This window comes from Pan paniscus, chromosome X, assembly GCF_029289425.2.
Source record: "Pan paniscus chromosome X, NHGRI_mPanPan1-v2.0_pri, whole genome shotgun sequence".
NCBI lineage: Eukaryota > Metazoa > Chordata > Mammalia > Primates > Hominidae > Pan > Pan paniscus.
Window position 1 is genome coordinate 50278307 of NC_073272.2, and position 69110 is coordinate 50347416.

The 69110-nt window shown below is 49.8% G+C and overlaps 4 protein-coding genes across 14 annotated transcripts; 3 read left to right on the forward strand and 1 right to left on the reverse strand.

Annotated features, from left to right (window-relative positions):
- Positions 1-1889: 1889 nt before the first annotated feature.
- Positions 1890-5354, forward strand: GATA1 (GATA binding protein 1). 2 transcript variants are annotated; one of them, XM_034950206.1, is made up of 5 exons: positions 1890-2240; positions 2755-3132; positions 3234-3379; positions 4083-4208; positions 4698-5354. In XM_034950206.1, exons 1-5 carry the CDS (start codon positions 2021-2023, stop codon positions 5067-5069), a joined length of 1242 nt encoding a protein of 413 aa, XP_034806097.1. In that variant the 5' UTR covers positions 1890-2020; the 3' UTR covers positions 5070-5354. The 2 variants fall into 2 exon arrangements, with proteins under 2 accessions (XP_034806097.1, XP_034806096.1); XM_034950205.2 differs by lacking the exon at positions 1890-2240 and adding an exon at positions 2339-2626.
- A 6933-nt stretch (positions 5355-12287) lies between these two features.
- Positions 12288-35812, forward strand: HDAC6 (histone deacetylase 6). 10 transcript variants are annotated; one of them, XM_055106092.2, is made up of 30 exons: positions 12288-12337; positions 12718-12866; positions 13506-13628; positions 13714-13842; positions 13972-14060; positions 16279-16363; positions 16473-16513; positions 17210-17306; positions 17451-17548; positions 18876-18980; positions 19101-19169; positions 25281-25407; positions 25516-25581; positions 25674-25733; positions 25802-25891; positions 26224-26330; positions 26415-26482; positions 26724-26892; positions 26981-27109; positions 27305-27473; positions 28174-28307; positions 28889-28957; positions 29068-29260; positions 30950-31099; positions 33456-33630; positions 33748-34424; positions 34508-34621; positions 34758-34904; positions 35002-35130; positions 35380-35812. In XM_055106092.2, the coding sequence occupies exons 2-30, from the start codon at positions 12777-12779 to the stop codon at positions 35446-35448; spliced, it is 3768 nt and encodes a 1255-aa protein (XP_054962067.1). In that variant the 5' UTR covers positions 12288-12337; positions 12718-12776; the 3' UTR covers positions 35449-35812. The 10 variants fall into 10 exon arrangements, with proteins under 10 accessions (XP_054962067.1, XP_054962065.1, XP_008957537.3 ...); XM_055106090.1 differs by having other exon boundaries at positions 12317-12595; XM_055106091.1 differs by lacking the exon at positions 12288-12337 and adding an exon at positions 12583-12626.
- Positions 35813-39573: 3761 nt separating this feature from the next.
- On the forward strand, positions 39574-40902 carry ERAS (ES cell expressed Ras). Its single transcript, XM_034950256.3, has one exon. The coding sequence runs from the start codon at positions 39976-39978 to the stop codon at positions 40675-40677; it is 702 nt and encodes a 233-aa protein (XP_034806147.1). The 5' UTR covers positions 39574-39975; the 3' UTR covers positions 40678-40902.
- Positions 40903-41945: 1043 nt separating this feature from the next.
- PCSK1N (proprotein convertase subtilisin/kexin type 1 inhibitor) lies at positions 41946-46463 on the reverse strand. The gene is made up of 3 exons (XM_034949907.2): positions 46247-46463; positions 42721-43193; positions 41946-42307 (listed from the first exon to the last, which is right to left on the reverse strand). The coding sequence occupies exons 1-3, from the start codon at positions 46358-46360 to the stop codon at positions 42112-42114; spliced, it is 783 nt and encodes a 260-aa protein (XP_034805798.1). The 5' UTR covers positions 46361-46463; the 3' UTR covers positions 41946-42111.
- Between the last annotated feature and the right edge of the window lie 22647 nt (positions 46464-69110).

Sequence of the window (69110 nt, forward strand, 5' to 3'; positions counted from 1 at the left end):
ACTTGAGGTCAGGAGTTCAAGACCAGCCTGGCCAACATGGCAAAACCTCGTCTTTACTAAAAATACAAAAATTAGCTGGGTGTGGTGGCATGTGCCTGTAATCCCAGCTACTAGGGAGGCTGAGGCACGAGAATCACTTGAACCTGGGAGGCTGGGGTTGCAGTGAGCTGAGATCGCACCACTGCACACCAGCCTGGGTGACAGAGTGAGACTCCGTCTCAAAAAAAAAAAAAAAAGAAGAAAAAGCACAGAAGGAAAAGACAAGCTATATCATAGAAACACAGAAAGCTGGGGAAGCTACAGAGTCAGACTTGAGAGGGAACAGAGAGTCAGGGGAAAGAGCCCCAGGGGATAGAGAGGTGGAGAGCTAGATGACAGACACACACAAGGCAAAACAGGCAAAGGGCCATCCCACAGGTCTCAGCTCAGCCCCAGCCCATCACCACCCCCAATACAGCAGATGGGGAAACTGAGGCCTGGGAACTGAAAGAACCTGAAAGCAGAACTCTGGTGGGCCTCTCCAGGGGAGAGGGTACCGGTAGAGGTACCTCCCACCTGTCACCCTCTTCAGAGGAAGTCAGTGGCCTTGGGGTGATTTCAAAAGTTGGGCGGGGAAGGCAGAGATAAGCAGTGGGGGGTACTGACCCCCCCCAACCAAGAAGTAGGGAGGAACTAAGGGGGCCTTCTGTCTGTAGACGCAACAGAGGTGGAGGGAGGAGGGAGTCAAGCCCGGAAACCATGGGGTTTCTGAGAAAGTTAGAGGGCAAGATACAACAGATAGGGATGAAGTTGGGGAGCAGAGGATGGTGAACCCCAAAGTCCTGGGTGAAGTGACCAAGAGGCTCAAGGGACTCTGGTCCTGCATGCCATCCCACCCTTACCCAGACTCTTCTAGAGGGGGAGGGAAGAAAGGACGGGGGGACGGGGAGAATAAGAGGAAGTGGAGGAGGGGAGGAGAGGAGATGGGGAAAGGGAGAAAAGGATGAACAGAAAAGGGAGGAGAAGGATGAAGAAATTGGAGGGGAGGAGAAAATGAGTAGTAGGAGAAAGGAGTGGAGAGTAGATGTAGACAGGGGAAGAGAGGCCGGAAGTGGTGGCTCACACCTGTAATCCCAGTACTTTGGGAGGCTGAGGTGGGAGGATCACTTGAGGCCAGGAGTTCAAGACCAGCCTGGGCAACAGAGTCATACCCCATTTCTACAAAAAAAAAACAAAAACTAGCCAGGCCTGGTGGCACACACCTGTAGTCCCAGCTACTCAGGAGGCTGAGGCAGGAGGATCACTGCCGGGAGGCAGTGGTTGCAGTGAGCCGAGATCGTGCCACTGCACTCCAGCCTGGCAACAGAGGAGACCTGCCTCAAAAAAAAGTGTGTGTGGATGGGGGAGAGGGAGATAAGGTGTGTGAGAAAGGTAGAAAAGGAGAATGAAGACAAAAAGAGAAGGAGGACAAGGAAGAGGGGAAACAGGAAAGGAGAAGGAGGAGGTCAAGGAGGAAAAGAAGAAGGTGGAGGAGAAAAAGGAAGCAGGAGAGAATGAGAAAAGAGTGGAAAGAGAAGGAAATGGGGAAGAGGGGGGCAAAGAAGAGATGGGAAGAAGAGAGACGGGAGAAAGAGAGGAGGAAAAGGGAAGGGGGGAAGAAGAGAGAGAATGGAAGGAAGAAGGGAGAGGTAGAAGCAGATGAGAGTGGAGGAAGAGCGAGAGGAGGGAGGAGAGGAAAGACAAACGGCAAGAGGGGGAGAACGAGGAGGAAGATGAAAGGAGGGGCACACAGGAGTGGAAGGGGGAGATGCAGGAGGGAAAAGAGAGGAGAGGGAGGAAGAGAAGGAGGGGAAGGAGAGGGGAGACTAAGGTGAGGAGGAGGGGGGAATGGGGAGGTGGGAAGGAGAAATATGGAGACTGAGGTGATGGAGTGGGAGGAGGGGGAAAGGAGGGAAGAGGAGCAGGTGAAAGGAGGTGGGGGTGAAGGATTTCTGTGTCTGAGGACCCCTTCTGTCCTCGCAGGTTAATCCCCAGAGGCTCCATGGAGTTCCCTGGCCTGGGGTCCCTGGGGACCTCAGAGCCCCTCCCCCAGTTTGTGGATCCTGCTCTGGTGTCCTCCACACCAGAATCAGGGGTTTTCTTCCCCTCTGGGCCTGAGGGCTTGGATGCAGCAGCTTCCTCCACTGCCCCGAGCACAGCCACCGCTGCAGCTGCGGCACTGGCCTACTACAGGGACGCTGAGGCCTACAGACACTCCCCAGGTAACTCCATTGAGTGGCTGTCTTGGCATTGGCTGAGTGCTGTTGGGGTTGCCATGGAGATCCTTGGCTAGGTCAGAATACCACTGTGAGGATATCTCAGAAATGGCTGGAAGCTTCTCAAATGGATGTGCCGACCACTTTCCCTAGTTAAGTGCAGACCTGGGAATTCCAATGCTCCTCAACCTGCCATATTGGGGCGGCCACACTGAGAGGCAATACTGGAAGTATGTGGTGGTTGCCCTAGTTGTCGAGTGATCCGTGGAGCTCCAAATCCCAACAGTCATCCTCAAAAACCCACTTGGAAATGGTCAGAGGTTATTGCAGAGGCCACACTGACTAGTGGGGGTCAGGATCCAGGAAGCATCCAATGGCCAGCAGCTGTTCTGGTAGCCTGTGGAAAAGCTGGGAACTTGGCCACCATGTTGGGGGTGCTGGGAACCACTGCACCCTGACGTGGGCTGACCCTAGACTGATTTTGCCTCTTCTTTCCTCCATCCCTACCTGCCCCCAACAGTCTTTCAGGTGTACCCATTGCTCAACTGTATGGAGGGGATCCCAGGGGGCTCACCATATGCCGGCTGGGCCTACGGCAAGACGGGGCTCTACCCTGCCTCAACTGTGTGTCCCACCCGCGAGGACTCCCCTCCCCAGGCCGTGGAAGATCCGGATGGAAAAGGCAGCACCAGCTTCCTGGAGACTTTGAAGACAGAGCGGCTGAGCCCAGACCTCCTGACCCTGGGACCTGCACTGCCTTCATCACTCCCTGTCCCCAATAGTGCTTATGGGGGCCCTGACTTTTCCAGTACCTTCTTTTCTCCCACCGGGAGCCCCCTCAATTCAGCAGCCTATTCCTCTCCCAAGCTTCGTGGAACTCTCCCCCTGCCTCCCTGTGGTGAGAAACTCAAAAAAGGACAGGGAAGTTGAGTTGGGAGGGGTGGCCCAAAGTAAAGCTGAGCTGAGCCTAGCTCCCTCTTCTCCTCTCCACCCCACCAGAGGCCAGGGAGTGTGTGAACTGCGGAGCAACAGCCACTCCACTGTGGCGGAGGGACAGGACAGGCCACTACCTATGCAACGCCTGCGGCCTCTATCACAAGATGAATGGGCAGAACAGGCCCCTCATCCGGCCCAAGAAGCGCCTGGTAAGACCGCAGACCTGCTTCACCTTATACACAGGAACCCCTGTCCTCACCCTGTACAAGAAGCCACATCTTCCCATTATATAGGAACGCTGTTCTCATGATTACAGGAAGCTACTGCAGGCCACCCTGTATGGGAACCCCTGTCCCAATATCACATGGAAACCCTTGCCTTCATCCTACACAGGAAAATCTCCTCATCCCATATGGAAATCCTTGCCCTCACCCTGCATGAGAACTCCCGCCCTTTCCTTGTACAGGAACCCAGATCTATAGAAGCTCCTATCCTCAACCTACCCTTATAAGCTTCAAACAGAAACCTTTGTCCTCACCCTGCACACCAGTGTTTTCGTCCTTGGCTTCACACTGGAATCACCCCAGGTCCCTTCTCCCAGATGTGCTGATGGAATTGGACTGGGATGCTGCCTGGGCATCAGGATATTTTAGCTCCCCAAGTGATTCCGATACGCAGCCAAAGCTGAGAACCACCAATGTAGTCCCCCATAGAATACAGAACAAAAGAAACTTATACCAGATAGGAACCCCTGTACTGGCCCCATACAGAATCCTCAGGCATCACCCTGTAAACAAAGCCCTGCCTTCAACCTGACCCTCACTTCTTGGGTCCTCCTGACATCCCCTGTGAGCCCCTTACCCCCACTTCCACATCCCCAGGGCACTGATCTCACATCCTGTCGTCCCCTAGATTGTCAGTAAACGGGCAGGTACTCAGTGCACCAACTGCCAGACGACCACCACGACACTGTGGCGGAGAAATGCCAGCGGGGATCCCGTGTGCAATGCCTGCGGCCTCTACTACAAGCTACACCAGGTGACGCCCTGCCCCTTGGAGCCACCCCTCTGCTTTCCCTGTCTTCATGCCACACTGCCCCCCACTCTGTTCCTGTTCTACCTCTCTCTTCCCCCACAACCCTCTTTCCTCTTTCCCCTTTCCCTCCTTCCTCCCCCTTCCCCCATCTCTACTTTCCCCCTTCCCCCATCTCTTCTACTTTCCCCCTTCTCTGTTATTACCCTCCCTCCTTCCTTCTCCATTTCCTCCTCCGCCCTCCTCCTTCCTCTCCTCTCCCCCACCTCCAGGCATCAGCTAATGTCCAACCCCCTGCCCTAGACCTTGGGCAGCTCCTATCAGCCTTGGAGGCTTTCCTAAGCTCAGGGCCTCACAACCTCAGGATTCCTTGGACAATCTCAGCACCCCAAAATTATCTTACCCTGAAAGAAGTGGGGTAGAGAGGGTGTCCCTGGTTGACACACAGAGGCAAAGGTCTGGAGTTGGGGACACCCGCAGCCTCCTTTTTGGCAGGTGAACCGGCCACTGACCATGCGGAAGGATGGTATTCAGACTCGAAACCGCAAGGCATCTGGAAAAGGGAAAAAGAAACGGGGCTCCAGTCTGGGAGGCACAGGAGCAGCCGAAGGACCAGCTGGTGGCTTTATGGTGGTGGCTGGGGGCAGCGGTAGCGGGAATTGTGGGGAGGTGGCTTCAGGCCTGACACTGGGCCCCCCAGGTACTGCCCATCTCTACCAAGGCCTGGGCCCTGTGGTGCTGTCAGGGCCTGTTAGCCACCTCATGCCTTTCCCTGGACCCCTACTGGGCTCACCCACGGGCTCCTTCCCCACAGGCCCCATGCCCCCCACCACCAGCACTACTGTGGTGGCTCCGCTCAGCTCATGAGGGCACAGAGCACGGCCTCCAGAGGAGGGGTGGTGTCCTTCTCCTCTTGTAGCCAGAATTCTGGACAACCCAAGTCTCTGGGCCCCAGGCACCCCTTGGCTTGAACTTTCAAAGCTTTTGTAAAATAAAACCACCAAAGTCCTGAAATTGTGGGTGTGTCTATGTGTGGCTGAACAGCAGAGCTGAGTGGAGTGTGTAACAATGCCTGTGGCTCTCTGATGACAGTGCATGGCTGCAATGTGTGACCATGTGAGGCTGGCTGAGGCGGCACATGTGACACTTTGTGACCAAGGGTTATGTTGTGTGATTGGAACAATCTATGTGAAACTTCTTGTGAAGTGTCCAGGTGGTTCCATATGTCATGGTAAGAGGCCACGCAGGGCTTGCTGACGGTGGGGGTGGTGCCGGGTGACTATAAGCACACTGGAAGTGTGTGTGCTGGAGCAGGTGATAAGGAGGTGTGCGGGGCTGTGGTCTTGTGGCTGGGCATGACGCTGGGGGACCTTTGAGACGGCATGACGCTGGGGGACCTTTTAGACAGCATGACAGCATACGTGGTGGGCACAGAATCTGATAAAGATTCTTGGAATGTTGAACAAGAAGTGTGTGTCAGGATGTGTTTGTGGGTCTGGCGATGGCAATATTTCACTGCAAGTCCCTGTGCATGGGCATGGGTGTGTGTGTGTGTGCATTACGTGTGGCATGTGCCATGTCACAGTGTCTCTGAGTGGCTGACAACATGAGCAGCTCTGTGTACATTTGTTTGTGGAGGTCTCAACAGCAGAGTTTCAGAGGGTATAAGTTAGGGACTCTCTTCCAAGGGACAAAAGACACATTCAGGAAAGGAACACGGAGAAGGGTGGAGCTGGAATGGTAGCTGGCAAGGTCAGAGGCCAGTGCTGGGGCGCAGGGTTGTCCGTGGGTCTTCCTGTCGGACCGGTCTTATCTTGCTCAGCCCAGCTCAGCCTGCAGCCCTGTGGGAAATGGCAGAGAATAAGAGGGGGAGATTAGGGGGACAAAGCAGCCCCTGGAGGTGGTTTCAACCTCAGTAGGTGGGGCGCTCCACACAGTGCCAACCCCTTCCCCAACAATCCCACTCACCTGGGTGAACTGCTCCCCCCACAGCGGAGTCTGTTCCTCAATTTCACAAACACACAGGAGCATAATCTGAGTCATGCCTTAAGCATCCTAAGGCAGACTGCTTAAGTGGCTCAATGGAGGCCACACAGCCGGTGGCAAGGGGCCCAGCGGAGCAGTCTGGCCTGGGGTCCATGTGCTCAGCCACACCCCACAGCCAGCAGCACCCTTTCCTAAGGGCTCACTGTGGGTCAGGCGGCAGGCTGGGAGGCTCCAGTTGCTTTAGTTCATTAGTGCCTGAAATAAATATTCTGAGGAAAATATACCCATACTCATTTCACTAATGGAAGAGTGAGGCCCAGAACTGATGAGTAACTTACCCTGACCACCAAGTTTAAGGAGTGGATTTTGGATGTGGTGACACACCCAGCCCAGCAAATAAGTGCTGCTCACACTTAACCGCTCTTTATGGCTTCTCCCCTAGAGCCCTGGATATGGGGGTTGCAGGAACCCACAGGTCCTGACCATATTATAGGTAAGCAGCTGTCCTCCACAGAACACCAGCCCATCAGCTAGCGGGCATTCCAGCTCCACTAAGTAGCCTGCTGCAGAATCACAGGAGTCTATTATGCTCACTGTGGGCATTGTCCACAACAGCCCTGATCCCATAAAAGACACGTGTCTGGCCTCCCCTCAGAAGCCCAGCCCTCACACCCTGCAGGAGGCCCCATCCTCTAAAAACCCCCTTCAGAACCTGTGCTGGACACATGCCTGGCCCCACCTTGTTCAGGAGCCCCGGGCCTCACCCCCATAAGTATAGCTCCCCCAGCCTGGTACAGAAGACTAGCTCTGAAGCTCTAGGGGAGCCCTTCATCTAATTATCGACAGGAAACCCATCCTGATCCTGTACAGGAATGCCAGCGCTTACCCTGAATAGGAGGAACCTCTGCCTAACCCCAGCTAGGGACATCTGGACTAAGCTGTAAGGAAGCCCCTGCACACCTTGGACAGGAACCCTTGTCCTGACCATCCACACAAGCCTCAGTCTCCCTATACGAATCCTGTCTTGACCTCAGACAGGAACACCTTTGTACTCACACTGCTGCAGTCCTGTCCTCCAGGTAGCATTTTAAAAACACCTCACTCACAATAATCTGAGTAGTAAACCATGGACCCAACTCTGTCTTTACAGAAATCCCTGTCCTCAACCTCTTCAAGGACCCTGACTGTGTGTGGAACCTCTTGCCTTCATTGTTGACAATGATCCCTGATGTTGCCCTGCACAACAATCCATGACCTCACACCCTATCCCGTAGAGTCCACAGGAACCCATGATCTAACTCTCAACATGAACCTCAGTCTTTAACTTGTATAGAAAACCACTTCCTGACCTTATGGCAGGAATGCCTGTCTTGACCATTTACTTTAAGCCCTGACCTCAGCCTATACAGGCACCTATGGCCTCACCTGATACAGGACCCCCCCTTCTCACTATATAGGTCGCATTTATTGATGCTGCACGAGGCTCCTGGGCCTTACCTTGTATTAGCTCCACTACCCTGACCCTCTACAGCAGGGGTTCCCAAACCCCAGGACACGGACTGGTACTGGTCCATGGCCTATTAGGAATTGGTCCACACAGCAGCAGGTGGGCAGCAGGCAAGCAAGCATTACCACCTAAGCTCCGCCTCCTGTCAGATCAGCAGTGGCATTAGATTCTCATAGGAGCACGAACCTTATTGTGAACTGCGCATGCAAGGAATCTAGGTTGCGTGCTCCTTATGAGAATCTAACTACTGCCTGATGAGCTGAGGTGGAACAGTTTCATCCCCAAACCATCCCCCACCATCCGTGGAAAGACTGTCTTCCACGAAACCGGTCCCTGGTGCCAAAAAGGTTGGGGACCGCTGCTCTACAGGAAGCCTGACCCTAAAACTGTTCCAGGACTTCTGACTGGTCTCTGCAGAAAGCCTTTGTCCTGAACCTCAACAGAAATCCTTTACTTTTACAGTAATTTATTTACAGGAATCTCTGTAATTTACAGGAATCTCTGATCTTTATGGGAACTCCTAGCTTTACTCTCTGGAAATACACTGCTGACCCTGAACAGGAAGCTTAATGTGATTCTCTATAACAGCCTTTTCCCTGGCCTTGTCCCAGAAGCCCCACCTGCACCCTGTACAGGAACCACTGCCCTGACCCAACAAAGAAACACTGACCTGAATCTCTGAAGGGGCAGTGTCCTAACTACACAGAGGATCTTTGTCCTGAACCCGCACAGGAACCTCTATTACCCCCAGCAGGAACCTGTGCCCTGAGCTAGCACAGAAAATCCTGCCCTTACACTCAACAGGAACCTTTGATTTGCCTCTTTAGAGTAATCCAAAGAATGAACCAGTATAAAAAACCTCTACACTGTACAAGAACCTCTGTTCTGAACTTGTTAAACAACCCATAATCAGAATCACCATGAATACCTGCCTGGAGACTGTACAGGAACCCCTGACCTAACCCCCAATGGAATCACCTGATCTGTCTGTCTCTAGTAACACAGCTCTGATCCTGGACAGAAATACCTGGCCTGAGTACGCTGTGATCCTCTGGCCTGGCCGTCTACAGAAAACCACTCTCCTGGCCTCAAAAAGAACACCTAACCTTAATCTGTATGGGAAAAAATGCCTTCACAGTTTTCCCTCTCACTTTACAATGTCTCCAACCTTTGTATTTCCCTGCAAACCTGCCTTATCAGGTAACAGAATCATTCTCCTGACCCCAGACAGGAAACACTAACCTGACCCAGAGATGCTCCTACCCCTACACAGTAAGAGTCCCTGTCTCAATGCTTTAAAGAGAAATTTCTATAGCAGTGCTGTCCAATAGAAATATGTGAGTCACACGGGTAATTTTATATTTTCAATGTAGCCACATTAAAAAGAGAAAAAAAAGATAAAATTATTTTTAATAACATCAATATATTTAACTTTACCCAATATATTCAAATATTATTTCAACATGTAATCAATATAAAAATTACTGAGCTATTTTAAACTTTTTATACTGAGTTTTGTGATCTGGTGTACATTTCACATTTATAGCACATCATCTCAAGTTAGACTGGCCACATTTCAAGAGCAGTAGCCACACGTGGCTGGTAGCTACCATATAGGACAGCATAGGTCTGTGGAGTCTACGGAACCCTATAGCAGACACTGCTATAAGCTCATTGAGACCTGTTCCTGTTCTTCCTGAGCTCACTCTACCTATTCCAGCCTCCTCTGCAGATAGATGTGGGCACATGACAGAGTTCTGACCAATGGAGTATGGGCAAAAGTGACATATACCAGTTCCAGGCCTGACCCATAAAAATCTCTCATGCAATCCTCCATTTCCTCTCTTTCCCTGTCTACCAACTGAAAACCAACTAACTCCAAGGACCTAGAGGAGGACAGAGTCACAAAATAGAGTTCGCCTGGGTCCATGAATGAACAGTAGTAAATATTCAGATTGGCTTTTGAATGAGCAAGAAATAAACATTTATTCGTTAAGCCCCTGAAATTCTGGGTTACAGCAGCTAGGATAATTTAGCCTAATTAATAATAATCTCTCCCCCTCTCTCTCTCTCTCCTTTTTTTTTTTTTTTTTGAGATGGAGTCGCCCAGGCTGGAGTGCAGTGGTGCAATCTTGGTTCACTGCAACCTCCGCCTCCCAGATTCTCCTGCCTCAGCCTCCCGAGTAGCTGGGATTACAGGTGTATTAGCCCGGCTAATTTTTGTAGTTTTGGTAAAGATGGGGTTTCACCATGTTGGCCAAGCTGGTCTCAAATTCCTGACCTCAAATTATCTGCCCACCTAGGCCTCCCAAAGTGCTGAGATTACAGGCGTGAGCCACCACGCCTGGCCAGTAATTTTTTTTTTTTTTGAGACAGGATCTCACTCTATTACCCAGGATGGAGTACAGTGGCACAATCTCGGCTCACTGCAACCTCTGCCTCCCCTCCCAGGCTCAAGCGATCCTCACACCTCAGCCTCCCGAGTAGCTGGGACTACAGATGCACACCACCACACCCAGCTAATTTTTGTGTTTTTTATTGAGACGGGGTTTTGTAATGTTGCCCAGCTGGTCTCAAACTCCTGAGCTCAAGCAATCTGCCCTCCTCTGCCTCCCAAAGTGCTGGGATTACAAGTGTGAGCCATTCTGCCTGGCCAATAATAATCTCTTGACCGAAATCTAGACACCTGATCTCACTGTCTATATGAACACAAGCTCTGAACCTATACAGAAACACCTGTGACCCAGTACTGGCCCACCTGATCTCTTTGTAGGAAGCTGTCATAACATAGGTCTAAGAAGCCCCATCCTGGCCACGAACGGTGGCTCACACCTGTAATCCCAGCACTTTGGGAAGCTGAAGCGGGCAGATTGCTTGAGTCCAGGAGTTTGAGACCAGCTTGGGCAACATGGCGAGACCCCATCTCTATAAAGAAAAAAAAATTAGGCAGGCATGGTGGCATGCACTTGTAGTCCCAGCTACTTGGGAGGCTGAGGTAGGAAGACAGCTTGAGCCCAAGAGGTTGAAGCAGCAGTGAGCCGTGTTCACACCACTGCACTCCAGCCTAGGCAACAGAGTGAGACCCTGTCCCCTATATCAAAAAAAAAAAAAAAAACAAAAACAAAAAAAAACAAAACCTTAATCCTTAACTTGCACAGGAACAGGAACCCATAGTCTGGAGCTCTCTAGAAACCCCTGCTTGATTCAGTAAAGGTACAATATAGAAACCATAGGAATCCCTGTCCTCATTCTGTCCAGGAACATTTGGAATGACCCACCAGAGGTACACTAGAAGTGACCTGACCCTGCCCATGAATCCCTGTCCTCACACACCTCACACAAAAGGAATACCTCTCCTTAGGAAAAAAGGCCCCTACCCTCAATCCTGCAAAAGAATACCAGCCAGATAGAGACCAAGGCCTGACACTACAGCACAGATCGGCAAACTATGGCATTCAAGCCAAAGCCAGACTGTGGGCTGTTTTACATTTTTAAAGGGTTGTTTTTTAAAAAGAGAAAAAAAGAAAAATGCCACTGAGACCGTATGTGGCCTGCAAAGCCTAAGATGTTTACTCTCTGTCCCTTTATAAAGTTTGCTGACCCCTGCTCTTCAGAAACCTCTCTTCTGATCCAACAGAAAAATGGGCCTTGACCCTTTGCAAGACTCCCTACTCTATCAGGCTGCAGGTATCAGAACTCTAGAATTTTTTGTAGTGTGTTATCATTGTATGTGTTTTCTTTAGTGAGTGTAGGGGTTTAAAGGTCTTAGGTCTGCAACTCTTTTGCGCTGAGACAAAAGATAGGTTCAGGTAGGAGGGGTGAGAGGGAAGAGGCGGCAGGAACTGGCATCTTCAAGAGGATCAGAGGGCAAAGCTACTGGGCGGTGAGACCGTCAATCTGTCAGTCTGATGCGGAACCCCCGGACTGCTTATCTCTCCGGTCCCAGCTTATAGCCCGGTAGGAAATGGTGGAGAATGAGACAGGGAGATTAGGAGGACAAACCGGCCTCCTGCAGAGCTGACATTTAGACATGGAGTGGGAGTTGCGGGGGAGAGGGGGTGCCTAGGGACAGCTCCCCAGACGCACACACACTTTCTATTACTGCTTGGGAGCAGTGGTTACCCGTTGGAGGGGGCAGATAGGGAGAGCTGCTGCCCATGAGAACTCCCATCCTCAAGGCCATTCTGGCCCTGGGCACTATTATTATCACAACTTTCCAGATGAGGAAACGGAGCACAGAACTGTTCAGCAACTTGCCCAAAGTCACATGGTTAAGTCCCGTAACCTCAGTTTCCTTATCTGCAAAGCAGCCTTAATAATGGGAACTACCTCATAGAATTGTGGTTTACAACGATGCCTGTCACATAATACTTGCTATCATTACCATTCCCTGCCCCCACTAAGACTCCTTCCACTCAGAATATTGCGGCAGAATATTAATAGCTAATATTTGGCCAGTGTTTCCTGTGTACCACCATAGTGAATATTAACTCGGAAAATCCTCACATTTAGCATCGTCACCACGCCTATTTTGGCCGCCACCAGCCAACGTCCAGTGGCAACCTCGCTCTCGGCCCAGCCACAACCAGCCCGCCCGCGCTACGTCATCACGGCGCGTCGCGCGGGAAGTCGCGGGGAAAAGGTAAGATGCCCCTTCCTAATTCCCTCGCTTCCTTGCTTGCTCTCGAGACACCGCCGACCCGAAGGGCTCCTAAGTGACTGGACAGGGACGGAGGGGCGGCGGCTATGGCATCCGGGACGACAGCGACGATAGCCGAGGCAAGGAAAAGCTTGCGCCTCAGCCCTGTCGGGAACCGCCGGCGCCTGCCTTTTACGTAGGCGCAGCACAGCTGGCGTAGCACGCCGACGCACCGCCCCGCCGCTTGTGAGCTCGCGAGAGGTGTGGCTCGCGCGAGGGGCGCGGCCTTGAGGCACGGTCCCCTCTGGAGGCGGGATCTGGGCGGGCAGTCGAGAGACCAGGCCCAATGGAAAAGAAAAGCCTGAGCGCTCGCGTCCCCACAGGTCGCCAGAAACTTGGCGGAGCGAGCCAAGGGCGGAGTTTGAGAAAGGGGCTGCGTCCAATGAGTGGAGCGGCGAGTACAGCGCGTCGACGGCGGAGGCGGGAAGGGGGCGGAGGCCGACCGAAGGCGGCTAGGGACTGGCTGAAGACGGTTAGCGAAACGTTAGCGGTCGGGTCTGGGCAGGGGGTGGAGCTGGTTGAAGGAACGGGGCAGTCCCCTGAGGAGCGGGGCTGGTTGAAACGCTAGGGGCGGGATCTGGCGGAGTGGAAGGTACCGGTCCGGCCCGATAAGGGGTGGAGTTAAGTGAATCGTTAAGGGTGGAGTCGAAACCGGGGTCGAGGCCGGGGCCGGCTGAGTGAAAGGGTGGGTGATTATCCCGGGAGATAGGCCGAAAGGGCGGGTTCGTGAAGGAATGGGGTCTGGGCTGGGCTTAGAGGGTCTGGGAATGGGGCTTAGGAGAGTAGAAGGGGCGGTGATTGGTTGGAAAGGGCAGGCCCTAAGACGGACTGTGTGAGCCCGGGGGCTCATTGCTCCGTGAAAGGGCAAGACCAGGGAAAGAGAATCGTGTAAAAGGGGTGGAGTCTAGCGGGCCGGGCGGGGCCGGGTAGAATGGCCACCTGAGTGGAGGGAGAAGGCCTGAGAGAGGCGGAGTTTGGAAGGCTGTGGAGAATCAGATCGCGTAAGGAATGGAATCTAATAGAGGGGGCGGAGCCTGGAAAAGGGCAGAGAGGTGGGGTCCTCAGGGCACACTAGCCCCCTCACATACCCACGCTCCCCCCCCACCCCCAGAACCGCGGCAGGGGCCAAGCCTCCTCAACTATGACCTCAACCGGCCAGGATTCCACCACAACCAGGCAGCGAAGAAGTAGGCAGAACCCCCAGTCGCCCCCTCAGGACTCCAGTGTCACTTCGGTGAGGCCCTAGACCCGCCCTGATGAGGGGGAGAGGGAGCAAGTTGGTCATGCCCTGGACTCTGACCCTTCTCTCTGATTCACAGAAGCGAAATATTAAAAAGGGAGCCGTTCGCCGCTCTATCCCCAATCTAGCGGAGGTAAAGAAGAAAGGCAAAATGAAGAAGCTCGGCCAAGCAATGGAAGAAGACCTAATCGTGGGACTGCAAGGGATGGTGAGCAGGGCCTGGCTGCAGTTTAGCCTCGTATGACAATCAAAACCCAAAGGTTCCCCACCCTGGACAGTTCCCTCTGACTCAGGGCCTAAAATGGATCTGTGTCTCCTTTTTTTTTTTCCTCTGCAGGAGCTGAACCTTGAGGCTGAAGCACTGGCTGGCACTGGCTTGGTGTTGGATGAGCAGCTAAATGAATTCCATTGCCTCTGGGATGACAGGTGAGGCTGGGTCCTCCAGGCTGTCTCCAAACCACAAAAATACACACACTTAGAGCCCATTAGCAAGAATAAATCTTTTCTTACCCCAGCCTGGATACTGGAAGCAGATGATTTGGGGAGGTAGGGCTCACACTTGAAAGGGTTCTTTTATGTAGCTAACAAACATTTATTGAGTGCCTATTGTGTGCCAAGAGTTGGTGATACAAATGTACCAAACAACAGACAGGGGCCCTTCTCTAGGAGCGGATTGGTGAGTAGGAGGGCAGATCATTAAACAGCCAACAGCAGTATGAGGTGTTTAATGAAGACAGACTTAAGACCAGGGGATTCAAGGGTGTATAATAGAGGATCCTAAACTAGTATCCGGGCTTCCCAGAAGCCTTTATAGAGGAAGAGACGTTTGTACTGAAACAGAAGGATGAAACCTCCCGTTTGCTTTACTTTTCAAAAAGAATCAGCAAATCCTTTTGGCTATATGTTCAAAATATATTCACCATCTGACCTCTCCTCACCACCTCCACTGCCACCATCATCATCACTCACCTAGACTTGCAGAGGCCTCCTCCCTGGTCCCCTACTTCCAACCTCACCTCTATTATCTGTTCATGCAGCAACCTAAACAAATATGTATGAGTTGATGTCTTTGTTAAAATACTTTAAGGAGGCCAGGCATGGTGGCTCACGCCTATAATCCCAGCACTTTGGGGGGCCAAGGCAGGTGGATCACTTGAGGTCAGGAGTTCGAGACCGGTCTGACCAACACGATGAAACACTGTCTCTACTAAAAATACAAAAATTAGTTGGGCATGGTGGCACACACCTGTAATCCTAGCTACTTGGGAGGCTGAGGCAGGAGAATCGCTTGATCTGGGAGGCGGAGGTTGCAGTGAGCCGAGATTGTGCCATTGCACCCCAGCCTGGGCAACAAGAGCAAAACTCTGTCTCAAAAAGTAAAAATTTTAAAAAAAAGTACTTTAAGGGCAAACTGTTGCCCTCAAGGTAAAGTCCAAATTTTTCATCCTGGCCTCAAAGGTTCCACATGATCTGGCTCCACATCACTTTGTGACCTCATCAGCCAATCCTTCTCGCCCACACTACTCCCCTTGTTCTTCCAACATGCCAGGCACCCTCTTGCCTCTGGTCTGTACCCTGACCAACCCCTTTCCCAGAGATTCTTTTCGGTCTTCTCCTCTTCCAGCTACCTTTCACATCCCAATGAGACTTTCTCAGAGAAGGTTTTGCCTGGCCAAACCCTACCCCAATACCTGATCTTATTTTCCTAGCCCATGACATTGTTTGCTAATTATCATACTTGTGTGTTTACCAATTAATATCTATATCCCTTATCCCAACCTAAGACTAACTTACTATGGGAAAAAGATTTCTTTTATGGAATACCTATTTACCATCTATTGAGGAGCTAGGGATACAGCAGTAAACAAAACAAACAAAAGCCTGTGTCTTCAGGGTAAAGGGGGAAGACAGACAATAAATAAACAAAAAGTAAATGATGCACTGTGGTAGAAAGAGCAGTGTTATGGAGAAGCAGTAAAGGGAGGATAGTAGGAGAAAGTACAGTGGAGGAGACTTCAATTTTAAATAGGCTGGTCAGGGAAGGCCTCACTATTTGAGCAGGGATCTGAAGAGGTGAAGGAGTAAGTCATGGAGACAGTTGGAGGAAGAGTATTCTAGGCGGGGGTGGGGGGGCCAGCTAGAGTAAAGTTCTAGGGCTGGCTGAAGAGTATTTGGTTCAACTGAGAACCAGGGAAGAGACCAGTGTAGGTGAAGCGAAGCAAAGGAAAGAGGGAGGGGTAGGAGATGGGGTCAGAGAGGTGATGGAGGACAGATTGTTTAGGGCCTTCTGGGCATGGGGAATACTTTGGCTTTTACTCAGAATGGGATGGGAGCCTCGAAGGGACATGAACTGATTAGGGTTTTAACCAGTGTCTGGCTGCTATGCACAGAAAGGACCGTTGAGGTGGCGAGGGTCGAAGCAGGGAGGCCGAGGAGATGCCGCCACAGCCCAGGCGGGAGGGTATGGTAACAGCAGTGGCAGTGGTGAGGAGAGGGTCACACACCAGAGCTGATGGGAGGCAGGACTGACACCACAGTTTTGGGGTAAGCAGCTGTGGAAGGGTGGATGGGGAGATGTGGAGAGAACAGATGTGGAGCTCCCCAGTGTCCTCATGCATCTGTGACTGTGACTCCATCTCCCCAGCTTCCCGGAAGGCCCTGAGCGGCTCCATGCCATCAAGGAGCAACTGATCCAGGAGGGCCTCCTAGATCGCTGCGTGTCCTTTCAGGTAAGGCCCCCAAGCCAACACTCTGGGTGAAGGGCAGGGAGCTGACCTGACCTGGGTGCAGCCCATGCCTTAATCCTTTATCCCCACTTTATTCCTCATCTCTCCCCAGGCCCGGTTTGCTGAAAAGGAAGAGCTGATGTTGGTTCACAGGTGAAGGCTTGGGAGCCTTGTAGGGATGGGGAGGAGCCTGCCCTGGACAAACCAGGGCAAGCTAAACGCTTTGGGAAGCAATGTCATGGTCTCTGCAGCCAGCCTTGGGCAAGTCGCTGAGCCTTTCTGAATCTGTGTCATCGCCTGTAACAAGGGGACCAGTAAACATAAGTTCCTCAGGAGAGTTTGATGTGTGTCAGGTGCTTAGAACAGGGCCTGATATATAATCAGCCCATGATGAGCTATTACTGTTATCATGATCTGATTGTGTGAATAGATGGTGGATGTGTGGACAGAGTGATCGGGGTTCCCCCAGGGGCTTCCAGATTTAGAGGCCTGGTGCTATGTGGCTTGAGGAAAGCTAGCTTCCAGAGCAGGTATCTGAGCTGAACTTTAAGAGGAGAAAAAGAGTGAGTCAGATGAAGAGGGTGACTGAGGGAAGGGACGAACAGACAGCTGAACCAGTGTGGCCAAAGGCCTGAAAGTAGGATTTGGTGTGGCTACTGCAGGGGAGCAGAGAACATTACTGGAACTGAGGCGGGCTAGGGAAGAAACAGAATGTGTCTTATATCCTGGCTATTCCTTCAGGTTGACAGTTGGGGGAGCCAAGCCCTAATTTGACCAGGGGGTTGGTGTATGGACAGCTCAGCTGGGGAAGAGACAGGGCCCTGAATCTCATCTCCCATCTGTGTCTAGCCTAGAATATATTGATCTGATGGAAACAACCCAGTACATGAATGAGGGAGAACTCCGTGTCCTAGCAGACACCTACGACTCAGTTTATCTGCATCCGGTATGGATGAGAACTCTGCGGGCAGGGAATGGTGGCAATCTTGGGGTCCCCATCCCTATGCCCACCCCACCCTGGGGGAAGCAGCTGAGTGGATAGGGCTGTTCTCTCCCTTACTCCCTTTCTGGCTCCCCACTGTCTCTCCAGAACTCATACTCCTGTGCCTGCCTGGCCTCAGGCTCTGTCCTCAGGCTGGTGGATGCGGTCCTGGGGGCTGAGATCCGGAATGGCATGGCCATCATTAGGTAGGACTCTACAGCATTTGACTTTTTACATTGTTTTAAAGTCCTTCCTTCAAGTGTAAAATGTATCGATATGGGTAATATATTCATGTGATTCAAGAATCCAAAGGTAAAAAAGAGAATATAATTAAAAATCTGTCTCCCATCCTTGTCACCCAGACACCTGCCTCCTCTCATGGGAGGTAGTCATTGGAACCACTGACTCATGTGTCCTCCCACAAAGTCTTATTCAAGAAATAAATACCATATTTCATTGATTCTAAGGTGTACATTTTTTCATATTTGTAACATCTTGAAATCCAGATGCATCTTACAAACAGTGACATCTCAGAATTCCATTGGCAGTATTTTCTGCTTCGTTTTTGGCATGTAAAATCATGGTACATCTTATCATCATTGGCATCCCAGAACTGATGAAATGCAAAAGCTTTCTCCTCCCTCCCCTGTTTTTAACCACAAATGGTAGTAACATGACATACTCCCTTCGTACCATCTTTTCACTTACACATCTTGGAAACCTTTCTCTAACAGTATGTATCTTGGAGCCCGGTAGAACACCATTGTGTAAATGCACTCTATGTTAATCAGTCCCCGACTAATGGGCATTTTGGTTCTCCCCAGTCATTTGCTGTTTTAAAAAAATGCTACAGCAAATATGCTAGTACCTTTATAAAAATAAAATTTTATTTTACACTAACATAAAATAAAAATGTTACTTCACCCTTTTTAAAACACAGGTTGTGGGCTAAGTTCCTGCAGCAGAATGACTGGGTATGAGAATGAATGCGTTGATCATTTTATTTTTATTTTTTTTTTATTTATTTATTTTGAGACGGAGTCTCGCTCTGTCACCAGGCTGGAGTGCAGTGACGCAATCTTGGCTCACTGCAACCTCTGCCTCCCAGGTTCAAGTGATTCTCCTGCCTCAGCCTCCCAAGTAGCTGGGACTACAGTCGCCCGCCACCACACCCAGCTAATTTTTTGTATTTTTAGTAGAGACGGGGTTTCACCGTGTTGGCCAGGATGGTCTCGATCTCTTGACCTCGTGGTCCACCCACCTCGGCCTCCCAAAGTGCTGGGATTACAGGCCTGAGCCACCGCACCCGGCCTTTATCATTTTAGTGAACATTTTCAAATCTCCTTTGGAGACAGAGGGGTAGATTGGCAGGGGGTGAGAGTTTGAGGGCCTCCATTACTCAGTTCCCGGCAGATTTTTAGGCATCAGCATTAAAGGAATTGGTGGTCCAGGATTAGAGAGCAGGGGACAGTCTGTCTCTGCAGAGGAGGACCCCTCACATACTCCAAGCTGTTATTTTCTTGTCTTGCCCAGGCCTCCTGGACATCACGCCCAGCACAGTCTTATGGATGGCTATTGCATGTTCAACCACGTGGCTGTGGCAGCCCGCTATGCTCAACAGAAACACCGCATCCGGAGGTCAGCAACAGAGGGCAGATGTGATGGGGGTGGCATGGGGTGGGGTGTCCTGGTCTGGGCTCTTCTCCCAGATTTACCTTGATCTCCTTGCACAGAGTCCCCTCTCTCTGCTGCTCCTAGGGTCCTTATCGTAGATTGGGATGTGCACCACGGTCAAGGAACACAGTTCACCTTCGACCAGGACCCCAGGTATACCCCGACTCCCACCTAGGTGCTAGACTTCCAGCCACCTCCCACCCTTACAGGCCCAGCCAGAAGGGGTTCAGAAGGAGGAAAAGGCATTCACATTCATGGGGCCTATCCTGGGATCAGGATCTGTGCTACTTTTGTGTGTCTGCCATCTCTCCTAATTTCACTCTGAGGCAGGGACTGTTGGGTTCCCTATTTTACAGATAGGGGGACTGAGGCTTATACGTTAAGAGGTCACACAGAGAAGAACTGGGAGAGACGGGATTTGACCCACAAATATTTGAAGATCTTATTCACTGATTAACCGTTGGGTTAGAGTGAACCTCAAATTACTGCTTTATTTTTTCTGATTAGGATAATGCTTCAAAGTGTTTGTTTATCCTTTCAGTAGATAGTAAAAAACAAATATAAATAAATAACAAACTATTTGTTTAAAGAAATTAAATAATACAGAAGTGTCTGAAGCAGTGAGTCTCCTCTAATTTCCATTACCTCAAAAATAAGTGTTGACAGTTTAGGTTATATCCTTACAGATTTTCTCTATAGATGTCTGGATTTTTATTATTATTGTTATAATTATTAATAACACACTGCCTAATGGAATAATTCTCCACATGTTCTTCGACAACTTGCTTTATTCATTTAACAGCATATCTGGGACATTTCTCCATGTTAGTACCTCTTAAAGTATCTCGTTCTTTGTAGTATTCAATTTTATGACTGTACCTCTGGTTATTTAACCCCAGGACTTTTAAGATACCTGCCAGTTTTTGCTATTACAGGCACTTCTACTGTGAATAGTCTAGTAAATATGTAATTCTGCACTTCTCTGAGTCTATCTGTAGGATGAATTTCTAACAGTGGGTTGCTTGGGCCAGAGAGTCAGCATACTTTAAAGTCTGGTATACACTGCCAGACTTCCCTCCAGGAGGGGACCAGCTTACCCTTCCTGCAGAAAGTGATTGAGCAAGTCCTTGTCAGTAGGAGACATTACTAAGTACATGTCGAGTATCCCTTATATGAAGTGCTTGGAACCAGAAGTATTTCACATTTCAGATTTTTTCAGATTTTGAAATATTTATATTATACTTAGTGGTTGAGCATCCTTAATCTGAAAACCCAAAATCCAAAATACCCCAATGAGCATTTCCTTTGAGCATCATGTTGGCCTTCAAAAAGTTTAGGATTTTAGGGCCGGGTGAAGTAGCTCATGCCTGTAATCCCAGTACTTTGGGAGGCCGAGGCGGATCACCTGAGGTCAGGAGTTCAAGATCAGCTTGGCCAACATGGTGAAACCCCGTCTCTACAAAAATACAGAAAAATTAGCCAGGCGTGGTGGCACACACCTGTATTTCCAGCTACTCAGGAGGCTGAGGCAGGAGAATCACTTGAACCCAGGAGGCAGAGGTTGCAGTGAGCTGAGATCGCACCACTGCACTCCAGCCTGGGTGATAGACTGAGACCCCATCTAAAAAAAAAAAAAAAAATTTAGGATTTTACAGCATTTCAGATTTCAGATTTCTAGATTAGGGATGCTCAACCTGTAGTAGTTTTATCTAGCCTTCTACCTAGCTGACTACAGAGAATCCACTTATCCAAGATCTGAAGAATCCAATTTAGGTTGGTTGTTCTCTAGACATTGCTTTATTATTTTCTAGCATTCAGTGTTCCTGACAGGTGTCTGCTTTTCATTCCTTTCCAAGTAATCTACTTTCCTCTCTGCAAGGTTATCTTGGTGTTCTTTTTTTTTTTTTTTTTTTTTAATTATTAGACGGTATCACTCTGTCACCCAGGCTGGAGTATAGTAGCATGATCATAGCCCACTGTAACCTCAAACTCCTGGGCTCAAGCAATCCTCCTGCCTCAGCCTCCCAAGTAGCTAGGACTGCAGGCATGTGCCACCACACCCAGCTAATTTTTTAAATTATTTGTAGAGACAGGGTCTCACTATATTGCCCAGACTGGTCTCGAACTCCTGACCTCAAGTGTCCTCCCACTGCAGCCTCTCAAAGCACTGAGATTACAGGCATGAGCCACTGTACCTAGCCTTGATGTTCTAAACTTTTACCCTGGCCTTTTCACTCTGTTTAATAGTAGGTAGACATTTTACATCTGAAGATTCATGCTTTTCTTAAACTCTTGGAAATTATTTTCTATTAGATCTTTGATAATTTCTTCTTTGTTTTCTCTGTTCTCTTTCTAGGACTTCTGTTAGTCAGATGTTAGACTTCCTGGGTTGATTCTCTATGGCTCTCTCTTTTTTATTATTTATTTATTTATTTTATTATTTTTTTTTTTTGAGACAAGGTCTTGCTCTGTTGCCCAGACTGGAGTACAGTGGCACAAATACGACTCACTGCAGCCTCGACCTCCCGGGCTCAAGCAATCCTCATGCCTCAGCCTCCTGAGTAGCTGGGACCACAGGTGCACACCAGCATACCCAGCTAATTTTTTAATCTTTTGTAGAGATGGGGTCTCACCATGTTGCCCAGGCTTCTTATTTTTTATCTTATGTTTTCTGTCTCTTTTTTCTTTTGCTGTGACCTGGGAGATTTTGTCAACTTTATCTTCAAGCCCTTCTGTTGAATTATGTATTTAGATATCCTGTTAAACTCCAAAAGCTCTTTCTTCCTCTCTGTTTCTATGTCCTCTCATACCTGATCTTGTTTTTATAGAGTATGGATTAGAAGTGCCGGCTGGGTGCGGTGGCTCATGCCTGTAATCCCAGCACTTTGGGAGGCCGAGGTGAGTGGATCACTTGAGGCCAGGAGTTCGAGACCAGTCTGGCCAACATGGTGAAACCCCATCTCTACTAAAAATACAAAAATTACCCAGACGTGATGGTGCGCACCTGTAATCCCAGCTACTCAGGAGGCTGAGGCAGGAGAATTGCTTGAACCCAGGAGGCGGAGGTTGCAGTGAGACAAGATCATGCCACTGCACTCCAGCCTGGGCGATAGAGGGAGACCCTGTCTCAAAAAAGGAAGTGCCTTAAGTTTCTTCTGTTGTCTGAATTATGTCTCTTTATTCTGAGGCTGGTTGAATTATTTTTTTCTTGGTCCTTCTCTTTTATGCTGATGGTTTTCCTCAAATGTCTAGCAATCCTTATTTGGCTATTTATACCCAAGAATGAAGGCCCATTGTAGGGGGCTGTCAGAGGACTACTCTGCTGCAGTGTTTGTAGGTCTGTTTTCCTGAAAGGCATTTCCCCAGAATGGGGACAGGGAATGTCCACTGACAGGTTGCAACTTTAGCGAGTGTGGGCAAGGACCCGGGCGTTAGATGGGATCCTGCCAGATGTCAGAACAAAGGAGGCCTCTTCTTTGGGGTAACATCTCTTTTTTCCCTCAGCCTTTCCAAAGTGTATCTGTTGTACTTATCTTTTCCAGTGTAGCTTTGGGCTTTGTTGGTCATCTCTACTGTTTTATTATGGTGGGTTTTTAATACTTCATTAATTTTTCTGGTTTTATCTTTATTAATGTTTTCCTCCGACGTTCTTTATTTTGTTCATTTCTGGCTTCTGGAATTTAATGCTTCAACATTTATCAACTCATTGGCCGATCTCATTTCATCTATACCTGTACCCGCTGCCCTCTTCCTGTTTTCCTTCAAAGCTAATCCCAGATACCATATAATTTCTCCTGTAAATATTTCAGAATGCATCTCTAAAACATAAGTACACTTTTTTAGAAAAGCATTACCTTAGTATCAATACCTGAAAATTAACAATAATTTTTTTTTAATCTGCCAAGGGTCTGTCATTCAAAGAATTCTTTAATATCATTAATCATTCTTTTTGTTTGAATAAATGCATAGGAGGCTATAGCTGTGTGTTCTTTCATGGGTACACTATTGATTACACACACAGATGTGAAACACTGTGAATATATTCAGTGCATTCTTCCTTATTAACAAACGTGTGTAAACAAACAAACAAAAAGAACATGTCCATGCCCTTGGATCTCCCAGCTCCCCATCTCTCAGTCTCTGAACTCCAGCAGCAGGGAGACAAACTGGATAATCCTTAAAATACTGTTGTGAAGACAAGGAAAGCAGATGATCTAAAACTAAGTAGTTAAAAGAAACAAGTAACTTTGTTGTATTGGTGATTCAGTGAGTTGGCTCTTCAGAAGGGATTTTGTGTGCATTGACCTGGATCTGTACTGGATTTCTCCAGAAAGGAAACTTCAGGTTATCTTGGGTGCCCCCTTATCCTGCTCAGCATGAGACAGAGCACCCTGGGGCCCCTGGAATCTCAAAGTCTACTTTCTAGAAATTCATTGAAGTCTCTTATTCTCTGACATCCTTCCACTCTCTCTTTCTGGGTTGCTGTTTGTTTACAATTTCTTTACTGTATTTTGAATGGGGTAGTAGGAGGGTGAGGAAGTAAACCTGTGCTATCAATCCACCATTTAACTTGAAGGTGGTTGAACTTATTTTGAATTTCCCTTCTGTTTTCTTTTTAAACTTAGCTTGAGTGCTAGTTCTGCTGTTTGTTGACTTTGATGGCTCTCTTTTAGAGTCAGCTTTCTTCAGATCTTTTCTTTCTTCCTGTCTTCCCCAACGATATTTTTTTCTTTTTCTTTTCTTTTTTTTTGAGACAGAGTCATGCTCTGTCGCCCAGGCTGGAGTGCAGTGGCCCAATCTCGGCTCACTGCAACCTCCGCCTCCTGGGTTCAAGCAATTCTCCTACCTCCACCTCCCAAGTAGCTAGGATTACAGGCACACGCCACCACGCCCAGCAAATTTTTTGTATTTTTAGTAGAGACAGGGTTTCGCCATGTTGGCCATGCTGGTCTCGAACTTCTGGCCTCTAGTGATCCACCCACCTTGGCCTCCCAAAGTGCTGGGATTACAGGTGTGAGCCACTGCGCCCAGCCCTCTGGTGATAATTTTTATGTCCTACTGTGTTTCTCTTCCTCTAATGATTAACTTACTAAAAGTTTAGAACCAAGATTTATCTATCAATGTCAAAAATAAAACAATCATCCTCCACCTACTCAACACCAGAGCTTTTGCTTGTTTTTATTCCCCAATTCCAAGCTCTTTTCCCTCAATTTTAAGAATCTTTCTATATCACTTGCATTAAATTTCACAACTACATTATCAACCCATTAAAATGTGACTCTTAAGTTTGTCTAGATTCAATGCATACCACTATTTCTTGCATTTCCCTAAAAAAGCTGCCTTGGATCCTCTCTGGAACAAAGCAGGGGGTAAATGACCAGATAGAAGGATGGATGGATGATAGATTATTCATTTTGCTTTCCCCAGTCAGAATTAAGCCCTCCCATGGCCCCTTGCTGGGCTTTCTGTCAAAACACGTGCATCGCATCTTTTCAGTATCTGTTTTGCGTGTCGGTCATTCTCACCCCTCTGAGTGCTCATTCTCTCGCCTATAAAATAGAAGAAGTAGTAGAGGTGGCCTGTAAGGCATTGGGGAGAAGGAACTGCCCTTTCACTGGCCTCATGACAGCCCCAGCCAGCACCCCCGCTCTAGTTCCACCCACAGAAGCAAGTCTCACCCCTACCCCCCAGGTCTCTCCACTTCCTGCTAGAGAATCACCCAGCTCCCCAGCCTGGCTTGAGGCTCTTTTCAGCCTTAGCTGGCTCCCCGCAGCTAAGAGCCCCATGCTCCATTTGGGCCTCCAGTGTCACAGGGTTTGACCTGCTGTTACTACTACCTTTGTCATAGGGGCAGGTAGTGGGCGGACATGATCTAGAGTACCCCACAGAGTCAGGAGCCCCCATGATCTGAGATAGACCCTAGAGCTGAGCCTGAAATTGGGTGGGCACTGAGGGGGCAGTGATGTTTGCTGAGGGAGAGGTTCTGGTGAGAGACTAAATGAATGAGCGAGTGAGGTAATGGATAAATAAAGATAAGAATGAAAAAATGGTAAGATGATTAAATTGGTGACTGAATGTAAGGGTAAATTAATGGAAGAATGGATTCATGGATTAAATAATTAATGGGGAAATTAATGAATGAGAGAATGAACGAGTGGTTGAATGGGGAAATGAGTGGTAGAGGAAACTGGCAACTATTGGGTTGGGGGTGTCTATGGGGATTGACTTCTCCAACTCTCTTACCTCTTTTTCTTCTGCCCCCAGTGTCCTCTATTTCTCCATCCACCGCTACGAGCAGGGTAGGTTCTGGCCCCACCTGAAGGCCTCTAACTGGTCCACCACAGGTTTCGGCCAAGGCCAAGGATATACCATCAATGTGCCTTGGAACCAGGTCAGCATCTACCCACCTCTGCCCCCAAAGTGAGGCCCAGCCCCGCCCTTCTGTCAGCGGCTCGGGACAGGTGGCTGAACATCCCCCATCACACTCCTGTGTCTGCAGGTGGGGATGCGGGATGCTGACTACATTGCTGCTTTCCTGCACGTCCTGCTGCCAGTCGCCCTCGAGGTCCTGGGGATCTGGGGTGTGTTGGGAGGGGAGTGGCCTTGAAGGTTAGGCTGTGAGGGTAGGTAGCCTCATGGAGTCTGTTCCCCCTTCAGTTCCAGCCTCAGCTGGTCCTGGTGGCTGCTGGATTTGATGCCCTGCAAGGGGACCCCAAGGTAAGGCAGGCTCCTTGGGGCGGCAGGTGGGTTGCATGGAGCCAGGCTGACCCTCCATGTCCCCCCAGGGTGAGATGGCCGCCACTCCGGCAGGGTTCGCCCAGCTAACCCACCTGCTCATGGGTCTGGCAGGAGGCAAGCTGATCCTGTCTCTGGAGGTGAGTGACTCACCTTCGTCCCTCAGCCTGTGGATCCTGGAGGGCTTAAGAACGAAGCTTTCAAGTCCAACAGGAGTTCCTGGCCCAGGAATTCACTTACTAGCTGGACAACCTTGCATAAGTCACTTCACTTCTTTGTGCCTCCGCTTTCCTTCTATAAAACGAGCATAATGTAATCACCTCATATCATTGTCCAGTGAATTCAGTGAGGCCCCCTTCTAAGTTCCTTGTTGCTTGACATGTGGTATGCACTCTCTTATTATCATCATTATTATTATTCCCTGGTCATGTCTGGTCCTTTCCTGATCCCCCTTCACAACTCCTTGCCCCAGGGTGGCTACAACCTCCGCGCCCTGGCTGAAGGCGTCAGTGCTTCGCTCCACACCCTTCTGGGAGACCCTTGCCCCATGCTGGAGTCACCTGGTGCCCCCTGCCGGAGGTGAGCCCAGGTGGAGGAGGGGAAAGCGGGAGCCTCACTGCCCGCCCACATTCCTTGACATCATATTTTCTCCCTGCCCTGCAGTGCCCAGGCTTCAGTTTCCTGTGCTCTGGAAGCCCTTGAGCCCTTCTGGGAGGTTCTTGTGAGATCAAGTAGGAAGTGGGGTGTGGGCCTGGTGTGGGGTGGACGTGGGATGAGCCCTGGGGGAGACTGTCTTCAGACTTCCTCTGACTTTACTGGGCTGCCTTGGTGGGAGAGGGTCAGGCCCTCTCTCTCTCCCTGGGCCCTGGTTTCAGGCCTCCCACCCCTTTTTCTGTTTGGGTCACCTGAGTTCCAGAGTATGACGGGGATTCAGATTGAGAGGGTAGGACAAACGTGGCCTCCCCCTTTTAGCTGAGACCGTGGAGAGGGACAACATGGAGGAGGACAATGTAGAGGAGAGCGAGGAGGAAGGACCCTGGGAGCCCCCTGTGCTCCCAATCCTGACATGGCCAGTGCTACAGTCTCGCACAGGGCTGGTCTATGACCAAAATATGATGAATCACTGCAACTTGTGGGACAGGTAGGCATTTGGAGGGCTGGATGAGTAGGTGTTGGGGGTCCCTCCCCCTCAGGCACTAAGCCTCTACCTCTCGTTTCCCCACTGCTAGCCACCACCCTGAGGTACCCCAGCGCATCTTGCGGATCATGTGCCGTCTGGAGGAGCTGGGCCTTGCCGGGCGCTGCCTCACCCTGACACCGCGCCCTGCCACAGAGGCTGAGCTGCTCACCTGTCACAGGTCAGACCCCGGTGCCTGGGGTGGGTGGATTCCCAGGACTGTGGATGAGGTCTCAGGGGCTGGAACTTGGGTTTCCCCTCCTGGGGAGCTGCTGCAGGACTTGAGAGGGGCTGAAGTCCCTGTCTTAGGGGTGGGGACCAGGGAGGGGACAGACCCTCCTCACTGTCCTGCGGGTGCTCCTCTCTGTGCTTCCAGTGCTGAGTACGTGGGTCATCTCCGGGCCACAGAGAAAATGAAAACCCGGGAGCTGCACCGTGAGAGTTCCAACTTTGACTCCATCTATATCTGCCCCAGTACCTTCGCCTGTGCACAGCTTGCCACTGGTGCTGCCTGCCGCCTGGTGGAGGCTGTGCTCTCAGGAGAGGTGTGTCCTCTGTGGGCTGGGGAGAGGAGGACCTGGGGGGAATGGAAAAAGAGGGCCATCTGCTGTTTCTGGAGGCTCTGAGAGAGTCAAGCAGGGCCTGAGGAAAGGGGCCATGGGGAGGGGCACGGGAGGGGGTGGGCCTAGAGGCTGGGGGAATAATGGAAGGAACTGGAGAAAGGGAAGGGTGGCCAAGTGCAGTGGCTCACGTCTGTAATCCTAGCGCTTTGAGAAGCTGAGGTGAGCTCAGGAGGTCAAGGCTGCAGTAAGCCATGATTGCACCACTGCACTCTAGCCTGGGCAACAGAGTGAGACCCTGTGTCAAAAAAAAAAAAAAAAAGGTCCGGGCTTGATGGCTCACACCTGTAATCCCAGCACTTTGGGAGGCCGAGATGGACGGATCACGAGGTCAGGAGATCGAGACCATCCTGGATAACATGGTGAAACCCCGTCTCTACTAAAAAACATACAAAAAATTAGCCGGGCGTGGCAGCAAGCGCCTGTAGTCCCAGCTACTCAGGAGGCTGAGGCAGGAGAATGGCGGGAACCTGGCAGGCGGCGCTTGCAGTGAGCCGAGATGGCGCCACTGCATTCCAGCCTGGGCGACAGAGCGAGACTCCGTCTCAAAAAAAAAAAAAAAAAAAAAAGGAAGAAAGGAAGGTGAGGGCAGGCTGTCCGATCTTAGCACCCTGCTGCTTCCCAGGTTCTGAATGGTGCTGCTGTGGTGCGTCCCCCAGGACACCACGCAGAGCAGGATGCAGCTTGCGGTTTTTGCTTTTTCAACTCTGTGGCTGTGGCTGCTCGCCATGCCCAGGCTATCAGTGGGCATGCCCTACGGTAAGGACTCCCTGGGGACCCCCCAAATCCTGATCCTTGTGGGGACCTGGATGCTCCCCTCAGCCCATTGTTTACTCATGCCCCATGGTCCAGCTCCCAGGACTTCCTTCCCCAGAAAGAAGTAAGGGTGCAGTCCTTACCCAGAGAAGGACCGAGGATGGAGCCTCTCAGTGCTTATTTAGATAGGACCCCCAGATCATGTTACCTGGGCACTTACAAAACAGGATCCAGGGTCCCACCCCAGCATTTCTGGCCTATAGCAGCTGCCTCGACAGAACCCAGGTCTAGGCTCCTGATGCATACTCCAGAAGACCCACGAACCAGCCCCCAGCATTAGCTGCCCAAGGCCCAGGGTCCAGTTCCCTAGCAATGACCCAGAAGAGCCCAGGGCCCAGCCCCGAGCACTTGCTCAGGCCTACCGGGCAGCCCTTGGGAACCAGGATCAGACTTTTCTCCTTAATTGATAGGACCCAGGGTCCTGCCACTCAGCACTAAATGCCCCTGCAGACCCCAGGGGTCTAGCCCAGCCCTCTTCCAGGGCGTGAGTATCGTCGGTTACTGAGGTGCTGTCTCCTCCCCAGGATCCTGATTGTGGATTGGGATGTCCACCACGGTAATGGAACTCAGCACATGTTTGAGGATGACCCCAGGTAAGGGCTGCAGTCAGGGGCCGCAGTGTGATCAGGGAGGCGGGTGAGCACCTCAGGGGTACTGGAGCCCCTAACCAGCCATGGTCCGCTTCCCACCCCCTCCCTGGCAGTGTGCTATATGTGTCCCTGCACCGCTATGATCATGGCACCTTCTTCCCCATGGGGGATGAGGGTGCCAGCAGCCAGATCGGCCGGGCTGCGGGCACAGGCTTCACCGTCAACGTGGCATGGAACGGGCCCCGCATGGGTGACGCTGACTACCTAGCTGCCTGGCATCGCCTGGTGCTTCCCATTGCCTACGAGGTACAGCTCAGGATAGATCGCAGGACGTATGTGACATGCCTGTGCAGGTGGCAGCCTGGACCTGCCTCCTTGGCATGTGTGTGTGTGACTACCATGTGGCTGATGATATGAGACAGCCCATGGGTGTTTAATGAGGCTACCAGGGCAGTTAGTGGCTGTGATCACCTTGTGTATTTGTGCACAGGTGGCTGTACATGACTGCCTTCTCTGTGTGACACTGTGTGAGTGACTGTCTTGGCTGTGTGTGTGAGGGCCTTCTGACTATGCAGCAATGGCCCGTGTCCTGGCTGGATCTGTGTTGTATGTGCGTGCCATCACAAGTGCTTGAGTATGTGCGTGTGCGACTCTGTGCAGGCAGGTATTTCTCACCTTTTCTCTGTGTGATGGGTGTGATACTGTATGTCACTAAATGCAACCATCTCTGTGACAGCCTGTGTGGGACCTTCTGGATGTGGAAGGCTGTGTGTGACAGCAGTCACTGTCTGGCTGTCTGCCCTGGCTGTTTGTGTGTATGTCTCTGACTGGGAGGTAGCTGCCTTCCCTCTGTGTGAGCTAGGGGGCTGGTGGCTTGTGTATGGCTGACTCTGGGAGGGAGGGAAAGGGTGTGAGCACCGCTCTGTCACCCTGGGCGCCGGTGTGCATCTTTGGATCTGCATGTGCATCTGACTGTGCATGGGTAGCCAGGACAGCCTTCTGTGTGTGTACAACTGTATGTGCAAATAACCAGCTCTTGTGGACATACCAGAGTGCATGTCGCCGTTGTGGCTGTGTGGTGATGGCATGTGTATGTGACTGTGCAGGATGGCTGTGGGTTATTGTCCTCTTTGAGAAACTGTGTGTGTGTACATGACTAGTGCAGATACATAGTACTGGTCTATATGGTACTGTCTGTGTGGCAGTACGTGTGGCTCTGTGTGACCATCTTCTCTGTATGTGGTTCTTGCGTTGCCATCTTCTGTTTTGGAAGTGTGCAAGCACCTCTCTTTGGCACTATGTATATAAAACCCTGTATCTTGTGTATGTGTGTCCCACGTTTGACCCTGGGGTATGTGTGTGTGAGGACATGTCTCTGTCTGTTTTTCATGTCACTCTCTTGACGTGTCAGTCTGTCTCATGTCCCCATCTGTCCCTTTTTTTTTTTTTTTGAAATGGAGTCTTGCTCTGTCACCCAGGCTAGAGTGCAGTGGTGCAATCTCGGCTCACTGCCAGCTCCACCTCCTGGGTTCACGCCATTCTCCTGCCTCAGCCTCCTGCGTAGCTGGGACTACAGGCGCCCGCCACCACGTCTGGCTAATTTTTTGTATTTTTAGTAGAGACAGGGTTTCACTGTGTTAGCCAGGATGGTCTCAATCTGACCTCATGATCCGCCCGCCTCGGCCTCCCAAAGTGCTGGGATTACAGGCCTGAGCCACCATGCCCGGCCCCCATCTGTCCCTTTCTGCCATCTCCATGTCTCTAAGTCTGCATCTATTTCTTCTACCTCTGAGTCTGTATTTCTTTTCTTCCCTTCTTCATTTTCAGTCTCTGCTTTTGTGTCTCCTAGTCTCCAGGTTCTGTGTCTCCATCTCTCTGACTTGCATCTCCATGTCTTCATTTGTCCTTTTCTCCATGTCTCTGGGTCGCCATCACTTACTGCCTACCAAAAGCCCCTACCCTCATGCTTATACATCTCTTCTCTCCCTGCCTCAGTTTAACCCAGAACTGGTGCTGGTCTCAGCTGGCTTTGATGCTGCACGGGGGGACCCGCTGGGGGGCTGCCAGGTGTCACCTGAGGGTTATGCCCACCTCACCCACCTGCTGATGGGCCTTGCCAGTGGCCGCATTATCCTTATCCTAGAGGTAACTTTCTCTTGGTCCCTCTTCCCACAGTGGGAGGGTAGTTTGGAAATGTTGGCACCATCACTCAGGACAGTTTCCTGAAATCTCCTTTGAGTGTCCCTGCCTGGGATTGTTGGCACATACTGGGTAGTAATAAGAATAACAGCAACATTAACAGCCTTAATTGAGTGCTCACTATGTGCAGAGCACTCTTCTGAGCACCTCATGTGTCTTATTCATTCAGTTACTTGGCAAAGCAGCCTTATGAGGTAGGGTAAGCTTACCTCATTATTTTCCTCTCTGAAGATCAGGGAAACTGAGGCACAAAGAGGTGTGATGACTAGCCTGAGATGGCACATTTACTGATGGCAGAACCAGGACTTGAACCCATGCAGCCTGGCTCCAGGGTTTGTGCTTTTTACTCTACCTGAACTGCCTCTAGCAAGTTCCTGGGACAAAGGAAATTCACTGACCTTTGTAAATGACTCAGTATCCCCACGCCCTGTGCCTCAGTTTCCTCATCTTTATGAGGCAGGCTAATCATGGAGGAATGCCTGGCATATGGTAAATGCTGGATCTTTTGGATCTGGTTTTTTGTTGTTGTTGTTGTTGTTTTTTGTGAGACAAGAGTCTCGCTCTGTCACCCAGGCTAGTCTGCAGTGGCATGATCTCAGCTCACTGCAGCCTCCACCTCCCAGCTTCAAGTGATCCTCCCACCTCAGCCTCCTGAGTCGCTGGGATTACAGGTACCCGCCACCACGCCCAGCTAATTTTTGTATTTTTAGTAGAGATGGGGTTTCACCATGTTGGTCAGGCTGGTCTTGAGCTCCTGGCCTCAAGAAATCCACCCACCTTAGCCTCCCAGAGTGCTGGAATTACAGGCATGAGCCACCGCACCTGGCCCCTGGTTACTGTTATGCGTTGTTCAGATATTAACCCGCTCAGCAACCTTCTGTGCTCTTATTTTCTTTTTCTTTTTCTTTTTTTTTTTTGAGACGTTGTCTTGCTCTGTCGCCCAGGCTAGAGTGCAGTGGTGCGATTGTGGCTCACTGGGTTCAAGCAGTTCTCTGCCTCAGCCTCCTGAGTAGCTAGGATTACAGGTGCCTGCCACCACACCCAGCTAATTTTTTTTGTATTTTTAGTAGAGACGGGGTTTCACCATGTTGGCCAGGCTGGTGTTGAACTCCTGACCTCGTGATCCACCTGCCTCAGCCTCCCAAAGTGTTGGGATTACAGGCATGAGCTACCGTACCTGCCTCTTTTTTTTTTTTTCCTTTTGAGACAGAGTCTCGCCGTGTCACCCAGGCTGGAGTGCAATGGCGCTATCTCGGCTCACTGCAGCCTCTATCTCCCAGGCTCGAGCAAGCAATTCTCATGCCTCAGCCTCCCGAGTAGCTGGGACTACAGGTGCATGCCACCACGCCTGGCTAATTTTTGTATTTTTAGTAGAGACGGGGGTTTCACCATGTTGGCCAGGCTGGCCTCAAACTCCTGACCTCAGGTAACCTTCCCGCCTCGGCCTCCCAAAGTGCTGGGATTATAGGGGTGAGCCACCGTGCCCAGCCTGTGCTGTTATTTTCACCACTTTACAGATGAGGAAAATAAGTCACTGAGAAATTAATTGGCTTGCAAAAAGTCGCACTTACTATGTGCCCAGTACTGCTTGTGACAGGACACGGTGGGAGTTAAGAACACAGATGACTCCATCAGAGAGCCCAAGTTCAAACCCCAGTGCTGCCTCTTCAGCTGTTATGACCTCGGACAAGTCATCTAACCACTCTGAGCCTCAGTTTCTTTATCTGTAAAAAGAATAGCGACTGGGATTCCTGTAGAGTGTAAAAAAAGTCAATACAGGAGTCCATGTGGAGAAAGAGTCCAGTTGTTCCTGTACTAGGTCAGGGCAGGGGCTTTTGTATGGGTTCACAGCAGTCGTCTTGTGCAGGTCAGGTCAGTGGTTACTGTATGATGTGAGGCCAGGGGTTCCTGGACAGTGTGAAGACGGATTTCTGTATGGCATGAAGGCAAGTTCCTGTATAGATTGAGCGCCTGTGGTTGTGAGGATTGAGTTAATATGCATGAAGTACTTAAAATCGGGTCTGGCACACAGCAAACAATAAATGTCAGCTGTTACTAATGCTTTTATCAGTATTGTTATCTTGCACTTTACATCACAATTTACTCCCCACAACAACCACCTTACACAGTGGGTGCTGCCCATCTTAAAGGTGTGGGTTCTGTTCACTTGTTCTCAGTACTCCCCCTCCCTCTCCAGACTTGCAGGGCTCAGTAGGGAGGATTGGGGAGGCAGGACATGTTGTCCTCCAAATTCCCCAATGAACCCCCACCATACCTTTCCCTCCCCTTTTCCTTAACAAAGGGTGGCTATAACCTGACATCCATCTCAGAGTCCATGGCTGCCTGCACTCGCTCCCTCCTTGGAGACCCACCACCCCTGCTGACCCTGCCACGGCCCCCACTATCAGGGGCCCTGGCCTCAATCACTGAGACCATCCAAGTCCATCGCAGATACTGGCGCAGCTTACGGGTCATGAGTGAGTGGATTTGGGGGCGATGGGGGGAACCCAGGGAAGGAGGGGGCTGAGGGGCAGGGATTAGAGGCAGGAAGGGTGACAGTACCCACACTCAAGGATCTCCCTCCCTGGTTCCAGAGGTAGAAGACAGAGAAGGACCTTCCAGTTCTAAGTTGGTCACCAAGAAGGCACCCCAACCAGCCAAACCTAGGTTAGCTGAGCGGATGACCACACGAGAAAAGAAGGTTCTGGAAGCAGGCATGGGGAAAGTCACCTCGGCATCATTTGGGGAAGAGTCCACTCCAGGCCAGACTAAGTCAGAGACAGCTGTGGTGGCCCTCACTCAGGACCAGCCCTCAGAGGCAGCCACAGGGGGAGCCACTCTGGCCCAGACCATTTCTGAGGCAGCCATTGGGGGAGCCATGCTGGGCCAGACCACCTCAGAGGAGGCTGTCGGGGGAGCCACTCCGGACCAGACCACCTCAGAGGAGACTGTGGGAGGAGCCATTCTGGACCAGACCACCTCAGAGGATGCTGTTGGGGGAGCCACGCTGGGCCAGACTACCTCAGAGGAGGCTGTAGGAGGAGCTACACTGGCCCAGACCACCTCGGAGGCAGCCATGGAGGGAGCCACACTGGACCAGACTACGTCAGAGGAGGCTCCAGGGGGCACCGAGCTGATCCAAACTCCTCTAGCCTCGAGCACAGACCACCAGACCACCCCAACCTCACCTGTGCAGGGAACTACACCCCAGATATCTCCCAGTACACTGATTGGGAGTCTCAGGACCTTGGAGCTAGGCAGCGAATCTCAGGTAAGGCTCACCACACCCAGGTAGGGGCAAGAAGGGGCAAGAATCGGGCTTCTCTGATACATCTCTTACTTCTGCGTGTCCAGGGGGCCTCAGAATCTCAGGCCCCAGGAGAGGAGAACCTACTAGGAGAGGCAGCTGGAGGTCAGGACATGGCTGATTCGATGCTGATGCAGGGATCTAGGGGCCTCACTGATCAGGTGAGCTCAGGGAGAGGCTGGGACTGTGGCTTCCTTCTCTTGCCAATTTGTGTCTCCAGGTAGGAGCATGTGATGTATAAACATATAATGGGGAGATGGGGTCTTCAGCTTACCTAGTTTCACCCACCCACTCCAGGCCATATTTTATGCTGTGACACCACTGCCCTGGTGTCCCCATTTGGTGGCAGTATGCCCCATACCTGCAGCAGGCCTAGACGTGACCCAACCTTGTGGGGACTGTGGAACAATCCAAGAGAATTGGGTGTGTCTCTCTTGCTATCAGGTATGGAGCAGAGGAAGGGGATGGGGCGGAGGTTGGCCCGGGAGCAAACTGCAGGGGGATGCTGACCCCCACCTGACACTCACACCCCCAACCTCAGGTCTACTGTGGTCGTTACATCAATGGCCACATGCTCCAACACCATGGAAATTCTGGACACCCGCTGGTCCTCAGCTACATCGACCTGTCAGCCTGGTGTTACTACTGTCAGGCCTATGTCCACCACCAGGTGGGCCCTGGGTAGACCCTTCGACACGTGCACACTCACCCCCCACACACACACCCCTTCTGTGATTGGGTAAAGGGAGACCACAGGCCCCTCTGCATGGCTGCCTCATGTGATTATTTTGCATGGGGCGGGGGCTGTGGGATAGTCCAGAAGACAGAGTGGTTGAGGGCTGGAGTGGGGGCAGCCCTGCAGCCGAGGTAGAGGGGTCCTCACTCTCTCTCACCTGCCCTATTCTTGCCTCCTCCTCAGGCTCTCCTAGATGTGAAGAACATCGCCCACCAGAACAAGTTTGGGGAGGATATGCCCCACCCACACTAAGCCCCAGAATACGGTCCCTCTTCACCTTCTGAGGCCCACGATAGACCAGCTGTAGCTCATTCCAGCCTGTACCTTGGATGAGGGGTAGCCTCCCACTGCATCCCATCCTGAATATCCTTTGCAACTCCCCAAGAGTGCTTATTTAAGTGTTAATACTTTTAAGAGAACTGCGACGATTAATTGTGGATCTCCCCCTGCCCATTGCCTGCTTGAGGGGCACCACTACTCCAGCCCAGAAGGAAAGGGGGGCAGCTCAGTGGCCCCAAGAGGGAGCTGATATCATGAGGATAACATTGGCGGGAGGGGAGTTAACTGGCAGGCATGGCAAGGTTGCATATGTAATAAAGTACAAGCTGTTAAAAAACCTGGAGAAAGCTTTTTGACTTTGAGCAGGTGGAGAACCCCACATCCCTGGCCAGCAGAGCCGATGAGTAATGAAGGAATGAGGGAGTGGGTCTCTGTCAGGTCAATCCCCTGCCCATCCATTGCCCCCAAAAAACTAACTGAAAATAGAGCAGCCATCTTGACTGGCTCCACGGGATATAAAATGGTAGAATCCATGAGAAAATGGGTGCTTGCCTTATAAATAGGAGCCTCACAGCCAGTCCCAGCCACACCCACACCCTAGGCTGAGAAGTCAAGAAAACTAGCAGGAAGTATCCTTACCAGGCCTGTTTCCCCACTGTCTCATTGGCCTGACTGGGGATGGTGGGAGGTCCAGGTTTAACTTGAATGTGGTGGTCATGGTAGCTTCTTGGCAGAAGGGGTGCCTGCCATTGACCAGAGGTGGGAAATTGGAGGACAGTCTGAGAGCTGAATTTCTCCCACGTGGTGAGAATTGCTTTGGCAGCTCAAAGGAGTCGGATCTGAGGTTTCTAGGACTTTTCTTCATGGCCACCTTATGATCCCAAGCTGACCACCACAGCCTTACTGAGTCAAGAAGAGGAGGGATGGGGAAGGGCCGGGGCTGCCCCATTCTTGTTTTGTTTTGTTTTTTGAGATGGAGTCTTGCTCTTGTCACCCAGGCTAGAGTGCAGTGGCACGATCTCGGCTCATTGCAGCCTCCGCCTCCCAGGTTCAAGTGATTCTCCTTCCTCAGCCTCCTGAGTAGCTGGGATTACAGGTGCCTACCACCACACCTGGCTAATTTTTGTATTTTTAGTAGAGACGGGGTTTTGCCATATTGGGCAGGCTGGTCTCAAACTCCTGACCTGGTGATCCGCTGGCCTTGGTCTCCCAAAGTGCTGGGATTATGGGTGTGAGCCACCACTCCCGGGCCAGGGGCTGCCCTATTTTAAGAGCCCTCTGGATGCCCCACCTCTGCTGCCCTCTCATTGATCAGGACTGTGCATGTGGTTGCCATAGCTGCAAGGGAGCCTGGGAAATGTGTAGCTTGACAGGCAGCCGCCTCCAATCAGGGTCTTTCTTCCCTGACAGAATGACCCCTCCTCTGTCACTGTCTTCTCCAGAGCTACCAAAAAACCGAGTTGAGGCAGCACAGGTTCTGTGGCCTGAAAGAGCTTCCCACAAAACCGTTCCCAAAGTCAGGCCATCCTGGTCAAAATCTGACACCCAACTCTCCCACACACACACACCACCAACAGGAAAGCAAGGGAGAGGCGCCACAGGGGACACACGGGGAGGTTTGGCCGCCGTCCGTGCACCCCTAGAGGCCGCTGTGGCACCCACGTGCCTGTGCGCAAGCCGCCTGGGGGGGCACGACCCCTTGCTCCCCCGGGGCAATGGCACGGGCAGGGGCGGGGCAGTGGCAGGGGCAGGGGCGCGGCGCAGGGGGGTGGGCAGCCTGAGGAGCCGAGGGAGGGCGGCTGCGCATGTCCACTCCCCCAACCGCCGCTGGGGTGCCCCGGGGAGCAACGTCGCCCCCCGCCAGGCCTGTCAGAGCGTCCCAGCGTGCCCGCCTCCCCACGGACACAGGTGAGCGAGGCGCCGGTGCCCCTGGCCCTGCCAGGCCTGGGGGTATCCCCGCGCCGGCTTTGGGGGATCGTCCCCCAAGCGCCAAGCCTTCTCCCGGGCGAGCAGCCCCTCACTCGGCCGGCCGGGAGGGGTGTCGGCGCTTGGCTGGAAGCGGGGCCGCCTCACCCGGAGTCGGGATGGGTCTTGACAGGATGCCTGGGCGACGCTGCTCACACCGAGCCCGAAGTGGAGTCCTGGTTTCGGGGACCCTTCCGCACTCCGAGCTTTGCACCTCACCCGGCCTCGTCCGGGAAAGCACGACCTGGCGAGGCCGCCCTAACCCCAGGTCCCGGCCCCTTAGCGCGCCAGCCTCGGTGAGCTGGGCGAAGCCCCCCAACCTGGTCCCAGCGGCTCTGAGCGCGCGGCCACGGGGACCCGCCAGGAGCCCAGGGGACCCGCCGGGGGCTCCGCGCCACTTGAGAGGACCGAGCCCCCAATCCCCGGCGCCTCCCGCGGGCTGAGACCCCGGGCCAGTTCCCTCGGCACGTGCCTCTGCGCCTCGGGCTCCTCCCGGGAGCGGAGCCTTGGGGACCAGGGCCGCGGCCTCCCTGCGCGTCGCGGGGACTGGGCGAGTGTGGCCCCGTCCCGCCAGGCACCTGGGGTGGAAGCTGCGCTCCGCCACTCGGCCAGGCCCCGGGCTTTCCTTCCTCACCGTCGGCGCCCCCAGACTCCAGCCGCTCAGACCCCGACTTAAGAGGCAGCCTCGACCCCGCCTCTGCCTTCTGACCCATCCCTAAAGATGGCCGGGCACCCCTACAGGACCCCCAGAAGCCGACCTCTCCCTCCACGTGCGCCGCCGCCTCGCCCCTCCCCGCAGTCCTCCAGGTCTTCTTCCTGTCCCCAACCGTCGGGGACCCCCAAGCTCCGTCCTCCGCTTCCTGCTCTCTTCATCCCGCCCCCGCTCCTTCTGGGCCAACGCCGCCAGTGACTATTCCCAGGGATCCCTCAGAGCTGAGGACGCCGCGGCCGCATCCCCATTTGGGACCTTGCCCCGACTCCGACCTCCGGATCTCCAGCTCCACCAAACCTCGAAGCCACCATCCGCCCCCAAACTGCCGCTGCGCCAGGCTTTCGGAGGGGAGTCGTGGCAACAGCCATTAGGATGCACTAAGCAGGGCACTTCCTGAGCCCAAGGACACCGAGGGGCATTCACTGAGTGAATGGGGATGTGCTGCTAATACTAACACTAATTGACCACCTGCCGTGTGCCCATCCTCTTCGAACATGCAACTTCCTTGTTCCTTATCTTGTTACTGTCTCTTTCTCTCTGCCAGAATCCAATCCTCACAAGGGCAGGGACTGGGGTCTGTTTTGTTAACTGCCATATCACAATGCCTGGCACGAAGGAAGATTCTTGAATTAATGAATGGAGATTAAATTATAATTTAAAAGCCTGGCATGAACTGAGCACCTTCTGCATGCTTATCACCCGCTACTGACATATAGTTCACTTTTTTTTTTTTTTTTTTTTTGAGACGGAGTTTTGCTCTTATCTCCCAGGCTGGAGTGCAAGTGGTGTGATCTCAGCTCACTGCAACCTCCGCCTCCCGGGTTCAAGCGATTCTTCTGCCTCAGCCTCCCGAGTAGCTGGGATTACAGGCGTCCACCACCACGCCTGGCTAATTTTTTTGTGTTTTTATTAGAGACAGGGTTTCGCAATGTTGGGCAGGCTGGTCTCGAACTCCTGACCTCAGGTGATCCACCCGACTCGGCCTCCAAAGTGCTGGGATTACAGCCGTGAGCCATTGTGCCCCGCCCCCTTTTTAACCTAGTTTGTTGTCTCTCACCCCGACCAGAATATAACCTTCATGAGGGCTACAGTTTGTTGTCTATTTATTGCCCAACTCCATGTCCTTGCCACACAGTAGGTTCCCAATAAATGTGTGTTGAATAATTAATAAAGACTACATTCTAATGATAATGGCTAACAGACCACGTGATTTACATATTTATTTGGTTTATTGTATTATCTGTCTCTGCCTTTTAGAACATAAACCTTCTGGGGGTGGGAATGTTGGGTCCCTACTGTCTGGCAGGCACTGTGCTGGGCTAGGGTTCAATGGTGACCAAAACCGGCAAAATCCTGCCCTCCCTCCGTCATGGGGAGGAACTGCTAATGGGCATGGGGATTCTTTTCCAGGTGAGGAAAATGTTCTAAAATTTACTTATGGTGATAGTTGCACAACTTCGTGAATATGCTAAAACCCGTTAAATTGGACACTAGCTGGCTGAACTTGATGGGATGTAAATTACATCTCAATAAAGCTGTTTGGGAAATCCAGCCTTCACAGTTGTTGATTCGCGTGAGGAGGGAAGGAGAGATGGGGGGACGTGGGACAGGGAGAAAACAACATAAATCATATATATATAGCATGCAAATTGGAAGGTGATCAGCACACAATAGGCATTCAATAAATGTTGAAATAATGACACCCCACTGTCTCCTTGCCCTCAAATGGTCTCCCCTAACGTATCCCCTGTTGTCTTGCTTCTTCTCTTCCCACTTGCAGAGCCTGCTGCCCACGTCTCTTCCCTGAGCTGCCTGCTGGGGTCATGGAGCTGCCAACAAAGCCTGGCACCTTCGACCTGGGCCTGGCCACATGGAGCCCTTCCTTCCAGGGGGAAACCCACCGGGCTCAGGCACGCCGCAGGGATGTTGGCAGGCAGCTGCCTGAGTACAAGGCTGTGGTGGTGGGCGCCAGTGGCGTGGGCAAGAGTGCGCTGACCATCCAGCTGAACCACCAGTGCTTCGTGGAGGACCACGACCCCACCATCCAGGATTCCTACTGGAAGGAGTTGACCCTGGACAGTGGGGACTGCATTCTGAATGTGCTGGACACAGCAGGGCAGGCCATCCATAGGGCCCTGCGTGACCAGTGCCTGGCTGTCTGTGATGGTGTGCTGGGCGTCTTCGCTCTCGATGACCCCTCGTCTCTGATCCAGCTGCAGCAGATATGGGCCACCTGGGGCCCTCACCCCGCCCAGCCCCTTGTCCTCGTGGGCAACAAGTGTGACCTTGTGACCACTGCTGGAGATGCTCATGCCGCTGCTGCAGCCCTCGCACACAGCTGGGGGGCCCACTTCGTGGAGACCTCGGCCAAAACACGGCAAGGCGTGGAGGAGGCCTTTTCCCTGCTGGTCCATGAGATCCAGAGGGTCCAGGAGGCCATGGCGAAGGAGCCCATGGCAAGGTCCTGTAGGGAGAAGACCCGGCACCAGAAGGCCACCTGCCACTGTGGCTGCTCTGTGGCCTGAAGGTCTTGGCCAAGAAATGTAGACCTTCCCCCAGGCCAGGGTGATTGTTCATTTGACATGAGACCCCTGAGGCAACTAGCCTTGAGGGACACATCCGGTATACTAGGGAAAGATGGACATCTCTCTTGTTTTCACTTGGTGAGGGGCTTTTTGGTAACATGGGAGTGCCTAATGTTGCTTTTGTTATGTCAAGTTGAAAGATTTTGTGCAAAATTAAATAAATGGTGTTTTGGGTTTCAAAGCTGCCTCCATGCCGAGTGTTATGTGGGTGGGAGTGAGACTGGGTAGAATGTTACTTGAGTTGTGAGAATTCTTTCATTCAAGAAATTCAGGGGGAGCCCACTGTGTGCTAGGCTCCGCTTTATATATAAGGGAGGTAGAGGCAAACAAGACACTTAAAAATCCTTGCCCTTATAGATATGGCATCAGGCTAGATAGTGATAAAGGCTACGTGTTAAAGGCAGGTGAAGGAATAGGGTGACAAGTCCAGGAAAGCCTTCTTGAGAGTAGGTGACATCTGGACAAAAACCTGAAGATATCCAGAGGCAGAGGGACTAGCCAGTGCAAAGACCATGGCCACAAATCAGCTGCCACCACAGCAACCCTCAGTATATCCAGGGCCTGGAGCAAGAGTACAGGTAGGCCTCTACACTACATAACTAAATATGTAAACGTTCAGACATTACGAATCAAGCTTTACAAAGTAAATGAAATACACCCTATCCTACTTTGGCAAATACACTTTATTAGTGACCTGGATACCCAGGCTCCAATTTCTCAGCCTTCTCAGAGTTCCCTGCCAGAATGTGCCTGTCTGCCAAAGAGTGTGCCTGCACTGGGGCCTCCCGACCCTCAGTGCCCTCTCCCTTTCTCTCCGCCCTCTCCTTTTCTCTTCCCCACATCAGGAGGTGTTCATGTGTGCCTGCGACATCCCAGCCAGCACCTCAAGCTCTACTCACGTGCCCCACAAAGCCACCCCTTGGCCCTCAGGAGGATGGTCCCTTGGAAGATGATGGTGCAGGCCCTGAAAGTGGCCTCAAAGCCTGGGATCCCCATACCCAAGTGAGGCCTAAAAGGGGGACACAAGATCCGCGATTGTCCATGTGGATGTCTTCCCCTCCACCCCTAGGAGAGACATACACTGAGCAGGTGATTGCTCTAAAGTGCAGGACCCAGGGTAGAGTCTCCTCTCTCCTGGTCTAAGGGCAACCACCACCGCGGGGAACCACCAGCCCCTAGAAACTGCCACTCACACAGACAAGCACAGAGCTGCTTCAGATCATGTTTATTGTGGGGCCAGGGGGTAGGGATCCTCGGGTGAGAGGGCTGGCTGGCCGGGGTAAGTTGCTCTGGACGTGCTGGCGGGGAGCAGTCCTGGTGGCGGGATGGCGGGGGCACTTCTGGGTCCCAGGGTGCACGGGATCCGGGCAGTGCTCAGGGTGGCAAGAGGCGGCGTGCAGGCACCTGGGGCGCCGGGGTCTCTAGGCGTTTCACACGCAGCAGCGCCCCTAGCACGCCCTCAGGGGGCAGCTCAGAGCCCACATCGTGGTCGGCGGCACGGCGGAGGCGGCGCGGGGCTGCCACCCCCTCGGAGTCCGCGCTTCCCGCAAGAATCCGTCCCAGCAAGTACCTGCAGGGCCGAGCGCAGTGCAGTGAGGCGGTGTCCGCGGTGGGGCGTTCCCCCGCCCCACGCTCGGGGCCCAGAACGCAGGATCCACAACCACATACTGCCTGGGGACACGGTTCCCTCCCCAAGAAGGCGTCCTCAGCCCACTGCTTTCAGTAGACAGCCGTCCTCGCCTTTCATCCCAGAAACTGTGGCTTCCCCGCCTCCCTCTCCCCTTCCCAGGACCTGGGGTCCACTTCCCCCACTGAGTCAGCCAGGCATCCTTGCCCGGACTCCCTGGATCCAGGACCTCACTCCCTCTTAGGGCCCCAGGACTTAGGGGTTCGCACTCCACGGGGGAAGCAGGCTTCCCAGTTCCTCGCCCTCGTCCTCCCCGGACGCAGGCGCCCGACCCCTCCCCACCCCCTGCCGGGCACCTCAGCAGCTCGGGGTCCACGTCGGGTGTCTCGTCGCCTGCCTCCTCAGCATCCGGGCCCGCGGGGCCGTCGTCGTAGACCGGGGGCCGGGGTCGGAGCGCCGCGGCGGGGACGGGCGCGGGGACAAGCTGGGCTGCGAGGGCGGCAGGGTCAAGGCGGGCGCGGAGCAGAGCGCGAGCGAGCTGCGCTGCAGGCGCGTCGGGGTCGTCGTCCAGGCCCAGAGCCGGATCAGAGTTGCGGGGGGCGCCCCAGACGCGCAGCAGCTGCGCCAGGACGCGCGCCTGCTGATCCTCAGCCTCCTGCGCCTCGGCCCGCGCCCGCTCCTGACGTTCGGCCTCCAGCAGATGCGCCAGCGCCCGCGCCAGCTCCTGCACCGCCCCCGCCGCCTCACCTCGGGGCACTGACCGCCGGAAGCGGCGAGGAGCGCCAGTCTCAGCCAAGGGCGGAGACGCTGCGCTTAGGCCGCGGGGCTCCTGCGGGAAAATGAGGTGGGGGAAAAGAGTTTGTCAGCGTCCGTCGAGACAGGGAACCCCAGCCCGGGAAGCTCCGTGGGCCTCAAACATCCCAGATGCCACCAAAAGCACCGTGACCATCCAAATATACCCGGACACCCCTAAGGCCACTGGAAACCACCAAATATCTCCACACGCACTTAAGACCACCAAAGATCCCCAGACACCCCCCACCCCCACCCCACAGCGCGCCAGTGATCCCTTGGTGACTCTCATAATTCCTCCCTCCCCACCCCCACTCCTGGAGACCGAGTTTCTTCATAAGAGTAGTGATGGTAGATATGACAGTTATAGATTTTTCCATATTTAATATTGTGGACAATAGGAACTATATGAATAAACTTGTTCATATATCATTTGGCATGCGTACAAGTTCATCTGTAGAATAAATTACCCAATGACAAATTTTCAGTTCAAGCAGTTTTGAAACAATTTCCACAAGTTTAAAGAAATAAAAGAGGGTACCAATAATCTGAGCAAGGAATAAAAGATCATAAAAATGACTGTGAAGGTTTGGAAAAGAAACATACAGGCCACATATAAATATGTTTAAAGGGAGTGATGCCTGCAACACAAATAGTCAATGAAAGAGTAGTACACAGAAGATACAGAGAATTCCTAAAAAGTAGTAAGAGAAAAACAAACTCATACAGAAATAGAAAAAATACATGATCGCCTATTTCACAAAAATGATTACTAAACATATGAAAAATTGGGCCAGGTGTAGTGGTTCATGCCTGTAATCCCAGCACTTTGGGAGGCCAAGGCAGGAAGATCGCTTGAGGCCAGGAGTTTGAGACCAGCCTGGTCAAAATGGCGAGACCCTGTCTCTACAAAAAATAAAACCAAAAAAAAAGAGCGGGGCACAAGCCCATAGTCCCAGCTACTTGGGAAGATGAGGTGGGAGGATCACCTGAGTCCAGAAGCTCAAGGTTGCAGTGAGCCCAGATCGCACCACTGCACTCCAGCGTGCATGACAGAGGAAGACCCTGTCTCTAACAAACATAAAATAAAATTAAAAACCTCATTAGTAATCAGGGGAAAGCAAATTAAAATGCCAGGGAGATACTATGCATAATATAACCAAAAGATTGACCCAAATCAAAAAGTCTGATAATATGAAGTGTTGATATGAATGCAGAAAAATGGGAACTCTCATACTATGCTGGTGAGAATTAAACTGGCAAAGTAATTTTGCAGAGCGGTTTGACAATATCTAAAAAGATGCACATATCCTATGACCCACTCCTGGGATGTCACTCCCCAGAGCAGTTTTGGCACATATGCTACTGGTCACAAGTTCGTGAAAGATGACGGCAGCACTGTTCGTAATAGCATAAAAGGGCGGGGGAGAAAGAAAAGCCTGGAAACAATCCAATGTCCACTGACAAATTGAGAATACATATATAAATCATGATGTCCTCATAGGATGTAATATTATGCAGCAATAAAAATAAATGAATTACAGCCACATGCATCAACTTGGATGAATCTCGCGACCAGAATAGAGCCAAGGGAAAAAAAACACGTCAAGTTCCAGAATTTCACTGCAGACTGCCTGAGACTACTAGACACCCTGAGGACTTCCTAGTGACCCCTAGTGACTACGAGGAACCAGTCACCCAGTATGATTCCGTTTCAATAATGTTCAAAAGCAGGAAAAATTAAACAATGGATTTTTTTGAGAGCTACACCTATGTGATAAGCTACAAACAAAAGTAAGGGATCAATGGACAGAAAATACAGAATAAGGACTGTGGGGGGACAGGGGCTGCCATGGCGAGGGGCACGCAGGGGCTTCTAACTCTTGGTCAGGCTCTATTTATTAAGCTGAGTGACTGCTACACGAGAGAGTTATTTTGTCATCATTCTTTACATTGTACATATATATTAAACACATTGTTACACGGATATAAGGTAACAGTTTTTTTTAATTCCCATCTTTGATGCAGACAGTATTGAAGAGCTAGAGGAGGATGCCTCTCCAAGTGCCCTTGCTGGCGCCCACCACTCCTCAGTCACCCCGGGGTATCACACTCACCAGCAATCACAGCCTCACACACACTCATGAGGACTGACAGGCCTGGAGATGTCACATATACAGCCCAACACTGCCACAGCCACATGCAAGGACCTGCACACGTTCACATCCGCAGCTGCTCCTGCAGTTACAATCGCCAAGCCACCCAGGTGCAAGGACATGCACCATCCTTAAAGACACAATGCAGCAGAGAGACATCATGGCTCCTCTCCTCAGGATGACACAGCTCCACAAAGAAACGGAGAGAAACAGTCTCAGGAACACGCAAACGAAATCCCAGGCACTTGGTCCAACAGAACCACTATGGAATGTGCACACGGAGATGCGAAGACCATTCCCTCTCAAACACAAACGAAATCACACACACACACACACACAGAGAGAGAGAGAGAGAGAGAGAGAGAGAGACACGCCCATAGGCCAAGCCAACACACATAATAAGGATTCACAAATATCCACACGGTGTCACTGAGAAAACAATCGGACCCACAAAAGAATCGCGCACAGAATTATCCCGGTATCACACACACTACACACCCAGACGCACCACGGCACCTTTCTAGGACACTTGGAAGCGCTCAAACCAAAGAACACACACTTTCAAGGACACGACACCTCCACACCGCTGTCCTCACATCACACGCACACACACCGATGCGCGCGCGCCCTTTCTTAAAGCGCCTTAGTGCCGTGGACAGCGTCACAGGCACCGGGCACGGAGAGGTGGGCAGGGCACGGTTACCGGCGGCGCCCCGGACAACGCCACCCGCACAGGCAGAGACCAAGTCAGGTCTCAGGTGTGCCGGCGTGGCCTGGGCGCGGACCGGCGGCCGGAGCCCGGGCCACCCTCGTCGATCTCTCCGCACGTCCCGGGAGCCGGCTCGGGCGGGGGTGAGGCGGCGCAGCCCCAACCCCAACCCTCGCCAGTGGCATCCTCCCCCAACCCCCACCCCTCGCCGGACTGGGGTCGCACCTTTACCGGCCGCGCGCAGAGCGCGGGGGGCGGCCGAAACAGGCCGAGCAGCAGCAGCACCAAAAGGCCGACGCCCCCGGCCCGCGGCCCCCAGAGCAGCGGCGACCCCGCCATGCTGCCCCAGCGAGCCGGGCTCCGGACGGGCGGACTGGCTGGCAAGTGCGCAGTGCCGGGGCGAGCTGGCGAGGCTGCGGCGCTCTGCGGCTGCGCACGCCCGGAACCAGGCCCCCCCGCTCCCCCGCCCCCACCCCACCCACCCGACCGACGCAGGCGCAGCCTGGGGAGCTGGCAGCCCCACCAGACCTCCCGTCGCCATGGAGATGCCCAAAGGGCAAGGTGGAGAGCTGGCGGTTGCCATGGCAGTCGGAGGGCAGTTGCTGGGGCAACCGACCTTACTGTTACCTTAGTAGACAGGAAAACAGGCAAGAAAAATTGACTCAGTGGAGTGGAATGGGGGTCTGGTCCTCATCTCTCTTCCTTGGGGAGGAGATGGACTTTAGTTTGTTCATTAGATAAATAGTTAATGGATCACCCGCAGTGGGCCCGGCCCGCGCCAGGGAGATGGGTTCAATCTAGGTGATGTGACCATGGACAGCTCAGTTGGCCATTCTAAGGCTCAGGCTCTCAGCGGCGTAAAGGGGTTACTACTGACAGCCTCCCTCAAAGTGACCTTGGAGGTTTAGAATGACATTCAGTAGGAGCTCAATAAATGCTCCTTTCCATCCTCTCCTTGTCTCTTTGTGTTTTTTTTTTTTCTGACAGTGTCTCGCTGTGTCCTCCAGGCTGGAGGACAGTGGCCGGATCTCAGCTCACTGCAATTTCCACCTCCAGGGTTCAAGCAATTCTCATGCCTCAGCCTGCCAAGTAGCTGGGACTACAGGTGCCCACCACCACGCCTGGCTAATTTTTGTATTTTTGTAGAGATGGGGTTTCGTCATGTTGCCAGGTTGGTCTCCAACTTCTGAGCTCAAGCAATCGGCCCTCCTCGGCCTCCCAAAGTGCTGGGATTACAGGCGTTGAGCCACCATGCCTGGCCCCAGCCCAATACTTTCATCTCTCCATGGCTCTCTGTGTTTATCTTTCTGCCCTTATGTGCCCACAGCTCTCTCTGTGTCTTCCTCTCCCCATATGTCTCTCCTTGTCTATGACTTTCTCTCCTTTCATCTCTCCAACCGCTGTCTTGTCTCTGTCTTTATTTTACTGTCTATATCTACTTGTTTTCCATAGATAGATATATACATAGATACATATATGCATAGACTTTACCCATATATTGTTCCAGAAATAAGTTCAAGCCACTAAAATGACATATCAAAGGAAACAAGATCTTGAAAAAATGTATGTGTATCCATAGGGGGAAAAATGTTGGGGAGGGAATGTCATCAATGGTTATCTCTGGGGAGGTAACTAATGGTTTGTTACTTTCTCCTTTATACTTTTCTGTTGTCTGAAAAAAAAAATTACAATAGGCCAGGCGCGGTGGCTCATGCTTGTAATCCCAGCACTTTGGGAGGCCGAAGTGGGTGTATCACCTGAGGTCAGGAGTTTGAGACCAGCCTGGCCAACATGGTGAAACCCCATCTCTACTGAAAATACAAAAATTAGCCAGGCATGGTGACACGCGCCTGTAATCCCAGCTACTCAGGAGGCTGAGGAGGAGGAGAACTGCTTGAACCTGAGAGGCAGAGGTTGCAGTGAGCTGAGATGGTGCCACTGCATTCCAGCCTGGGCGACAGAGCAAGACTCCGTCTCAAAAACAAAAAAAGATCATCTGAATAAATGAAGACACAATACATGTTCCTGGATGAGGCAATTTCATTTTATAAAGATGTCAAGTCTATCCAAACTAATATATAATTTCTATGTAATTTCAATTTAAACCCCAGCTGAATATTTTAAAGAAAATCAATTAAATGTACTTTTTATTTTGTTTTATTTTTAATCCTACTCCTTCTGTAATAAAATGTGTAATAAAATTTGTTTTGGTTTGTTTGTTTATTTGTGTTTTGAGACAGGGTCTCACTCTGTCACCCAGGCTGGAATGCAGTGGCGAAATCACGGCTCACTGCAACCTCCACTTCCCAGGCTCAAGCAATCCTCCCACCTCAGCCTTCCGACTTGCTGGGACTACAGGTGTTCCCCACCATGCCCAGCTAATTTTTGCATTTTTCTGTAGAGACAGGTTTCACCATGTTGCCCAGGCTGCTCTTGAACTCCTGGGTTCAAGTGATCCACCCACCTTGGCCTCCCAAAGTGCTGGGATTATAGGCATAAGCCACCACACCTGGCCATATTTTTAAATGTATATAAGAGTCCATGCAAAAATTTGTACACAAATGTTCAAAGCAGCATTATTTATAATAGCAAAAAGTGGAAACAACCCAAATGTTCATCAATAGATGAACAGATAAGTAAAATGAGGTTTCTCCATATCATTGAATATTATTCAGCCATAAAAAGGAATGAAGTGGGGCCGGGTGTGGTGCTGTAATCCCAGCACTTTGGGAGGCCGAGGCAGGCGGATTACTTGAGGCCAGAAGTTCGAGACCAGCCTAGCCAACATGGCGAAACTCCATCTCTACTAAAAATATAAAAATTAGCGGGGCGTGGTGGTGCATGCCTGTAATCTCAGCTACTCAGGAGAATCGCTGGAACCTGGGAGGCATGGGTTGCAGTGAGCAGAGATCGCACCACTGCACTCCTGAGCAACAGGGAGAGACTCCGTCTCAAAAAAAAAAAATCTCATGTATCCCATAAATATACACACCATGTACTTATAAAAATTAAAGATTAAGGGGCTGGGCATGGTGGCTCACGCCTGCAATCCCACCACTTTGGGAGGCTGAGGCAGGTGGATCACGAGGTCAAGAGATCCAGACTATCCTGGCCAACATGGTGAAACCTCGTCTCTACTAAAAATACAAAAATTAGCTGGCATGGCAGCAGGCGCCTGTAATCCCAGCTACTCGGGAGGCTGAAGCAGGAGAATCGCTTGAGCCCGGGAGGCGGAGGTTGCAGTTAGCCGAGATCGCGCCACTGCACTCCAGCCGGGTGACAGAGCAAGACTCTGTCTCAAAAAAAGGAATTAAAGATTAAAAACATTTGATATGCATGGTTGATTATCCTAGGTAAAAAGAATTACAGATAAATACAAATATGTATACATGAAAATGGATATGAGTTTTGTTTATTGAAAAGTTATAGGGGCGAGGACAAAAGACTACAAAAATTAAGAAATAAAAATAAAAAGTTATTACAGCTTATTAATGGTAATATTATAATTAATACATACATAATTTTATTTATCATACTAAGTTCATTGTATTTTGAAACTGCGGAAAATTTTTTAATTTATTGACTATGTGTAGATTGACTGACTTCGAGATAGAGTCTCGCTTTGTCACCAAGGCTGGAGTGCTGTGGTGCCATCTCAGCTCACTGCAACCTACTCCCCTTGTGTTCAAGTGATTTTCATGCCTCAGCCTCCCGAGCAGCTGGGACTACAGGTGCACGCCACCACATCTGGCTAATTTTGGTATTTTTTGTAGAGACGGGGTTTTTGCCATGTTGCCCAGGCTGGTCTGAAACTCCTGACCTCAAGTGATCTGCCTGCCTCAGCCTCCCAAAATGCTGGGATTACAGGTGTGAGTCACCATGCCAGGCCTGTATCTGTAGATTTATATTTCCATGTATAACTAACTACATACATATACTTATATTAATAAATTCTCTACTGGAAATTATTGCATGAATAATGTACAAAAGATGTAAAATTAGAATTTGTGTCCTTTTACTATGAAATAACTAAATTATTGTTTTCCTAGTTCAGTGGAGGTTTCTTTTGTCATCAAAAATAATCTATCTTTCTGTGCTTTTCGACATATTCTTAAATCTTTTGTTGTTGTTGTTGTTGTTGTTTGAGACGGAGTTTCACTCTGTTGCCCAGTATGGAGTGCAGTGGCATGATCTCGGCTCAGTGCAAACTCTGCCTCCCGGGTTCAAGCGATTCTCCTGCCTCAGCCTCCCGAGTAGCTGGGATTACAGGCGTGTGCCACCATGACCAGCTAATGTCTGTATTTTTAGTAGAGATGGGGTTTTGCTATGTTGGCCAGGCTGGTCTCCAACTCCTGACCTCAAGCGATCCGCCCGCCTCAGCCTCCCAAAGTGCTGGGATCATAAGCGTGAGCCACCGCGCCCGGCCACTTAAACCATTTTTTAAAAGAGTCCTTCTTTACCTTTTTTTTTTTTTTGAGACAGTCTCACTCCGTCACCCAGGCTGGAGTGCAGTGGCGCGATCTCAGCTCAATGCAACCTACGCCTCCTGGGTTCAAGAAAGTCTCCTGCCCCAGCCTCCCCAGTAGCTGGGACTACAGGCACGTGCCACCACGCCCAGCTAATTTTGGTACTTTTAGTAGAGATGAGGTTTTGTCATGTTGGCCAGGCTGGTCTCCAACTCCTGGGCTCAAGTCATCTATCTGCTGGCCTCAGCCTCCTAAAGTGCTAAGATTACAGGCGTGGGCCACTACGCCCAGTAAGTACTTATTTTTGAAAAAAGTTTCTAATAAACGTTGTTTATTGCTTTATGATTCTGCAGTAATTATAAATATTTCTTGTGCTTAGATATTTATGAAATATTTTGACTCCTCTAACAACTCTTTGTAATTCTGATTTTCCCAAATTCAGAATAAAATTGGTTAGATGTCTTTTCTATATAAACTATTTTGGGGCTTATTAAAATGATTATTAGGGCTGGGCATGGTGGCTCACGCCTGTAATCTCAGCACTCTGGGAGACTAAGGTGGGAGCATTGTTTGGGCCCCAGAGGTCAAGGCTGCAGTGAGCCATAATTACGCCACTGCACCCCAGCCTGGGAGACAGAGCAAGACTGTCTCAAAAACAAATTAAATTAAATTAAATTAAATTAAATGGTTATTAGGTAATCTAAAGATTTCTCCTTCACCTTATAAAAGGAAGGGCAAGAGAAGTAATTAGGTTTATCTAGAATGCTTCACATGTGAATTAATTCAAAATTCTTATAAGTGCTCTTTGGCTTATTAAACAGATTTTTAAAAAACTGACAAATCAAAAAGAAAACTTATCTTTCTATGCTAATTCTGCAAAAGTAAAATATGTTCTCATAAGTGTATTTTAATGATTACAGACTTTTTGTGTTTAAAAGAACCATAATTATGACACAATCAAGCACATATCCTGGTATAAGAACTGTCTACAAAAGGATGTGTTTCCAGGATTCTAGATGCCCGCTTCCCTTTTTGTTGATGATATGTCTAAACAAGTATCAGGACTATTGCCTCAATTACCTGGGACTCTTTGGAGGCCTGTTATTTACTTTAGTCTTCGATTAGATCCAGGAGCCAAGGCGTAGCCTATGAAACATTATTGTTTCCCCTTCACACATCACTAGCCATTGCTGCAACACTCTGCCCCTCCTGAATGACCCGGGCGATGAAAGCCCCTTGTTGCTTACCTCTGCTGGGAAACCAGCCGCACCCTGCGCACACTTGCTAGAGACCCCCTCAGCTCTCCTGATTTAATTGTGTTGTTGGCAGTTCATACTCAAAAAGAAACACTAGTTGGGACTCGGTGGCTCATGTCTGTAATCTCAGCGTTTTGGGAGGCTAAAGCCAGAGGATCGCTTGAGGCCAGCAGTTCAAGAGCAGCCTGGGCAGCATGGTGAGACTTCATCTCCACAAAAAATAAAAGTGAAAACTAATACGAACTAAAGGAATTCCACTTTTTAAAAACTTTTATTATTATTATTATTATTATTGAGATAATGTCTGGCTGTGTCACCCAGGCTGGAGTGCAGTGGCAGTGATCTCTGCTCACTACAACCTCCGCCTCCAGGGTTCAAGTGATTCTTGTGACTAAGCCTCCCAAGAAGCTGGGACCACAGGCTCACGCCACCATGTCCAGCTAATTTTTGTATTTTTAGTAGAGATGGGGTTTCACCATGTTGCCCAGACTGGTCTCGAATTCCTAAGCTCGAGCGATCCACCTGCCTTGGCCTCCCAAAGTGCTGGGATTACAGGAGTGAGCCACCACACACAGCCCTTTTTTTTTTTTTTTTTTTTTACTTTTATATACCCTAGGAGTAGGTAGAATTTCACTTCTGAGTATACAGCAAAAAGAATTGAAAGCAGGAACACAAAGAGATATTTATACACCCATGTTCAGAGCAGCATTATTCACAATGGCCAAAATGTAGAAGCAACTCATGTTCCTTGATGAATGAATAGATAAGCAAATGCGATATATACATACAATAAAATGTTATTCAGCCTTGAAAAGAAGGACATTCTGACACCTGACAACATGAATGAAGCTCGAGGACATTATGCTAAGTGAAATAAGCCAGTCACAAGACAAATGCTGTATGGTCCAACTTATATGAGGTACTTAGAGCAGTCAAATTCAGAGACAGAGAGTAGAATGGTGGTTTCTAGGGTCTCGGGGGAGGAGGGAACGGAGTTTATCACTTAATGGGTGTAGAGTTTCAGTTGTGGAAATGAAAAGAGTTCTGCAGATGGATGATGACTGTACTTACACAACAATGCAAATATGCCGGGCGCAGTGGCTCATGCCTGTAATCCCAGCACTTTGGGAGGCTGAGGCCGGGAGATCTCTTGAGTTCAGGAGTTCGAGACCAGCCTGGCCAACATGGTGAAACCCCATCTCCACTAAAAATACAAAAAATAGCTGGGCATGGTGGCGCATGCCTGTAATCCCAGCTACTCGGGAGACTGAGGCAGGAGAATCACTTGAACCCAGGAGACAGAGGTTGCAGTAAGCCGAGTGAGACTCTGTCTCAAAAAATATATATTTATGGCCAGGTGTGGTGGCTCACACCTATAATCCTAGCACTTTGGGAGGCTGAGGCAGGCGAATCACGAGGTCAGGAGATAGAGACCATCCTGGCTAACACAGTGAAACTCCGTCTCTACTAAACATAGAAAAAAATTAGCCAGGCCTGATGGCACACGCCTGTACTCCCAGCTACTCGGGAGGCTGAGGCAGGAGAATCGCTTGAACCCGGGAGGCAGAGTTTGCAGTAAGCTGAGATCGTGCCACTGCACTCCAGACTGGCAACAGAGCGAGACTCTGTCTCAAAAAAAAAAAAAAAAATACATACATACATAAACACACACACACACACACACACACACACACATATATATATAGAAAGAGAGCGAGCGAGAGAGAGTTATATATAAATTAGTTCATATGGCTAAATTAATTGCCCTTGCCTAGATCTGCCAGCTGACAGAAAATAGAAGGTGCATTTTTTTTTTTTTTTTGAGACGGAGTCTCGCTCTGTCTCCCAGGCTGGAGTGCAGTGGTGCGATCTCAGCTCACTGCAAGCTCCGCCTCCCAGGTTCACGTCATTCTCCTGCCTCAGCCTCCCGAGTAGCTGGGACTACAGGCACCCGCCACCACACCCAGCTAATGTTTTGTATTTTTAGTAGAGACAGGGTTTAATAGTGTTAGCCAGGATGGTCTCGATCTCCTGACCTCGTGATCCGCCCACCTTGGCCTCCCAAAGTGCTGGGATTACAGGCGTGAGCCACCGCGCCCGGCCTAGGAGGTGCATATATTAATACTGATGTAAACATATATGATTTCGGGTCAGTCCATGACTTTGAAATGTTTTATCAACAAAAGGATTCCCAGAGCACTACAGGAACCCTTATAAGAATGGACAACAAATTAAGAAAAATTTGTATGCCTTATTATTACTGAGATAGCTACTAATGAAATGAGCCAAGGCCAGGTGCGGTGCTCACAACTGTAATCCCAGCACTGGCCCAGGCAGGCAGATCACCTGAGGTCAGGAGTTCGAGACCAGCCTGGCCAACATGGTGAAACCCCATATCTACTTTAGAAAAAAAAATTAGGCTGGCAGCAGTAGCTACGCCTGTAATCCCAGCACTTTGGGAGGCCTAGGTGGGCAGATCATCTGAGGACAGGAGTTGGAGACCAGCCTGGCCAACATGGTGAAGCCCCGTCTCTACTAAAAATACAAAAATTAACCGGGCGTGGTGGGGGGCACCTGTAGTCCCAGCTACCAGGGAGGCTGAGGCAGAAGAATCACTTGAACCCAGAGGCAGAGGTTGCAGTGAGCCAAGATCGTGCCACTGCACTCCAGCCTAGGCAACAGTGTGAGACCCTGTCTCAAAAAAAAAAAAAAAAAGAAGAAGAAGAAAGAAAGGAAGGAGCCATGATCTGAGAGCTAAATGGACCCTGATACTGAACCAACATTGATGGGGTCACTTTAAGGGTATTGCCAGGATGGTTCTTCCATGTCCTACTTCCAGTGACACAGTCATGGCAATGACTATAAAGGTAGAACATGGATAGGAACCAAAGACCTGAGGCCCTTTTGAACACTTCCAAGTGGGCTATGAGTAAGTTCTGGTCCTTGGTTATTTTCAGGGTGAATTGAGCTTTTCTTTGCTGGAGAGCCATTGCAATACAGGGGGAAACTGTATTCCGACTTAGGGAATCCCAATTTATTCTCCAGTAAAAGGGACACCAATTAAACTGGTATTGAGGACATCATGCTAAGTGAAATAAACCAGTCACAGAAACACAAACACTACATGATTCCACGTATCTGAGGTATCTAAAATAGTCAAATTCATAGACCCAAAGAGTGTCATGGAGTCGTTGCCAGGGGCCAGGAGGAAGGGGAAATGGGGAGGGCTTTTTTTTTTTTTTGAGATGGAGTTTCGCTCTTGTTGCCCAGGCTGGAGTGCAATGGTGCAATCTTGGCTCACCGCAACCTCCGCCTCCCGTGTTCAAGCAATTCTTCTGCCTCAGCCTCCCAAGTAGCTGGGATTACAGGCATGTGCCACCATGCCTGGCTAATTTTTTTTTTTTAAGACAAGAGTCTTGATCTATCTCCCAGGATGGAGTGCAATGGCGCAATCTTGGCTCACTGCGACCTCTGCCTCCCAGGTTCAAGCAATTCTCCTGCCTCAACCTCCCGAGTAGTCGGGATTACAGGCGCCCGCCACCACACCCAGCTAATTTTGTATTTTTAGTAGAGACGGGGTTTCACCATGTTAGCCAGGCTGGTCTCAAACTCCTGACCTCAGGTGATCCACTCACCTCGGTCTCCCAAAGTGCTGGGATTACAGGAGTGAGCCATTGCACCTGGCCAAAATGGGGAGTTATTAATGAACAGGCATAAAGGTTAGTCTCGGGCAAGATGAATAAGCTCAGCCAGGTGCGGTGGCTCACACCTGTAATCCTAGCACTTTGGGAGGCTGAGGTGGGCAGATTACCTGAGCTCAGGAGTTCAAGACCAGCCTGGGCAACATGATGAAACCCTGTCTCTACTAAAATACAAAAAAAAAAAAAAAAAAAATTAGCCGGGCGTGACGGCATGCACCTGTAGTTCCAGCTACTTGGGAGGCCAAGGCAGGAGAACTGCTTGAACCCAGGAGGCGGAGGTTACAGTGAACCGAGATTGTGCCACTGCACTCCAGCCTGGCAATGGAGCAAGACTCTGTCTCAAAAAAAAAAAAAAAAAAAAAAAAAAGAAGAAGAAGAAAAAGAAAAAAACAAGATGAATAAGCTCTAGAGATTTGTTGTGCAACATTGCATCTAGAGTCAACAATACTGTATTGTGCACCTAACATTTTGTTAAGAGGGTAGATCTCATGTTGTATTGTACCATAATAAAATAAATTTTTAAATAAAATCATTGGTAGGCTAGGCGCGATGGCTCATGCCTGTAATCCCAACACTGGGCAGCTGAGGTGGGTAGATCACTTGAGCCCAGAAGGTCGAGAGACCAGCCTAGGCAACATGGTGAAACCCCGTCTCTACTAAAAATTCAACAATAAAAAAATTAGCTGGGCGTGGTGGCAAGGACCTGTGGTCCCAGCTACTCTGGGGGGCTGAGGCGGGAGGATCAATTGAGCCTGGGAGGTCGAGGCTGTGGTGAGTGGTGACCACACCACTTCACTCCAGCCGGGGTGACAGAGCAGGAGAACTGTCACCTCCTGGGGACCCTGTTTCCCTCGGGTATTCAAAAATCTCCCAAAGGGAGGCAAGCATGGGCTACGCAGAAGAACTCTCAGTAGGGACTGCTGAGTCTCTTCATATGAGCTGCAGTTCCCACAGTGGCAGTCACACAATTGGAAAAGGTGGTCCCAAACTTGTCTCTGACCTTAGCAGATGACACAACTTCTACTCTAGAAACCCAACAAACCAGTTTAAATTTAAATTCATTTGCCATCTCGACGTAACGAGATGCGAGATAAGGCCAGGCACTGTGGCTCACACCTGTAATCCCAGCACTTTGGGAGGCCGAGGCGGGCGAATCACCTGAGGTCGGGAGTTCGAGACCAGCCTGACCAGCATGGAGAAACCCTGTGTCTACTAAAAACACAAAATTAACTGGGCGTGGTGGCGCATGCCTGTAATCCCAGCTATTCAGGAGGCTGAGGCAGGAGAATCACTTGAACCCGGGAGGCGGAGGTTGAGGTGAGCCGGGATCGCGCCATTGCACTCCAGCCTGGGCAACAAGAGCAAAACTCTGTCTCAAAAAAAATAAATAAATAAAAATAAAAAATAAAAAAGAGATGCAGGATAACCCCCACAAAAATATTCATTAGCCAGAATTGTCATGAACATAACCCTTGATTTCCTTTGGCTAGTCAAGGGGGAGTGTATGCTTTAGTAAACACTTCTTTTTTTTTTTCCTCATTGTCAAGACTCAACATAAAGCAAATACTTTTTGATGCACCTATATCAACTCTGCAAGTCAAGTAGAACAGTTTCTGATGAGGTTAAAAGAAAAAGTTGGCCAGGTGCAGTGGCTCATGCCTGTAATCCTAGCACTTTGGGAGGCTGAGGCAGGAGGATCAATTGAGCTCAAAAGTTTGAGACCAGCCTGGGCAACATAGCGAGAATGTCTCAAAAAAAAAAAGAAAAGAAAAAGTTACCTGGTTCTCTACAGGAGACCAACTAGGCTTTGGGACATATTTCCCTGGTCTGGTTTGGCCATCTAGGCTCCTGTCTTCGGAGTCTAGTTTGTTTGGTTGAAGTTTTTTTGAGACAGGATCTCACTCAGTCACCCAAGCTGGAGTGCAGTGGTGCGATCACAGTTCACTGCACCCTCGACCTCCCCAGCTCAGGCAATCCTCCCACCTCAGCCTCCTGAGTAGCTGGGACGACAGGTGAAAGCCATCATGCCTGGCTAATTTTTTGTATTTTTGTAGAGACGGGGATCTTGCCATGTTGCCCAGGCTGGTCTCAAACTCCTGGGCTGAACCGATCCTCCCGCCTCAGCATCTGAAAGTGCTGGGATTACAGGTGTGAGCCACAGCTCCCAGCCTTCAGTGTCTATTATAAAGACTAAACCTCAGCTTGTTTCTGTGATTGCCTGTGTTGCATTTGGCCAATGTATCCTGTCCAGAGTCTTTTTTTTTAAAAGGTTTTCAAATTCCAGTGTCGTGGTTCACGTCTGTAATCCCAGCTACTAGGGAGGCTGAGGTGGAAGGATCACTTGAGCCTGGGAGGTTGAGGCTGCAGTAAGCTGTGATCACTGCACTCCAGCCTGGGCAACAGAGAGAGACCCTGTCTCAAAAAAAGAAAAAGTTTTGGCCGGGCACAGTGGCTCACACCTGTAATCCCAGCACTTTGGGAGGCAAAGGAAGGTGGATCACCCAAGGTCAGGAGTTCGAGGCCAGCCTCACCAACATGGCGAAACCCGGTCTCTACTAAAAAGAAAAAAAAAATTATCCTGGCATGGTGGCGGGCATCTATAATCCCAACTACTCAGGAGGCTGAGGCAGGAGAATCACTTGAGCCCAGGAGGTGGGGGTTGTTGTGAGCCAAGATCTCGCCACTGCACTCCAACTTGGGCAACAGAGTGAGACTCTGTCTCAAAAAAAAAAAAAGTTTTTAAGATAGTATTTATTTGTAGTTAGAGCTGAGTTCTTCTGTTAGTTTTTAAATGTCTTCCTGGGGAGTAGCACTTTCTAAGGGTTCCAAGTTCATCCGTTGGCTGTCATAGCCATCCAGCAATCCAAGGCTGGGCTTTGGTGTCCTGTAGGGAAGCTAGGTCCCTCCTGGGTCGTGGATCCTGGCCTTGCAGGGGCCTGGCCAGGCATAGAGGAGAGCCTTGTGCGAGTGCCTCACATTCTGCATTGTGGGGACCCCAGTCCATGTGGTGTAGGCTGCAGCACTGGGAGGAGCCAGAACTTGCGACCTCGAGAGAGGCGGTAGCAGTAGCCCCGGCTGGGCCTGTAACATCTGGAGCTTTTCTTAGGGCTGAGGCCGCACCTCCGCCAGGGCGGCGGGAAGCATCGGGATGGTGGCCAGGTGGGCCATGCAGCTCCCCGTTGCTGCGGCAGCGCTGGGAGCTTGGGAGACTGAGGCAACCCAGCAGCCATAATGGTGAGTATGAAGCCGACGCTCTCCAGAGCATCAAAAATGCAGAAGGGAGTGGCTGGGCATGGTGGCTCACGCCTGTAATCCCAGCACTTTGGGAGGCCAAGGTGGGCGGATCACCTGAGGTCAGGAGTTCAAGACCAGCCTGGCCAACATGGTGAAACCCTGTCTCTACTAAAAATATAAAAATTAGCCAGGCATGGTGGTCTGTACCTATATTTCCAGCTACTCGGGAGGCTGAGGCAGGAGGATAGCTTGAGCACAGCAGTTTGAAGCTATATTGCACTATTATTACGTCTGTAAATAGCCACTGTACTTCATCCTGGGCAACATAGCCAGACCCCATCTTTATTTTATTTTATTTTTTTGAGACAGAGTTTTGCTCTTGTTGCCCACGCTGGAGTGCAATGGTGCAATCTCAGTTCACTGCAAACTCCACCTCCCGGGTTCAAGCAATTCTCCTCCCAAGAGAAGCCTCAGCCTCCCAAGTAGCTGGGATTACAGTCATGTGCCACCATGCCCGGCTAATTTTTGTATTTTTAGTAGAGACAGGGTTTCACCATGGTGGTCAGGCTGGTTTTGAACTCCTGACCTCAGGTGATCCACCCTCCTTGGCCTCCCAAAGTGCTGGGATTACAGGCGTGAGCCACTGTGCCCGGCCAAGAGCCCATCTTTAAATAAATAAATAAATATATGGTTTTTGTTGTTGTTGTTTTGTTTATTTTGTTTTGTTTGTTTGTTTGTTTTTGACAGACAGTCTCGCTCTACCGCCCAGGCTGGAGTGCAGTGGTATGATCACAGTTCACTGCAATCTCTGCCTCCCAGGTTCAAGCAATTCTCGTGCCTCAGCCTCCCGAGTAGCTGAGATTACAGGCATGGACCACCATGCCTGGCTAATTTTTTGTATTTTTATTAGGGATAGGGTTTCACTATGTTGCCCAGGCTGGTCTCAAACTTCTGGGCTCAAGTGACCCACTTGCCTCGGCCTCCCAAACTGTTGGGATTACAGGTGTGAGCCACCATGGCTGGCCAAAAAATGTCTTTTCTTAAAACAACTTTATTGAGGTATACTTGTATTGAGATATAACTAATGTTGTACACTTACAACAAAAACTACACATATCTAGTGTATACAATCTGTGAGTTTGACTTATGTATATGCTCATGATACTATCACCACAATCAAGATAATAATCATATCCATCACCTCCAGCGTTTCCTTGTGTCCCTTTGTAGTGGTTTGTTTTAGCTTTGGTTTTTTTGTGTGTGGCATAACCCTTAACATGAGATCTACCCTCTTAACAAATTTTAAAGTGCACAATGCCATATTGTAAGCTATAATTACTATGTTGTACAGCAGATCTCTAGAACTGATTCTTCATGCATAACTGAAACTTTATACCCATTGAGAAACAAGTCTCCCTTTCCTCTCCCCGGAGACCCTGGCAACCACCATTCTATTCTCTGCCTCTATGAGTTTGACTACTTTAGATACCTCATATTAGTGGAATCCTGCAGTATTTGTCTTTTTTTGTGACTAGCTCATTTCACTTAGCATAACATCCATGTTGTCGCAAATGGTAAGATTTCTTTTTTTTTTTTTTTTAATTTTATGGAGACAGAGTCTCACTCTGTTGTCTAGGCTAGAGTGCAGTGGCACAATCTCGGCTCACTGCAACCTCTGCCTCCCGGGTTCAAGTGATTTTCATACCTCAGCCTCCCAAGCAGTAGCTGGACTACAGGCATGAGCCACCACACCCAGCTGGTTTTTTGTATTTTTAGTGGAGACAGGGTTTCACCATGTTGGCCAGGCTGGTCTCTAACTCCTGACCTCAAGTGATCTGCCTGCCTCAGCCTCCCAAAGTGCTGGGATTACAGGTGTGAACCACTGTACCTGGCCATAAGATTTCCTTCTTTTTGTGGTTGAATAATATCCCACTGTATGTATATACCACATTTTTGATATCCTTTCATGTGTCAATGGACTTTCAGGTTGTTTCCATACCTTGGATATGGTAAATAATGCTATGATGAACATGGAAGTGTGGATAGCTCTTTGAGATTCCTGTAAAATCAACATACAAAAATTAGTTGTGTTTCTATACACTAACAACTATCTGAAAAGGAAATTAAGAAAACAATCACATTTGCAATAGCATCACAAATAATTAAATACTTAGGAAGAAACTTAACCAAGTAAATGAAATATCTGTACACCAAAAACTAGAAAACATTAGTGAAAGAAAGTAATGAAGACACAAATAAATGGAAAGACATCCTGTTCTCATGAATTGGAAGACTTAATAGTGTTAAAATATCCATACCATTCAAAGAAGTCTACAAGGCTGGCGCAGTAGCTCACACTTGTAATCTCAGCACTTTGGGAGGCCGACATGTGTGGATCACTTGAAACCAGGAGTTAGAGACCAGCCTGGGCAACATGGTGAAACCCCATCTCAACTAAAAATACAAAATTAGCCAGGCATATTGGTGTACACCTGTAATCCCAGCACTTTGGGATGCTGAGGAAGGCAGATTACTTGAGGCCAAGAGTTCAAGACCAGCATGGGCAACATGGTGAAACCCTGTCTCTACTAAAAATACAAAAAAGTTGTCGGGTGTGGCAGCACTCACCTGTAGTTCCAGCTACTCGGGAGGCTGAGGTGGGAGGATTGTTTGGGCCTGGGAAATGAAGGTTGCAGGGCTGCAGTGAGCCGAGATTGTGCCACTGCCCTCCAGTCTGGGCAACAGAGCAACATTCTGTCTCAAAAACAACAGCAACAACAACAAAGTAATCTGCAGCCTCAATCCTAGACCCATCAAAATCCCAGTGACATTTTTTATAGCAATAGAGAAAACAATTCTAAAATTCATATGTAGCCACAAAAGACCCAGAATAGCCAAAGCAATCTTGAGAAAAAAGAACAAAGCTGTGAGGTCAGAGCCACCACAGAGAATAGGTCTAGTGGAGCTTTGGAGGTGGGCCCCCCCCACTCCCTGAGAACCCAGAACTGTAGAGCTACCAGCAAGCAACAGCAGCTTGGGTACCTGCAACCCCTGAGGGATTGCTGTGTGGGCTGAGCCCAGCAAGCTTGGGGGGGCGGGGCTACCTGAAGCCTTGGGGGCCCAATCCCTACCCCAGTGTGCCCAAAGGTGGTGCATACCGTCAAAGATAATTGTGGAGGTTTAAGACAATGTTGTTTGCCCTGTGGGCTTTTGGATTTGCTGGGAACTGCTATTCCTTTTTTCTTTCCTGTTGCTCCCTTTAGGAATGGGAACATTCATCTTCTGCCTGTCCCACTGTTGTATTTTGGAAGTAGATAATTTGTGTTTGTCTTTGAGATGGAGTCTCACTCTGTCACTCAGGCTGGAGTGCAATGGTGCAATCGCGGCTCACTGCAACCTCCACTTCCTGGGTTCAAGCGATTCTTGTGCCTCACCCTCCTGAGTAGCTGGGACTACAGGTGCGTGCCACCACTCCTGGCTAATTTTTGTATTTTCAGTAGAGACGGGGTTTCACCATGTTGGCCAGGCTGGTTTTGAACTCCTGACCTCAAGCGATCCACCCACCTTGGCCTCCCAAAGTGCTGGGGTTGCAGGCGTGAGCCACCGCATCCAGCCGAGATAATTTGTTTTGATTTCACAGGTTCACAGCTGGAGGAATTTGCTTTAGAATGAACTGTGCTTAGAGTATCACCCATATCTGGTTTAGACGAGACTCTGGGCTTTGAAGTTTTGAGTTGGTACTGGAACAAATTAAGACTATGGGTCTATTGAGATGGAATGAATGTATTTTACATGTGAGAAAGGTATGAATTTGGTGGACCAGAGGCAGAAGGCTGTGGTTTGAATGTGTCCCCAAAAAGCATGTGTTAAAAACTTAATTCCCAATGCAACAGTGTTGGGAGGTGAGGCCTAATGAGAGGTGATTAGGCCATAGGGCACAGTGAAGGAATTAATGCTATTATCACAAGAGTGGGTTCACTATAAAAGGGGGAGTTTAACTCCCTGTATTAGTCTGTTTTCATGCTGTTGATAAGGACATACCCAAGACTGGGCAATTTACAAAAGAAAGAGGTTGAATGGACTCACAGTTACACGTGGCTGAGGAGGCCTCACAATCATGGTGGAAGATGAAGGGCACATCTCACATGGCGGCAGACAAGAGAGGAGAGCTTGTGCAGGAAAACTCCCCTTTATAAAACCATCAGATCTCATGAGACTTATTCACTATCGTGAGAACAGCATGGGAAAGACCTGCCCCCATGATTCAATTACCTCCCACCAGGTCTCTCCCACAACAGGTGGGAATTCAAGATAAGATTTGGGTGGCGACACAGCCAAACCATATCATTCTGCCCCTGGCCCCTCCAAAATTTCATGTCTTCACATTTCAAAACCAATCATACCTTCCCAACAGTCCCCCAAAGTCTTAACTCATTCCAGCATTAACTCAGAAGTCCACAGTCCAAAGTCTGATCTGAGACAAGGCAAGTCCCTTCTGCCTATGAGCCTGTAAAATCAAAAGCAAGTTAGTTACTTCCTAGATATGATGGGGGTACAGGCATTGGCTAAATACAACTGTTCCAAGTGGGAGACATTGGCCAAAACAAGGGGGCTACAGACCCCATGGAAGTCAGAAATCTAGTGGGGCAGTCAAATATTAAAGCTCCAAAATGATCTTCTTTGACTCTATGTCTCACATCCAGGTCACACTGATGCAAGAGGTAGGCTCCCATGGTCTTGGGCAGTTCCAGCCCTGTGGCTTTGCAGGGTACAGACTCCTTCCCAGCTGCTTTCATGGGCTTGTGTTGAGTGTCTGTGGCTTTTCCAGGCTCGTGGTGCAAGCTGTTGGTGGATCGACCATTCTGGGGTCTGGAGGATAGTGGCCCTCTTCTCACAGCTCCACTAGGCAGTGCTCCAGTGGGGACTCTGTGTGGGGGCTCCAACCCCACATTTCCCTTCTGCACTGCCCTAGCAGAGGTTCTCCATGAGGACTTTGCCCCTGCAGCAAACTTCTGCCTGGACAGCCAGGCATTTCCATACATCCTCTGAAAGCTAGGCAGAGGTTCCCAAACCTCAGTTCTTGTTTTCTGTGCACCTGCAGGACCAACACCACATGGAAGCTGCCAAGGCTTGGGGTTTGCACCCTTTGAAGCAACGGCCTGAGCTGTACCTTGGCTCCTTTTAGCCACGGCTGGAAAGGCTGGGAGTCCCTAGGCTGCACACAGCAGGGGGTGCCCTGGACCCAGCCCAGGAAACCATTTTTCCCTTTTAGGCATCCAGGCCTGTGATGGGCGGGCCTGCCCCAAACGTCTCTGACATGCCCTGGAGACATTTTCCCCATTGTCTTGGTGATTAACATTCAGTTCCTCGTTACTTATGCAAATTTCTGCAGTGGCTTGAATTTCTCCCCAGAAAATGGGGGTTTCTTTTCTATCACATATTCAGGCTGCAAATTTTTCAAACTTTTATGTTCTGTTTCCTCTTGAACACTTAGCTGCTTAGAAATTTCTTCCGCCAGATATCCTAAATAATCTCTCTCAAGTTCAAAGTTCCACAGATCTCCAAGGCAGGGGCAAAAAGCCACCAGTCTCTGCTAAAGCATACCTTTGCTCCAGTTCCCAACAAGTTCCTCATCTCCATCTGAGGCCATATCAGCCTGGAATTTATTTTTCATATCACTACCAGCATTTTGGTCAAAGCCATTCAACAAATGTCTAGGAAGTTCCAAACTTCCCCACATCTTCCTGTCTCCTTTAGAGCCCTCCAAACTGTTCCAACCTCTGCCTGTTACCCAGTTCCAAAGTTGCTTCCACATTTTTGGGTATCCTTATAGCAGCACCCCACTCCTGGTACCAATTTACTGTATTAGCCCCTTTATAAAACCATTAGTCTAAGGGAGGAGACCACCCCTCATATTGTCTTATGCTCAATTTCTGCCTCCAAAGAAAGAAGAAGTAAAAACTAAAAGGCAGAAATGAAATCCATAGGCAGACAGCCCAGTGCCACGCCCTGGGCCTGGTTAAAGATTGACCCCTGATCTAACCAGTTATGTTATCTATAGATTCCAGACATTGTATGGAAAAGCATTGTGAAAATCCCTGTCCTGTTCTGTCCCGTTCTGATTACCAGTGCATGCAGCCCCCAGTCATGTACCCCCTGCTTGCTCAATTGATCACGACTCTCTCACGTGGACCCCCTTAGAGTTGTAAGCCCTTAAAAGGGATGGGAATTGCTCACTCAGGGAGCTCAGTTTTTGGAGATGTGAGTCTTGCCGAAGCTCCCGGCCGAATAAAGCCCTTCCTTCTTTAACTCGGTGTCTGAGGGATTTTGTCTGAGGCTTGTCCTGCTACATTACTTGGTTCCCTGACCAGTTAGCAAGGTGATTAATGGACGTTGGAGGCAGCCCCTTAGGCAGCTTAGGCCTGCCCTGTGGAGCATCCCTGCAGGGGACTCCAGCCAGCTTGAGTGACGTGGATCCTGAGAGTGCCCCGGGGTAGGCAATTATCCCAGTGGAACGCCTCACCAGAGCAGCACGTGGCAGGTCCCTGCGGAAGATCAACTCAGTGGCTGAACACCGGGAAGGAACTGGCACTTGGAGTCTGGACATCTGAAACTTGGTAAGACTGGTCTTTGGAACTTGCCCACTCCATTTCAATGGAAGCGTGGCCTGATCACCCGCGATGTGCCTGTACCGGCACTTTGGTTTTTGTTTTTGACTTGACTTGGGTTGCTTGATACTTTGGTTTTGGTTTTGACCTGGCTTAGATTTCTGGATACTCTGATTTTGGTTTTGATTCTGGTTTGGTGTAAACTGTAAAAGTGTGTGTGTGCCCTTTTTACCCGTTCTTTGTTTTGTGGTGTGTGTGTGGTGTGAGAGTGGTGTTTTGTCTTGAGGAAGCATGGGTCGGGCACAAGGTAAGCCCACCCCACTAGGAACTATGTTGAAAATTTTCAAGAAAGGATTTACGGGAGATTACAGTGTTACTATGACACCAGGAAAACTTAGAACTTTGTGTGAAATAGACTGGCCAGCATTAGAGGTGGGTTGGCCATCAGAAGGAAGCTTGGACAGGTCCCTTGTTTCAAAGGTATGGCACAAAGTAACCTGTAAGCCAGGGAACCCAGACCAGTTCCCGTAGCTAGACACTTGGTTACAGGTGGTTTTAGACCCCCCACACACACAGTGGATGAGAGAACAGCAGCATAAGCGGCTGGCAGAGGCAAGGAAAGACCAGCAGAGGGAGAGAGAGGAAAGAGACAGAGAGGAAAAGAGGCAAAGAGAGAGAGGAAGAGACAGAGAGACAAAGAGGGAGTCGAGGAGAAAAAGAGAGGAAGAGACAGAGGCAAAAGGAAAGTCAAAAAGAGAGACAGAAAGTCAAAAAAAGAAAGAGAGAAATATACAAGTAGTTAAAAAAAAAACAGCGTACCCTATCTATTCCTTTAAAAGCCCGGGTAAATTTAAAACCTATAATTGATAATTGAAGGTCTTCTCCATGACCCTACAACACTCCAATACAACCTTGTTGTAAGTGTAAACAAGGGCGTAGCCTGAAAGCACTGAGGCCACTGACTACCTGTAGCCTTCCTATCAAAAATCCTTAACCCAGTAACCCGTGGATGGCCCAAATGCATTCAATCTGTAGTGGCAACTGCTTTGCTAACAGAATAAAGTAGAAAAATAACTTTTAGAGGAAATCTCATTATGAGCACACCTCACTAGTTCAGAAGTATCCTAAGCGGGGGTAAAAAAAAGATGATTTAACATTAACCACTGAAAATTCCCTTAACCCAGCAGGTTTCCTAACAGAGGATCTAAATCTTAATTACCATACAAAGGTCTGATCAGACCTAGGAGGAACTTCAGGACAGGATGATAGATGGTTCCTCCCAGGTAATTGAAGAAAAAAAAGCCATCTATACCAATTCTAAGTTAATTTGGACTAAACAAGGTCTTATTAATAGCAAAGGATAATTGAAATCCCAAACTTACAAGGTTTTCAACAAAAGTAAAGTTTGCTAAAAGTTAACAATGTAACATGTATTATAATAACTTCTAATCTTGTGGCCTTAGACAATCTAGCCCACAGACATAAAGGAAGTTCACTTTGGAAAAGAATGGTTATCTCAGAAGAAAAAAAAAAGGGGGAAAAAGGGGGGGCAGAGTTTATGTAAAAAGAATATTATATGGTAAATTCTTGTCCTGAAATAAATTAACTGGTTGTTTAAAGAAAGAAATGTTTGTAATAAGTCTGAAAGTTGAGGCAGGTCAAAAAATTGTCTGTGAAAGTCATGAAAGAGAAAAAATATATATTATAAAAAAAGAATTTATGCAAGAAATGTTGTATAATTTAAAAGTAACTAAGCCTCCTGAATGTAAAACTATTGAAAAAACAGTTTATGTGCAAGGTGTATAAGGAAAGTAAAATATACCTTTGGTAAAAGGATTATAAGGTGGCATAAGAATGTAAATTTTTACCTACATTAAAAGGTTAAAACAAATTTGTTTTGAAGGTTTAAGCAAGTTTTAAAATGTTAATTGTAAAAAAAATTCTGCGTGTAAACATATTAGCTAAAGTTAAAGGGGTATCATCCAATTTTTCTGTGAAGTGAACATTAAAATAAAAACACAACGTGTTTCTCTTAAAGCAGTAACCTGCTCTTTAACACAGATTATAAAAGGTTAAAAAGAGTCTATAAAAATCTTACCTTATGGTCCGACATTAAAAACTGAATAAATATGTCTGCAAAGTTTTATTAAAACTAAGTTTAACATTGGCCGGGCGCAGTGGCTCACGCCTGTAGTCCCAGCACTTTGGGAGGCCGAGGCGGGCAGATCCCAAGGTCAGGAGATCGAGACCATCCTGGCTAACACGGTGAAACCCCGTCTCTACTAAAAATACAAAAAATTAGCCGGGCGTGGTGGCAGGCGCCTGTAGTCCCAGCTACTCGGGAGGCTGAGGCAGGAGGGAGGCAGAGCTTGCAGTGAGCCGAGATGGAGCCACCGCACTCCAGCCTGGGTGACAGAGTGAGACTCCATCTCAAAAAAAAAACAAAAAAAACTAAGTTTAACATTAATAACACACTAATATAAAGGTGAAATTTAGCTTATCTGGTATAAAAATCATACAGGAAGCATTGTCAAATATAAAATGGTGTTTGACTTCTTTGGTCCAAAAACTAATAAAAATAGGTGCTAAAGGAAATTTCTCAGTAGAAAGTCACCAAGGACTATAATGTCCACTGCTGATGTCCCCACATTTAAAACAAAAGGTCAGTTTCTTAAAAATTATATACTTGGTTAATCCTCCACTTCCCTTTCCCTCAAAACTAAAAGTCTTTTAGCACATGTACCACCCCTAGAATTTCCAGTAAACCAGCACCAGCCTGAAGATCACGTTCTCATCAAAGGATGAAAAAAAAGGAAACTCGAGCCAGCCTAGGAAGGACCCTATCTTGTGCTGCTAACCACCGAGACTGCTGTTCGTACAGCAAAAAAAGGATGGACTCATCACACCTGAGTCAAGAAAGCGCCACCCCCTCCAGAATCATGGGCCATAGTCCCAGGGGAAAACCCTACCAAACTAAAGCTAAGAAAAATTTAACTCTTTCATCTATTCTATTACTCTCTCTTCTTTCCTCGCTCTATTGCTGACCATCTAGTTATTAACATAACCAAGTCAATTTTACCTCAGACTATTGCATTTAATGCTTGTCTTGTTATACCCTGTGGGGACCTGCCAAGTCAAAGACAGTTCTGTACTTGAGAAAAATACATCTGTCCCTCCTGACTCTCCTCAGACTGGGCATTGGTAAATTAGGACCATTTAATCAGGGGAAATTTCAATAAAGACTCCAGTGTCAACCAGGAGTCTTGCTCCCCAATGTAGAGCTTTTATGCTGTACTTGGTCCAACATTCTGTGGACCACTAAAGTGCAAGGATGGACTGCCCCAACTGGTTTTTGTAATTTCCTAAAGTCATACATTCATTTTACTAGAGGATCATAGAAGTCAAAGACTTAAAACAAACTTTGGCAATTAAGACAGGATACCAAGATGCAAATGCCTGGTTGGAATGGATCAAATATTCTGTCTGCACCTTAAACAAAAGCAATTCTTATGCTTGTGCACATGGCAGGCCAGAGTCCCAGATTGTCCCCTTTCCACTAAGTTGGTCCTCCAGTGGACCAGGCATGCGCTGCATGGTAGCTCTTTTCCAGGATTCTACAGCCTGGAGTGATAAGTCATGCCAAGCTCTCTCTGCTATATCCCAAAGTCCGGCACCCTGCGGGTCAGCCCCCAAGGGCCATCCAGCTTCCGTCTCCCAACACTAACTTCACTTCTTGTCTCTCACGACAGGGAGGAAACTTAGCATTCCTTGGAGACCTGAAGGGATGCAGTGAGCTTAATAATTTTCAAGAGCTTATCAATCAG

What these genes read in the sequence shown, in the direction of transcription:
- GATA1 (XM_034950206.1), top strand. Translation starts at nt 2,021, where the DNA reads ATGGAGTTCCCTGGCCTGGGGTCCCTGGGGACCTCAGAGCCCCTCCCC. An exon ending in GGCCTACAGACACTCCCCAG is followed by an intron (nt 2,241 to 2,754) that starts GTAACTCCATTG and finishes TGCCCCCAACAG; the next exon opens with TCTTTCAGGTGTACCCATTG. An exon ending in TCTCCCCCTGCCTCCCTGTG is followed by an intron (nt 3,133 to 3,233) that starts GTGAGAAACTCA and finishes CCACCCCACCAG; the next exon opens with AGGCCAGGGAGTGTGTGAAC.
- HDAC6 (XM_008959289.4), top strand. Translation starts at nt 12,681, where the DNA reads ATGGAAAAGAAAAGCCTGAGCGCTCGCGTCCCCACAGGTCGCCAGAAA. An exon ending in AGGACTCCAGTGTCACTTCG is followed by an intron (nt 13,629 to 13,713) that starts GTGAGGCCCTAG and finishes TCTGATTCACAG; the next exon opens with AAGCGAAATATTAAAAAGGG. An exon ending in ATCGCTGCGTGTCCTTTCAG is followed by an intron (nt 16,364 to 16,472) that starts GTAAGGCCCCCA and finishes ATCTCTCCCCAG; the next exon opens with GCCCGGTTTGCTGAAAAGGA.
- ERAS (XM_034950256.3), top strand. Translation starts at nt 39,976, where the DNA reads ATGGAGCTGCCAACAAAGCCTGGCACCTTCGACCTGGGCCTGGCCACA.
- PCSK1N (XM_034949907.2), bottom strand. Translation starts at nt 46,360, where the DNA reads ATGGCGGGGTCGCCGCTGCTCTGGGGGCCGCGGGCCGGGGGCGTCGGC. An exon ending in TCTGCGCGCGGCCGGTAAAG is followed by an intron (nt 43,194 to 46,246) that starts GTGCGACCCCAG and finishes ATTTTCCCGCAG; the next exon opens with GAGCCCCGCGGCCTAAGCGC. An exon ending in GTGGACCCCGAGCTGCTGAG is followed by an intron (nt 42,308 to 42,720) that starts GTGCCCGGCAGG and finishes TCGGCCCTGCAG; the next exon opens with GTACTTGCTGGGACGGATTC.